At 47.1% G+C, this 69973-nt stretch overlaps 2 protein-coding genes and 1 pseudogene across 3 annotated transcripts; all 3 read left to right on the forward strand.

Moving 5' to 3' along the window:
• Positions 1-788: 788 nt before the first annotated feature.
• On the forward strand, positions 789-22916 carry LOC120678123 (annotated as a pseudogene).
• Positions 22917-33761: 10845 nt separating this feature from the next.
• On the forward strand, positions 33762-34910 carry LOC120678632 (probable mediator of RNA polymerase II transcription subunit 26c). Its single transcript, XM_039959882.1, has one exon. It carries the CDS (start codon positions 33901-33903, stop codon positions 34786-34788), a length of 888 nt encoding a protein of 295 aa, XP_039815816.1. The 5' UTR covers positions 33762-33900; the 3' UTR covers positions 34789-34910.
• A 7050-nt stretch (positions 34911-41960) lies between these two features.
• LOC120678633 lies at positions 41961-44374 on the forward strand. 2 transcript variants are annotated; one of them, XM_039959884.1, is made up of 4 exons: positions 41961-42357; positions 42394-42435; positions 42994-43270; positions 44237-44374. In XM_039959884.1, exons 1-3 carry the CDS (start codon positions 42088-42090, stop codon positions 43237-43239), a joined length of 558 nt encoding a protein of 185 aa, XP_039815818.1. In that variant the 5' UTR covers positions 41961-42087; the 3' UTR covers positions 43240-43270; positions 44237-44374. The 2 variants fall into 2 exon arrangements, with proteins under 2 accessions (XP_039815818.1, XP_039815817.1); XM_039959883.1 differs by having other exon boundaries at positions 41962-42435.
• Positions 44375-69973: the final 25599 nt, after the last annotated feature.

Raw genomic sequence — 69973 nt, forward strand, 5'->3', positions numbered from 1 at the left:
CTAACAGAATGGGGCTTCAACTGAAACCACCACTTCCCTAAACTTGCTAGAACTCCAAAGAACCAAACTCTGCCTCATCCACCTCTTATCGTCTCTAGCATGCAGCTCTTGTATTCTATCCACAGCTGCCCTCTTTTAGCCATCTATGATGGGATCGTCATCGTAATCATATGGCCTGCGGGAGGGCTTCTTCATCGACCATCCTCCGCCACCTCGATGATGGCATATATTGTCCAATCCAACGACCGTCTCTAACTTGTGAGGTTCCAACTAACCTTCCTCTCCTAGCCCTACCTCTAATAAATATCAACCTAAAAAACATGAGCACCAAACCTACCTCAAAACCCCAAAATCCATCCTAAAATACTCACAAAAAAAACTGATCTACTTGAATATATAGTACAGGGTGGTGAATCTTGTAAGAACATGAATGAAAGTAATAGCATATCTTGGAAGAAAATCCAGGTGTGACATTAATCATAAAGTTTGATCATATAAGTAGCTGTTATGGACTAATCCATTATTAATTAGCATATCTTCCACATAACTACTTTCCTTGTGTATAATGTCCATTTTCTGCTGAGTGTGCAGACCATTGGGTGGCTCTACCAGAGTTCCCCCGCAACAGAGCCGAGCACTTTCCCTTTTGCCCGTAATCCGCAACCCGGTAATCCCATTCCGTTCCCCACCTGCTCCGCCGGCGCCAAAGCCCCAGCCCCAGGCCCAAGCGCTTCGCCGACGCTACGAGACGACGCTTCTAGAAGCTTGGGCTCCGTCCCCCGCGCCCCATGGCGGCCGCCGCCACCGCCGCCGCAGCGACGGCCGTGCAGCCGGCGCCCTGGCGCCCCGACCTCGCCACGGCGAAGGCACTCGGGCTCCTGTGCCTGGCCAGCCTATCGGTCGGATTCGCTGCCGTGGGCGCGGCTACCGTGGCAATCGTGGCCTGCGACTACGACGAGGCCTGCGCGGTGCACCAGGTGCTGGCCGCGACCTCCGTCAGAGCCTTGGTCTTTGCAGTGCTACTGGCTCCCATCGCCCCGCTGCTGATCGTGCGCGCCGCCGTGTGCGACACGGGTTTCAGAGACGAGCTCATCATCAGATCATCAGGCACCTGCAGGTATGTCGCCCCGCTAGAGGAATTAAGCTTTGGTTTCCTTCGAGAATTCCGGGTTTCAGCGGATTATTGTGCTAGAACAGTGTTGTGTCCGTGTGCACACGTACACTTCCGTATCTTCCCAGTTCCATTTAAATTTGCGGCTGAACTGATGTTTAATTATGGAATTGTGGCCCTCAAAGAGTTGGCACATAACTACATTGAATTTTCATTGCAAGCATAGAACTCCGGATCTCTTTCATCTTTAGTATCATTGTGGAACTAAGTTACTAAGGTAGCAACCCCTATCATAGTATCATTCTGGAATTAGTTAATTGCAATAATCAAACACACACTTAACCCCCACCCCCGGGCGCCATTTGTTAGAGAGTATTCCATGCTTTCAGTTCTTGCTACCCCAAAAGGTGTTGTGTAAAACTAACATGAAGGGCACTTTGTAAGAAACATCCATCAACAGTGGCCTTAGGAACTGCAATTCTGCATTGATGGTAAACAGCAGGAGAATAATTGTCCTGAGTGTGTTGCCCAGCCATACATCACACTAAAACTATGTTCATTCTCCACAGTGGCGGGCCCAGGATCTCAGAGCTGGGTATTCAAAATTTCATATGGTGTAAAAAAATTTACGGCCTAAAGTACATATTTATTGCACATAAATATAATTGAGTACCAACAACATCAATTGTTCATTACTTGAAATCAAACAAGAATTCAAGTTTTAGAAAAAAAATTCCTCACTGCATTGCTGCTATTTTTCGCAAAGTAATCTTTAATCACAAATTGCAATGACATATTTTCACCTAAATCACCTAGGTTCACTTCTTAGGCTGGCTTCTTGCTCTGCCTTGTGTGCGAGTGCACGTGCGCGGCAGCACTTTGCAGCACGGCAACCCTGTCCCCTGCGGCCCTGCGCGGCTGTGCTTGCTCGGCGCGCGCGGCAGGCGGCCGAAGTCTGGCCCTTGCGCGTCTTGAGCCGCGAGCACGACGCAGCCTGCGCGCGGGGGCGCAGGCAACGAGCGCCGAGCGGCCGGGCGCTGGCCGCTGGCAGCTGGGTGCTCAAGGCGACGGCCGGCGGGGGGGGATGAGCCTGCCGCTCAGGAGCTGGGAGACCGCCGCTGCTAGGGTTGCCGCTAGGATTAGGATTTGGGACTTGGGAGACCGATGGAAGGGAGGCTCGGTGGCTGGGCAAGGAGACAAGAGAGCAGCCGAGCAGACTGGGCCTGTCGCACATGAGGTGAGCCGTGGGCCGGAGGGGTCGTGGGCTTCGGTGGGGCTTCGACGGTCGTGGTTGTTTGTATATTTGAGCCCATTTATGTTTATTACGCAGTTTTTTTGTTTTTCTATATATATTTAGGGAAATACATATATATACAATTTTTTTGCTAAAAATAATGGGTATTCAGCTAAATACCTTTGCTACATGCTGGGCCCGCCCCTGATTCTCCACTGATCACTTGTAGAATACTCCCCTTTTGATACCAATTCCAGTTTATTACTAACATTATTCCTCCGAAACTGAGAACCAGCACCATATTAGTTTTCACTCCTTTCTCCAGTCCCATGGATTTCATCCAAGGTGAATGGAGTAGTGAACCAACATTGTCTTCAGAACTAAATAATTTCTTATAGTTGTCAGTTTGTAACTTATATGTTGCTGGATCTCTTTCAGGTTAGTTAGAGTATGTGTTCGAGCTTCTCTTTCAATATGTATCTGTGTTTCCATTCATCTACAGGTAAACTTTTTCTTTTGTCTGAACAAGTTGTCCAGATTCTCAGTTTCATTGAAGAGAGATGCCCTTCACTTCACATCCGTCATGAAGTTTTTCCCCCAGCGAAGAGAGAAATGCCTGGCCTTCCTAATAATAGCTTGCCAATTGAAAATTCTCAGCTGCAGAAGTCCCTGGATTTCTGGTTTGGAGCCATCACTCTTTTAATCATCTTTTCAATGTTGGAATCAAATAACCTAGCTTGTTCAGAACAAAAGATTGAGGATCTAATTTGTTTATCTTGACTTGAGTCTAAAACTAAATAACTATGACGGATCAATAGGCTATTAGAATCTGCAATCTATGTGCTCGTATTCACTGAGACTTGTCCTCATCATCAGGCTCCCAGAGTGCCAGTTAGGAGTCTTCTGCGTGAAGATGTTGTGCGGGCGTTTCTTGCGGCTCTTGCTTTCACCCTGCCTAGCATCATTGGTTGTACGGTGCTGGTGGTGCTGTCACCTGCAAAAGGATCTCGAACAGGGAGGATTTGTGCAATGCTCGCTATTGTGGGAGAAGTGGGTTCCACGGCAATTTCTTGCTTTATCATCTTCCCCCCTTTTGGAGCTGAAGCTTTGGAGGATGAAATTGGGTGGTGCAGCATTAGCTGACAGCAATGTTTGAGGTTTCCATCTTTTACTTCGCCTGTACTTTTTTCTACTGTGACCTTGCTGTTTAACTTTGTGATCATTCATGTCCACTAGTAGATAAATTGACCATATAGCTTACAATGACTATGATCTTTGTAACTGAGCAGCTACTACAGCATAGCTATTTTCTGCAGTAGCTGAAAACTGAGCAAGTACCACTGTTTAAAAATTAGCTGTCACAGAGAATATTTCCATTGAACCTTAATGGGCAGGCGCCACAGGTTTTAAAAGGGCTGGGTGGCTGGCCATTGGGTGTTACTGCACAGCCACAAGTCCTTGTTGCCCCTTATCCCCTGTTTTTTATATATAGTATATAAACTGTTTTTTATATATAGTATATAAACTTAATTGATGCATTTTTATTTTGTTCATGAACAACATGGACGTAAACGGAAAAGGTGCATCTTACTCCCCTCAACAAGTCACTTTGTCCACTTAACCCCCTAAACAAAATTTAGGCTCAACTTACTTCTCCAAACTATTTTAATTAGTCCAATCTACCCCCTACTCAAATTTCTTTTTTTATTTCTTCACTTACAAGTGGAATTTTAGCTTCAAATTTTGCAATGTGACTTGTAATATAACGCCCTATGCTAGGAAATACATTATAATTTTTTCATGAATATTTTTTCATGCAGAATTGTATCTCTGTGATAAATTTCGTGTTAAATATTTCCAACTTATGAATGTAATCATGAAAAAAAATTAATGTATTTTTTAAATAGAGCATCATGTTCTCTATCCACTCACAAAATTTGAACTTAAAACTCAATTTGTATGCAAAAAAAAGAGAAACATTATTAGGGGGTAGATTGGACTAATTGGAATTGTTTGGGGAGTAAATTAAGCCTAAATTTTGTTTAGGGGGTTAAATGGACAAATTGAATTGTTGAGGGGAGTAAAATGGACTTTTTTTTCCAGTAAATCAGTCCTAACATTAGCCCATATCTACCTGCCTACTTGTCTGTGGTGGTGCTATGCCAGCATATCATTGCATTTTTGTAGAACTGGTTGTCAGAATATAATTGGTTAGCAGTAGGAGATTGTTTCATCTTTCATAGATTTTTACCTGTTTCTTTTATTTATCTCACGTCAACTTTCAAGTATAAAACAATATATATTGGTAGATGCACTTGAGAAATTAGTAGATAAACTTGTCGATAGTTTCATAACATTATTTGTTGTAAAAAGATACGGCATGTAGTTCATGGTTAACTCCGGCATTATATAGGTTCAGGTTCTTATCCCCAAGTTCCTGTAAATTATTTAGAAAAGCTATATATTTAATGTTAAGAAGTTGATTTGTGATATATATACTGTAAGGAACATGGTCCCATTAGGGCATTGTTTGTGATTTTGGTGATGGAGTGACAACATAATTAATGGGACCAACAAGTTTGTGAGATCATATTTGTAGATTTTTAGGTTCTATGGATGAAATCCAATGTGTCCAATTCACCGTCGAGATATGTCCAATTTGCCGTAGAGATGTGTTCAATTCACCATCAAGACGGATTGGACAAGCACAGCAAAATCAAATACCACCGATTTAACCGATGACCCTGCATGCACCGGCCTAACCGATAGTCATCGGATAAACCGATGCACAAGTATCGGTGCATTGGACAGAGCGCATGAAGACCAAATCAAGAAATCTCAGTTTGCACCGGTTGAACTGACGGTCAAGAAATGGGCATCGGTGCATTCGCCAGGGCATTGTCAAGAGATGGTGTTTTAGTGGAACCAAAACCCCTTTCAGCACCGATTGAACTGACGCACCATCGGAGTAAGGCATTGGTGCAATGACATAAGCGCTGCAGGAAAGTCAAGGTAGATCTCTTTAGCACCGGTTGAACCGATGGGTCATCGGTGCATTGCATAGGTTAAACTAATGGGTGTTGAGTTAGCAGCAGGCAACGCGTTGGAAGTGCAACGGCTAGTTTCAGGCTGGGCGAGAGACCGGTTAAATCGATGCCCCCTCATCAGTTGAACCGACGGTGTTCACGAAAATGCCACAACGGCTACAAACGGCTACTATGAGTTTGTGGGCTATATATATGGCTTCCCCCGGCCATTTTGGAGTTGCTAGAGTTGAGGAAGACCCCATACACATTGAAGAACACCTCCAAACCTACCAAAGTGCTTAGCGATCACATCCTTAGGTTTAGCACAAGCTTTATGAGTGAGAGTACTAGGCTAGCTCAAGTTTGAGTGTAAGAGCAAGGTGTTGTTGCCTTGTGCGCTGATTCTAGAGTGAACCACACTTGTATATTGGTGTGCCGGCCATCCTTGAAGTCTTGGTGACTCGCTAGCAAGTCCACGACCCTCCGACTTGTTGTGGAGCGGCGTGGACGGCATTATGCCAGGGACATGGAGACCCCCATTCTTTGTGAAGTATATCCTTAGTGGAACATGGGATCATGGTGACTGTGGTGACTTTGGTGTCTCCGGAAGAGACTTGATTGCCAGGAAGCGATACTCGTCGTGAGTGCTTCAACAACGTGGAGTAGGGATGCCTTTGTGGCTAACCGAACCACAGGATAAATCCTCGTGTCAAGAGTTTACTTCCTCTCCTCCTTCCTTTATGTTTCCGCATTTTATACTAGAAATCCTTGTGTGCCTTTACTTTCGTAGAGTAGTATCTTGATAGGATTGGCTATAGGTTGCTAACTCTTTTAGGATGGGAGTTTCACACTAGAAGAACCATAGTTGCACATCTAGATTGTATGATCTAGTTTATGTTTTGTGCAAAATAGTTGGAGCCTATAGGTTAAGGTTTTAAGTTGCCTAATTCAACCCCTCCCCCCTCTTAGGCTAGATCATCCAATCACTTTCACACTGTCACACTATTTTTTATCAGCAGTATATCAATTTTGATAACAAAACAAGTAATTCATGTCCATGAGCTGTTTTTTTTCTAGTGATGGAGAAATGCTAAATCAAATTTCTCTCTGGAGGGGTGAAATTTACAAATTTCTACACGATGCTTCAAAAGGATCACCATTAAATTTGAAGCAGCATTGTTCACCCCTTTGCAATGATTTATTTCAAACCAAAAGATAAAGCTAGATGATGCACGAAATGTTAAAGTGCATCTTCTATATGTATTTCAATTCAAACCAAAAGAAATATGGAATGATAAGTATTTGTAAACACATACAATGCTCACAGTCAACAAGTAGATGACTAGATGTAAACAAACAGATATTTTTGAAGAATCAATGCCCCCAAGCTCACAATTATATATACAAGGAAAACATAATTCCAAACAATATGTATAATACTCTCTTGCTGGTTTCTTGAAGATTTTACAATAAAAAAATTTGTACAATGAAGAAAGAAAAATTCACAATATAAACTGAAGAACGTGTTCATATTTTGACATAAAAAACCTGTTAATATGCAAATACTCACTACGGGACTCCAGTTGTTTGCCATGTGCCTGGCGCACACGACATACAAACACCGGCAAAGAGCACTTTTGCCGTGGGCTTTCTGTCGGGCACACAGCAAAGTGCTTTAGCCGACACTCAGCAAAGATTTTCCAAAGGATTAAAAAAAATCACACCGCCGTTGACCTGGTCGCCGCCGCCGCTGTCCTCGCCGTGCCGCCACCAACCCGCCGTCGCCCCGCCACGCCGCCGCCCCACCGCCCAGCCGCGCGCCACCTTGCCACCGCCCCGCCGCGCGCAGCCTTGCTTCCGCCCCGCCGTGCGCCGCCGCCGCGCCACGGGGCCGGATCCGCCGCGCGCCGCCGCCCGTGGGGCCGGATCCGGCCCGGCCACTGCCGCCGCCGCCTTGTCGTCGCCCGCCTTGCCGTCGCCGCCCTGCCGCGCGCCGCACCACGGGGCCGGATCCGCCTCGTGCTGCCGCCCGTGGGGCCGGATCCGGCCGGGCCACCGCCGCTACTGTCTTGCCGTAGACCCACTGCGCGCCTTGCCGCCGCACGCCACCACCGCGGGCCACCGACGCGGGCCGCCGCTGCGGGCCGGTCGCCGACATTTGGGGGAGAGGTGAGGTGAGGGAGGGGGAGAAATAAAGGAGAGAGAGAGCGCGGGAGGGAGTAAGGGAGAGAGAGAGTGCGGGGAAAAACCTGTTAATATGCAAATACTCACTACGGGACTCTAGTTGTTTGCCATGTGCCTGGCGCACACGACAAAAGGTGAAATGCACACGGTAAACTCTTTGCCGTGTGTAACACACGGCAAAGAGCTCACGGCATACAAACGCCGGCAAAGAGCACTTTTGACGTGGGCTTTCTGTCGGGCACACGGCAAAGTGCTTTAGCCGACACATGGCAAATATTTTCCAAAGGATTAAAAAAAATCACACCGCCGATGTCCTAGTCGCCGCCGCTGTCCTCGCCGCGCTGCTGCCGCCCCGCCGCCGCCGCACCGCCCAGCCGTGCGCCGCCGCGCGCAGCCTTGCCGCGGCCCCGCCGCGCGCCGCCGCCGCGCCAAGGGGCCGGATCCGCCGCGCGCTGCCGCCCGTGGGGCCGGATCCGGCCTGGCCACCGCCGGCGCCGCCTTGCCATCGCCTGCCTTGCCGCCGCCGCGCCATTGCCACCGCCCCTCCGCGCGCCACGCCATGGGGCCGGATCCGCCGCACGCCACCACCGCGGGCCGCCGACGTGGGCCACTGCTGCGGGGCGTTCGCCGACGGTTGTTGGAGAGGTGAGGTGAGGGAGAGAGGTGAGGGAGGGGGAGAAATAAAGGAGAGAGAGAGAGCGTGCGAGGGAGTAAGGGAGAGAGAGAGTGCGGGAAAGGGATCAGAGAATAGGAGAGGGAGCTGTGCGCGCAGATCCAATGGCCCACATGTTTGCCGAGTGTCCCCTAAAAACACTCGGCAAACAATTTTTATTTTTTTCTTTGCGTTTAAATAGTTTATTTCATGTCCAAATGAACTCAAATTAAAAAATTATCAACTATAAAGTTTCATAATTTTTCGAGATCTACAACTTTCGTTTTGATACTTTTTTCATCCGATATCATTTAAGAAATTTGAATTTCAAATTTCAGAAGTTCAAACGTACTTTTCATTGACAAAATTATTTCAAATTTAAAATTTTCAACTACAAAGTTGTTCAACTTCTGATGATCAACAACTTTTATTTTCGTTTTTTCTCATTTGACATAGTGGTAGTACTATTGTTCACAAATCTTATAGGTCTCATATATAGTTTTTGAAACTATATCAGAGAGCTATCGATTTTGTGAACAAATTTACTATCACTTTATGAAAAAATAAAAGATTTATATAAACATTGTTGATCTTGTGAAGTTACACAACATTGTAGGTGAAAACTTTTTCATTTAAATTTATTTAGTAGTTCAAAATTAGATTTGAAAATTATATTTGCCGTGTGTCGTTATTTGACACTCGGCAAAGAGCTTCTTTGCCGAGTGTCTTATATGTGGCACACGGCAAATAGTGTGTTTGCCGTGTGCCTATCAAAAAACACATGGCAAACAAACACATGGCAAACAATTTGGCACACGGCAAACAATTTGACGTGAGTCTGAAATTTTGCACACGGCAAACAAAAAGGCATGGCAAACACACGTTTTCCGGTAGTGACTTTACAAGATCAATATGCAGATCACTTCAAATAAAAATGGTAGGAATAATGGAAATAAAACTTTTGCCAGACAACCAATAGAATCATAAATTGGAATTAATGATACATGCAACCATGCCACCAAAGCAGTAGTAGTAGCATGAAGATATACATGGAATCTCAAACACGATGGGCCAAAAATGCAGTGATTTACGACATGTCACCAAATGCAAGCAGCCAAGGAGAGTAAATATGGGCTCGTTCTACTACAATGTCAATGTCTTGACTCTGAAACTGAGCTTCAATTTCAGGAGATGTAATGCCAATTATTAAAAAAAACAGAAACAAAAGGGCAATGTGACATGTTACTAAGTAGACCATGCACAATTGCAGATGAAACTTGGCTTTATAATAGGGTAATTGGAGATTTTGTCGGTACGACAGCAGATTTGCCAACAATGTTTTACTACCAAACAGTTTTCAGTCCAGCTGAAAACCTCTTGGGGATGTCTCCTAAGTGGTTGAACTAGATTTTTTAAACACATTTTTAACCATTTGATGATCTCTTAGCCTGTTATCCATTCGATTAAATTGAGCCACTTGGTCAATTGCAACTCAGAAAATAGATGTTAATGCCAACATATGAGAATTGAGAGCTAAAACATTTTAAAGTTCAGAATTGCTAAAACATTTTAGGAGGCTAAGAATGAGCACAAAGTAATTTTTCATAATACGAAAGACTACATGGCAGGATGGCACACAGGTAAGCCATAGCAAACAGGGGATACTTGATAGTTGATACAACACAGAAATTTATGTGGTAACATTAGGTTAAAGATAAAAGGGCCCCTATCGCGTTGAAACTAGAGGAAAATGTAATTGAACAATGGAGTTTATTACATATAAACATGTTTACAAAAAATTATCTATAAGCAGTTAAAAGTCCTGTTACAAGCTCACTACAGCCTCATAGTCCCATTCACAAAGATCAAGGAACTAATTGCCTAAATGTGGATTGTCTGTTTTGAATTACAGGTGTAGAATAATTATAGCCACTTGTCCACTTGGTACGATAAGCATCGGAGTTAATTGGTCATCTCCATATCAAAAAACCAATTCTGGTGGCATCTTATTGATTTGGTCTACTTAGAATAACTAAAAGTTCAACTTCAATATATACAATATTAATGCTGGGATCTAGGTTTTGTGACCCAAATATGAAACATACAACGCGAAGGCAACAGTGAGGAACAATAGAAACAGCTGGTCATTACGCTGTGTTCGCTTGGCTGTGGCTGGTGGCTGATGCTGATTTGTTATGAGAGAACAGTACTGATGACTGGCTGGTAGCTAGTGGCTGGTGCTGATTTAGTATGTGAGAACAATACAGCTGGCTGGTTGGCTAACAAACCAAACGAATTGGGGGTATTTATACCCTAGACCTCCATCAAGGTAAACAGGAGGGGGTATTTATACCCTAGACCTTCTCTACATTATTTCTGAAATACCCTTTTTCTGCCCATATGCAAGAGATTGGAGTGTACGAATTGGGTACTATTACATGTTCACGTTTCTCACGCACACCCGGAGGTCGTCAAGATCCTCGGAGCACCATCTTCACATGGGACGTCTTGTGTTCGGGAGGTGTTCTGATGCACCGAAGGTTGTTGTCCTGGCCATTGCATCCGCGAATGTCCTAGGCTGTCCTTCGACCATGGCTTTGATGAGCCAACTTCAAAGGTGAGAGATCTCGGACGCGCTTGTCTTCTCGATGCTTCAAACTTGCAATCAAGTGAGAAGGGGTTGTTTGTAAGGCTTGCGCTCCTGAAGTTTTCTCCCGTACCCGTGGCGGGCTAGCTGATACCCACGGGACCTTTGGGAATGCCACCTCCCCACCCCCACCTACCACCCACACCCAGGGGGCAATCCCCAACATACAATTTCGTATGTTTGTAATCCAATAGCAAGAACCGTGGTGAAACCTATGGAACAGTTTGTGTAACACATTTGGAGACACTTCACAAACACCAATGCTTATTTGAAACATAAACACAGGGCGGGTCAAAAGGAAATGATTGATTTGAACATAAACACACAGATATACCTCGATTAAGAGCATCTCCAGCCGAGCCTGGAAAATAAAGCCCCTACATTCGATTTTAAGAGCCGGCCTACAAGAATGAGGGCCCAAAATGAGCCTCAACTCTAGCCGTGCCTGCAAATGAGGCCCCTATTCTTGTGGGACCCGCCGGTCAGAACTGAGCCGCACGCCCAACCGCGCCACGGCTGGCCACCACCGCGCGCCCACCCGGCACCGTCGCCCTCCACTCCTGCTGAAAGTGATCAAATCGTGTGCTCTAGCCTAAGAGGGGGAGGGGTGAATTAGGCAACTTAAAACCTTAACCTATGGCTCCAACTAAATTGCACAATATTAAACTAAAACATGATATCTATATGTGCAACTATGGTTCTTCTAGTGTGAAACCCCTATCCCAAAAGAGTTTGGCAACCTATAGCCTTTCCTATCAAGATACTACTTTATGAAAGTAAAAGCACACAAGAAGCTAGTATGAAATGCAGAAATGTAAAGAGCGGGATAGGAGGAAGAAAACTCTCGATGCGGGTGTTTATCCCATAGTTCGGTTTGCCACAAAGGCACACCTACATCCACGTTGTCGAAGCACACACTAAGAGTATCGTTTCACGGTAATCAAGTCTCTCCTGTGAACACAATCACGGTCACCTTGATCCCATTTTCTACTAAGAAGCTTGTCCACGAAGGAAGGGGGTCTCCACGTCCCCTGTACAAGATTGTCGTCGCCGCTCCACACCAAGTCGGAGGGTCGATGACGTGCCGGCGAGCCACCAATGCTCCAAGGGGCCGGCGTACCGAGATCTTCTTGTTGGTTCACTCAAGAACCAGCCACAAGGCACAGCACCTTGCTTGCTCACTCACTCTAGAGCTAATCTAGCACTTACACTCTTAAAGCTAGTGCTAAACCTAAGGATTTGATCAATATGCACTTGTGTTGGCTTGTAGAGTATCCTGGGTGTGTTTGAGACTTGTAGCAACTCCGGGAACCTTGAAATGCCCGGGGGATGGCATATATGTAGCCCACCAAGTCCATAGAGCCGTTAGGAGCTGTTACCCAACTTTCTGCGCAGGCATCGGATAGACCGACGGTAGGGCACCGATTCATCCGGTCACACTGCACCCCGAGGTAGCCGTTGGGTCTTCTGACAAGTGTCGTAGGTCTCACCGGATAAACTGGTCAGAGGTCGTCGGTTCATCCGGTGTGCTTCCGTTCATCCGGTGCTGAAGGAATCTTCGGCTTACTGCTGACATCATTGATCGGACGTATTGCACCGGTGCCCGTTAGATCATCCGATGCAGAAGACTTTGTTTCAGCGCGCTTGACATCATCTCTGCACTATCCTCCGGTGCTTGCTCTGACGCTTCTTCTTGGCACCGTCAGTTCATCCGGTGCCACTTGGTCTTCTCCACGTGGCCTCCCACCAGTGCTGCTAAATGCACCGACGCCTATGCGTCGGTTTATCCGATGCTAACCAGATAGACCGGTGCCCCTGCATCCGTTCATCTAGTGCAGCTGTTCTGTGTAGAACTCGTCCATTTCATCGTTTCTTTGAGTTCTTTCTTCGTGTTTTGCTTTGCTTGGCCTTTTTGCTTCATCCCTGCGATCTATAAATGTTCACTTAACAAACTCATTAGTCCCATTGATTGCGGTGTCACTCAATCACCAAAATCACAAAACAATGGCCTAATGGGGCCATGTTCCTTACAATCTCCCCCTTTTTGGTAATTGATGACAACACAATCGAAGCAAGCATAAATTTTGCAAAAATTATCAATTTGAACCACTTACACTTGCTTGGATGCTTACCATCATCCAATGTTGACTTGGCCTCCCCTAAATCCATCATTTCCCCTTTGTTTCTCCCCATGTTTGCTACTTCCCCCATTGTCAAAACCGCTTGCAAACTTCGCCCCCTTTGATAACCTTGCTTTGATCCAAACTTCTCCCCCTTTGGAATCAAATTACCTAAAAAGGCCTTGCAAACACAATATAGCTCAAAGGGAAAGGTTAGTAGCCTAGGGAGTTAGTTCCATGAATCATGATCCAATTTTTATGATATCAATGAAGATACCAATTGAACAATTACTAAGGTGGATCACAAGACATGAAACTTTCATGATATGAGCTAATCTTTCTACAAGTATGTGCACGAAATGATAATGTAAAAATCAAGTGCACAACTAGACATTTGAATGAGAAATCTTAGATCATATCATGCACGGAGGCAGCCCTAAAAACAAAGAATTGACAAGAATACCAATTGAATGAGTTTTAGAACCTTGCATACGTCCGGGGAAATTTAGTTACCTTGCATATACCAATTTGAAAGTCTTGAAGTGAAGAACACTTGGCACACCAAGGTGAGCAAATGTATGAGCACATAGCCAATGAACTTAGATATGAGAATTTAAATTCAATAGAGCATGGCTCAATATGCATGAAAGCACACTACTTTATCTAATCACTCTTATAGAGTTGTCAATTCACATTGAGCGTGAAGAATATTCTCTTAGAGTGTTAACTCCGGAAAGAGACTACAAAAGATAGACTTATAAACATGTTAGTCTCAAAATCACAAACCATAGGATGAGCTCCCCCTAAATGTGTGCATTTAGTGTTTGAATCACTAATCAAAAGTATGCACATTGTTTTTGACAACAATGAGAAGTTTACCCTATAGCTTGTGCTCATGGTATGAAAATGAAATACATACCTTATGAAGTCCATGTACCATGAAGGGTAACCTTGTGTAGCCTTTCTACACACTTATCAAACCATGTAGGTTGCTCATGGGTTAGATCATGACACAAGCAACCCACCATATATAACACTAGGTGACGCAATGCAAACAACCTAGCAAGGTCAAAGGTGCTACATGATGCTTGAATTGAAATCTAGCTACCATTACCTTATGGGGGACTTGGGCAATAAATGTCCAAGATATGAGCTTGGCTTCTTTAACTTGAATTCTTCATCTTTTAGTTAGCCAAGCCTCCAAATCCCCTGAAGCCAATCTTGGACTTCAAGTCTCCTTTGGAACCCACACCATTTGAGGTCCCTTCATATTGGTGATGATTTCTTTGGGCACCCAAATGGAGTGATTCCAAATCCTTTCTTGCTTCCCAACCTTGTGAGCAACCACCTTGCCATTGGTCTTCTTCTTGATCACATAGGAGGTGCTATTACTTTTGTTCCTACGGTTGGGCTTGGTGTAGATGAGAGAACTCTTGATTGTAAGCTTCTTCTTGTTCTTCTCATCTGAAAGCTTCTTCTTTGGTAGAGGGCACTTGTTAGACTTGTGGCCTTTTTTATGGCACTTTAAGCAAGTCATGGTGGATCCCTTCTCAAGCTTCTTCACCATGTCTTCACGGTTATCTTGAGAAGGTTAGACATTGCTCTCCATGCTCTTGCCCTTCAATTTAGCCAAGTCCTTCATGAGCCTTTCTACTTCTTGCTTGAGCTCATCATTTTCCTTCGCAATGAGGTCATTACATGATTTTACAAAAATATCCTCATGGCATTTCTCATTGCAAGGGTTAGAAAAAGATTCATCAATTAAATCAATGCAAGAAGTTGAAGCATCTATCTTACAAATTGATTTTGTACTAGGGGTAGATTGCTTAGTTTCCAAAGAGTCATTAATTTTTGTAATTCTCTCAATTTTTAATTTGAGCTCTTCATGCGCCTTGCCAAGCAATTGAAATTTACACAATAAATCATCATAATTTGTGGCAAGAGTAGCATTAAGATCATTGAGTGCACTATATTTTTTAGATTTTTTTATTACTCTTTAGTGCTCATAAACTAGATCAAGAAACTCATCATATGAAGGAGAATCGGAGTCATCATCACTTACATCGCTTTCCATACCTTGGGCCACAAGGCAAGTATTTGATGATGATCCCATGTTGGTGTGGGCGGTAAATTTCTTGTTTGATTCATCACTTGAGTATGCGCTTGATTCTTCACCACCACTAACCCATTCACCAAAGATGGCAAATGATTCATGTTTGGGCTTCTTCTCCTTCTTTTGTCGCTTTTTCTTCAACCTCTTCTCAACCTTCATGAGTTGATGGTGATGCCCATCTTTGAGGAAGATCATATACCCCATTGAGTTGATTTCCTTCAAGCACTTGTTCATCTTTTTGACTTGCTTGTAGAGGTTGGGGTCCATTGGCTCTTTTTCATCATTTGAGGAGCTTTGGCATGCCTCCTCTTCTTCCTCTTCACTTGAGCTACATTTGACGGTCATCTTCTTCAACTTCTTGACTTGCTTGCATGCAAGTGCGCTATCTGTTGGTGAAGAAGGTGGCGCTCTTCGCTTGATGTCATGACGTAGCTCATGGGTGGTCACCTTATTGAGGACTTGATTTGGTGTCAATGTATCGAGCTCCTTCTGATAAAGCACCGTGATCACCAAATTATATTCTGGCCTCCATAGTGGGTGAAGGATCTTGCGAATGAGTTCCGCATCATCAATTTTCTTTACACATAAAGAATTGATCTCATTCACAAGAGTGTTTAATCGTGAGTACATAGATTCGGCATTTTCATCATCAAGTTGCTTAAAACTATTTAGCCTATCAATGAGAACATGATATCTTTCATTGGCAACATCCTCCGTACCTTCATGGTTCTCAATTATAGTCTTCCATATTTTTTTAGCATTTTCACAAGCACCATATTGTCTCTCTTGTTGACTATTGCTTTTAGTGCCTTCACTAACTACTCTCTGATGGCGGCAAGGGTCAAAGTCGCTCCTTCAGTTCACCTAGCATTTTGGCAGCGAACAGCTAAGGAGCTGGCGCTTTGCTATGATCCGGAAAAAGATCGTCTCAAGATGCAAATTGCGAGAGAGGAGATTGCGCTCCTATCTAGCGCCAATTTGAGCGCTGGATCAGGCATATTTTGGGCTTCTGACTCCGACTCGGAGTGTGAAGACCTTGGGGATTCAGAGCTTCTGGCCTCTTCTTCTCGAGCTTCGACTGCCACAGGTGCTTTGGTTAATCGTCCTCAGCAACCAGTTTTCTAACTGAAGCGCCGCTTGCTGATCGACAGAAGAAGACACGGCATCCCAAGTTGCGCTCATCCATTAGTCCCCAAGCATCGGTTCGGAGAACTACTCCTCCTTGGAAGAAGTTTTGGAAAGGGCTGCTACCTCCGAAGCGAGTCTTTCCGGCGAGGACCCTCAGAGACGTCCTTCTGCCGGCATTGGAGGTGGCCGGGGACGCGGCGGTGATCTCAGCCGCCGGCGATCCGATTCCTTCCGATCCGATTTCTATGGCATTCCGAAATTCAAATGGGTTGCCTGGACCCCAACTGGATCAGCGGACTGGTGGACCAAGGTCTGCGCTCAATCGGGGGACGGGCCCATTCGGTCCTGTACGCCTCCCAAGCGACGTAGGTACCATCGTGTGTCAGGCGAAACCTAATCGTGCTCTAGTTCGCCCGCTCGTCCCTGACTCGCTTCTTCGCCGGTCCTTCGCCGCCGTTGTGATGGCCGGTGGGCAGGGTGCTCGTCGTGGAGACCTGGCTCCTAGCCGGCGCGCAAGAGGGCGGGCTGCATTTGGGCGCCACCCCAGGGGGTGCTACTCCTGTCGCGGGGACTGTCGGCGGGGGTCCTGATCTGGGGACCGGAGCGGGAGGAGGAACCAGCGGGAAGGTCGCAACCAGCACGGCGCTCCTACGTCTGGTGGCGCTGGCAACCGAGGCAGCGCTTCTGGGCCTGGTGGTCACGGCTTTGGCGATAGAGGCCGAGGTCGTGGCACGACCGCAGACGCTTCTGCTGATGTTGTTGTGCAGGTTACCCCGGCTGGTGCAGCTACGACAGTGGAACCGGTCGAGCGTCCGCAACAAGGAAAGCAGAAGAGGAAGCACAAAGATATGGCACCTATCATGTTGGAATGTACAATCTGTTCGAAGGATGATTACACGAGCAAGTACCCTCAACTTCATGGCCCTAAACCATCAGTGTCCTACTGCGGGGCTGCAGCGGATGGACTTGGATTTTTCTGCATTCAAGCGGCCAGACCTTTCCACATTGTTCCTAGTGCACATACAAATGTCTCTTCTCTTATCACAATGGACAAGGGTGCGGTTCCGGCTGATTTGCTGAAGTCGGAGCTGGCCAGGATTATCCCAGTTCAGTGGGATTGGACTGTGCAGGAACATGGCGAGAAGGCTTTTGTTGTTCAGTTTCCTTCCAAGGCAGAGCTTGAGCGCATGGTGGCGATCCGCACCATCACTACCAAAAACAGGGAGGGAGTTCTGATCTTTGAGGAGTTCGATGCAGAGGTTAAGCCTATCAAGGTTCTGGACCAAGTGTGACTGTCTGTGACAAATGTTCCTACTTCGCTCCGTGCTTTTTTGCCCCTGTGGGCGGTAGGATCTGTGGTGGGTGCTACTCAGAAAGTGGATATGCATCACCTTCACCAAACCGGGGAGGTTCGTATTCTGGTGGCCGTTTTTGACATCAAGGACATTCCAAAACAGGCAGATATTTGTGCCAATAGGAGTATCTACAGGCTGTACTTCAAAGTTGATGAGGTGTTACAGGATGACTCCTTTAACCCAGAAAATGTTGATTTGTTGGGTGACGATGCCGACGATGGACACCTTGATGATACCCAACAGGATGATTCCCACCATGGTTTCGATGGTTCTGGGGATCATGTTATGGAGGATGCTACTGCAAATCCTGCTCATCAGAATAATGCTTCTAATGTCCAACTTTCTGGGAAGACTGCTCAAATTCCAAATGCTCAGCAACAAGGGGCCTAAATTGAGGAGGTTCTGGATATAGCCTGCGAACAGCTGTTGGAGGAAATTAGCCTCAAGGTCATGGTTGAGCCTGATGGAGCGGATATGCCTTATTCCCCACCTACTGAAGCCGATTATGCTAAGTATCGTGCTTTAGTCGATTCTTCTAAGCAACTGCCAACAAGGCCCATGGACTGTATCATCTCTGATGTTGTTGGTCCTTTTATGGATGGGCCGCATGCTGCTATTTCTCTTTTTGTGGTGCAGGAACCAGTTGTTGCTTCGGTAGTCTCAGGCGATGACCAGGTGTTGTCTATGGGGGGGACCACTGTCAGCGCGGGCTCTCCTATAGCGCCTGAGGTGCTTCCCTCAGCGGCGGGGTAGGAGTCGCCTGCTGGCCTTCAGGACTTGCTGGTCCCGCAGGCACCGGTGCCCGCTGGGGGTCTGCCCGCATTGGAGGGGCAGGAGTCGCCCGCTGACCCTCAGGCGGTCACGCAGGCACCGGCGCCCGCTGAGGGGAGGGCCACCCCCTGTGTTCAGCCGGCGCCCGTTGAGGGAACACCGGTATCGCTGTCCCCCGATGCTCCAGCTAGCGAGCTCACTCGGATGGCACCTTCCGAGCTACCACCGGCGCCAGGGGCGGACTCCACTCTAGACGTTGGTTCTCCATTTCAGCATGTCGCACCGGAACCCACACTGACTTCGGAGGTTGCGGGTGTTGGGGCTCTGACTTCAGTTGCTGCTGCTCTGGGAGATGCAGTTCCAGGTGCTGTGGTTAACATGAAGCTGCCCGCTTCTAGGCCTAAGGCCAAGGGCGGGATTGTGTTGGATGCTGCTGCTCTCAAGCCCACCATACTTCGTAGAAGTGCCATATCTAAGGCCAAAGCTGATGAACATACTCTTGAGAAAACTGCGCATATGGCTGCCAAGAAGAACCTTGAACCAGGTACATCTTTTACCAGTTTTTCAGATTCGCATGTTTTGTCAAACCTTGGTAGGGTAGGCTTCAAATTAGGCCAGACTGATGAAATTGTTAAAGCTTCTACTGTCACTATAAAAAATCTAGAAATAGATAGAATGGTGGTTCTTGCCAATAAGAAAAAAGGTAATCTAAAATCTAATATTTTACAAGTTGAGAGTGATGATGAACGGGATGCTAGACTGGATGTAGTTCTCAGCCACGCTTGTGGTAATCTAAATAAGAACTTGCAAGACCTGGAGTCTGATCACATTATCGATCTTTCTCCGGTCCAGCAGGAAAAAAATCTAGTACTGCCAAAAATCCTAAAAATGGCAGAGTTCCCAAAAAACCAAAAACCCCTTCTAAAATTGTTACCAAATGAAAGGGGTTTTCTGGAATAATAGAGGTCATGGGGACTTGGCTAAACACAGGTTTTTGTCTGATTTAGTTAAGGAAGAGCAAATTAATTTCATAGCTCTTTCCGAGACTGGTAGGGATGATTTTCCAGATCGCATTTTAAAGAACCTTTGTGCAGGCTGGGACTTCCTTTGGCATAGTAAGGCCCCACATGGTCGATCTGGAGGCATTCTACTAGGTGTGGACCATCAGGTTTTTGATATTGGAGCCATTACTGAGGGAGATTTCTATGTGAAATTTACCTTGAGATGCAAAAATGATGGCTTTAAATTTGTGCTATATACGGTTTATGGCCCAGCACAATATCAAAACAAGCTAGCATTTTTGGTCAAATTGGCAAACACTTGCTCAAAGTAGTCTCTTCCGTATTTAATTGGAGGGGATTTCAATATTATGAGAAGACCGGAAGATAAGAGCTCCGGGGTGTTTGACTTTAAATGACCAAACTTGTTCAATGCTGTTATCGAATCTCTTGATCTCAAAGAGATTGTTATGTCTGGCAACCAATTTACATGGGCGGGTCCTGGAGACAATCCGACTTTTGAGAAGCTTGATAGAGTTCTGGTTAGTACAGATTGCGAAGATAAGTTCCCTCTTTCGTCTGTAGAACCACGAGATCGAGATATTTCGGATCATACCCCTCTGATTCTTAATACCGGGGCATGCACTCACCACTCTGATCAACGTCCTTTCAAATTTGAGAGAGGATGGTTGATTAGGGATGGTTTCTACGATATGGTCGTAAGCATCTAGCAATCAGAGACGTCTGGATGTACTCCTTTGGAGCGGTGGCAGAATAGAATTCGCAGGCTCGGACAACATCTTAGAGGCTGGGCTAAGCATACAGCAGGAACATACAGAAAAAAAAGAAGAAACTTCTAGCTCTTTTAGAGAAGTTAGATAAGAAGGCTGAGATTACCTCTCTTTAAGATCAAGAGGTTAATTTCAAGCACTATCTAAAAGAGAGATTAGTGCTCCTTTTAAGGGAGGAAGAAATTAAATGGTAGGAGAGAGCAAAGGTGAAAACGCTTCTAGAGGGAGATGATAATACAAGACTCTTCCATCTAGTGGCTAATGGGAAACACCGAAAACAACATATTTATAAACTTGAAAATGATCAAGGAATTGTTATCGGTGATGACTAGCTTAAGAGTCATATCACTCAGTTTTATAAGAACCTTTTCGGGTCTCCGAATGCTTCGGAGTTTACACTCGAGGAAAATCTAATTCAGGATATTCCACAAGTGACCTAAGAGGATAATGAGGTGCTCACTAGTGAGTTCACTGAGTCTGAGGTGAAAAATATGTATTCCAGATGGAACACAACAAGGCTCCAGGTCCTGATGGCTTCCCGGCTGAATTCTATAGTTTTCTGGGAAGTAATTAAGGACAACCTTATGGCTATCTTCATGGACTTCCACAAAGAGGAATTGAACCTCTTTAATCTGAACTTTAGAATTATTACACTAATTCCAAAAGTTCAGGAGGCAACTAGAATTCAACAATATAGACCTATTTGCGTCCTCAACGGCAGCTTTAAATTTTTTTACTAAAGTTGCCACGAATAGGTTGAACAAAGTTGCCCAAACAGTTGTAAGTCCTATGCAGACCGCCTTTTTGCCAGACAGGAATATCATGGAAGGAGTAGTCGTCTTACATGAAACTATCCATGAACTGCATACTAAAAAACAGAATGGGGTCATTTTCAAAATTGACTTTGAAAAGGCCTATGACAAAGTAAAGTGGTCTTTCCATCAACAAACGCTACGCATGAAAGGGTTTTCTCCTAAGTGGTGTAGATGGACTGAAAGGATGGTCTCTGGTGGAAGTGTGGGGATCAAAGTCAATGACAAAATTGGTCCCTACTTCCAAACTAAGAGAGGGCTCTGTCAGGGAGATCATATGTCACCTATTTTATTTAACATCGTTGCTGATATGCTGGCTCTCATCATTAAGAGGCCAAAAGACGATGGTCAAATAAGAGGTGTCGTACCTCATCTTTTGGATGATGGTTTGTCTATCCTGCAGTATGCTGATGACACCATCATCTTTATTGATCATGATCTGGATCAAGCAAAGAATCTTAAAGTTTTGCTATGTGCTTTCGAGCAGTTATCTGGGTTAAAGATCAACTTCCACAAGAGTGAAATTTTTTGCTACGGAGAGACTAAAGAGATGCAGGATTTTTATACTAATCTCTTTGGTTGTAATGCTGGTGAATACCCTTTTAGATATTTGGGAATCCCAATGCACCATAGATAGCTCCTCAATTCTGAATGGGGGAAAGTTGAAGAACGCTTTGAGAGAAAACTCTCTTGTTGGAAAGCTAAGTACATGTCTTATGGGAGCCGTTTGGTCTTGTTAAATTCGGTACTTAGTAACCTACTAATGTTTATGATGTCCTTTTTTGAAATCCCAAAAGGGGTGCTCAAAAATTTTGATTATTTCAGATCGAGATTCTTTTGGCAAGGCTCTTCTGTTAAGCATAAGTATCGACTTGCCAAATGGGACATATTGTGTCATCCTAAGAATCAAGGAGGACTTGGTATCATAGATCTGCAATTGCAGAATAAATGCTTATTGGCAAAATGGTTAGTTAATCTGCTTAATACCAATGGTATGTGGCAAAGTCTACTAACAAACAAATATCTAGGATCCAAGTCTCTCACGCAGGTGAAGGCTAAACCTTATGACTCTCATTTCTGGAGAGGTCTTATGAAGATCAAAGATGATGGTTTTTCTAATGGCTCCTTCATTATTAAAGATGGGAGCAAGACTAGATTCTGGGACGATGTATGAGAAGGTCAAGTGCCATTCAAAGACAAATATCCATCACTTTATAAGGTTGTGCGTGATCCTCATGCGACTGTGGCCAAATTCATGGCCACAAGCCCCTCAATTTATATTTTAGGAGGGCTTTGGTGGATAACAAGATGGTTGAATGGCAAAACCTTGTAGCTCAGATCGCTAATGTTCAACTGGTGGATGGGTCGGATACGTTTAGATGGAATTTGACCAATTCTGGGTCCTCTACCGTTCAATCTCTGTATCTTCACTTATTAGATAGAAAACCGCCTTTCAGACATAAGATGATCTGGAAATTGAAGATTCCTCTAAAGATTAAGATTTTCCTCTGGTTTCTTCAAAGGGGGATACTTTTAACTAAAGATAATCTTGCTAAGAAGAACTGGACAGGAAACCAAAAATGTTGCGGATGTAATAGTAATGAGACTATAAAACATTTTTTCCTGGATTGTCCTTATGCGAGAATGGTTTGGAGGATTATCTTTTATGCAACAGGTTTAACGCCACCTAGATTAATTAGTCATATGTTTAATTCTTGGCTGTCTAATCAATCTAAAAAGATTAGGAATTTCATCTGGGTGGGGGTTGCTGCTGTATGTTGGGCGATTTGGAGATATCGCAATGATATTCTTTTGCAGGTCATCTTCAAGGGAACGTACTGGTTATGTTTCTAGGCGCAGTTGCAACGGGAGGAGCACACCAAGAACACACTCTCAAGCTTGAGCAGATTAATTGAGATAGTAGCTCTTGATTTAGTTAAAGAAGGATGGAAGCATGTCTATCGCTTGCAATAGTTCTTTGTCTTACTAGAGACTGGTGTGCCCTTTTCTATTTTTGCAAATGTTGTAATAATGGCTGTGTATGCCCCTTGTCATAGAGGCCGGATTTGGAATCCTTTTTCTAAAAAAAACTAACTACTCTCCAAACATTTAGGCCCGTTGCTTGGAGATGAGCTTGATGTAGACGCGGCCCGATCTTCCGAGAGGTAGGGGTAAATTCGAATGGTGGAGTACGTGACATTGGCGATCCGGCTTCTAATCAGACACGAATTCGAAGCCTGTAACCGTTACACCACCGCTCCGTTGGTTATCAACCAAGCACAACTTGATTGACCTCGCCAAGAAGGCTTTTCCTGCAAGCGAATCGAAGAACACAAGCAAGAAAGTATAAACGCACAATCTAAAATTGCAAATATGAATGAAGCGAAAGCAAAGTAGGGGTTCAAGAACTCAATTCCAAAGGACTAATCGACACAATGGAGGAGATCAAGAACGGGGTCCTTGATTCACAGCAAAAGGACTTGTCGTCACAGTTACAATGAAGAAAACAGTTTTGCGATGGAAAATCTGATCTAAACAAAACCCAAACCCTAATGTGGTGGTGGCTACTGATTATATGAGGGTTGGGGCATGCATAACCCGCTAGCCACGTCCATCATGGACCCTAACACGATACACGGGCCAACAGCCCATAAGATGGTGTCACAGCATCATGACAGATTCTGGAAGTTCACTTGTTTTGACGATTCCCGTAGACTCCGAACTAATTTGGGCCTCAAACCAGTGCCATTAGAAGCTCCTTGCAATTATCTTTCCATCCATATAAAGATCATCCAAAATGGACACTGTATGTGGCCTAGGTATTGATTTTGGTGCCGGCTGCTCCTGGACTCCGAAGCAGACTCGAACTCGACTTGGATTGGGCCTCCAACTCGTCTTGGCTGCCCTTGCTGGTCCACCACGCCTCCAAACTCCACCCCAACGTCCTCATCATCATCTCCATGGTTTCTAACAATAATTAAATCATTAGGTTATAATTTATTCTCAAATTCAGATGACAAATTTATTTGGAACGAGCTCACCTTATAATCAATGGTTGATTCCGAAGGTGTCGTGCCCTAATCATCCTCCCCTTCTTGAAAGAAAAGCCGTCCTCGGTGCCGATTGTACTCGAAACTAATCCTGTAGGCTCCTTTATCCGAATCCACATGAGCTTTGTCAATACTATCATGCAAAAGATTAGTACTAACAAAAGGTAGCATATGAATAGATGGCGTATGAATATCAATAGTATCGGATCCACTTCGTTGATTACAATCTTGAACAACAAAAGAAGAATTCAGATTTGCACAAATGTAAACCTGATGTATCAAATATTGTCCTTTATTGTTATATTTACTAATAACATGATATGTATGTCTAGACAACCATGGCAAATCAGCACACATAAAGAGTTTCTCCTTTATATTACTTAGATTACACAGAACATCAAATTCAATGAAACCCAAGATATGTAAAGAAGACAACAATTTCATCTCATCTGTATCACTAGCAACATGAATCACATTTGTAAACTCAGTAAAAGTGTGTGGTTCAATGCTCTCATGTTCATGATTAGGTAAGTCATCTTTATCACAGGGAATATGAAGCAAATCATCTTGTGAAAAAGGTAAATCAAGAGTTGGTCCCACTAATGGTTGCTATGTCATAGCATGATTGGTGGAAGAATTCAGCACATCAAAATAAGTCTCACCATCCATGAGTGCAGCACCATGAGCACTACCTTTGCTCTCAATTTCAGCGGGAGTAATAGGTGCATTGTGAAGTGATGGTTCTGAATTTTCACATGAGCATGTGAGCTCCTCATTTTTGTCCATGTCATCCTTGTCCTCTTGCTTTTGTTTAGAATCCTGCAAAAGGTTAGGTGGTGCAAGAGATACAACAATGGACTAATCCTCTAAGTTATGCACCTCGTCATATGAATTTAAAGCAGGAGGTGCATTAACAAAGGTTTCTCGCATAAGAAGTTTCATATCATTCCAACTTTGAGGTTTATCTGAAGAATCTAAAGAATCCCACCAAACTAAAGCTGAGTGTTGTAAAACACTGGATGTATTTTTTACCTTCCTCTTTGGACACATAAAACGAGTAGCAAATATGTTATCTATGGCAATTTCCCACTCCATGTACTCATCAGCACCAATGCCATCATAAATTGGTGGACATGAAGAAGCTGTCATTGTTAGAAGATAGCAAAAGACAACACAAAAGTATTATCCCTATCAACTAGCAACTACTAGATAGTGGTGAAAGTGAAAAGCAATATCTCAAGCGGCTTACCACCGTCTTGCAAGTGTTCTTATCAAAGCCAACAAGCAGCACAATCAGTTGTCAAGATTGGGTGTAACAGTTGCAAGGTGAACCTGTGCTGACAGAAGTATGTATGTGGAGTTTTGGGTAGGCACAATATAGTAGCAAGGAATATCAATAATTCAATTCAGAAATTGCAAGTCTGAAAAGTAGTCCCAAGGTAGTCTATGTCACCGGCCTAAACTTGTCGAGGACCTAGTCCAAGCAAGCAATGGATACAACTTTGCATGGGGCTCAAAAGGATGCAAGCACTTCTGATTTTTTTTCTTTTTTTTAGTGCGGCTCTTTTTTTTTATGCACCTTGCCTTTTACTTATTTTTTCTACTTAGAATGTGCCGCAATATATATGACAGCTCAAGGACTCGAGATGTACATGCACAGCTCAAAAGCATTGGCGACCAGGAAACATCTATGCACAAATAATTCCTTGTCTTAAACAATCTTGCTCAATTCCAAAATAAAATTCTCTGTCGCTTGCACACAGAGGCAAAAGATGGAAAAAAAATCCAAGACACCACGAAGAGATTAAAGGGAAAGCACAAATTATTCCCAAACTGCAATGATTACTTTTCCTTCTCACTTTGTTTATTACTTTTTTCCCCGGCTCTTTCAATCGTGCATGTAACAGATAGACCAGCTTGCAGCAACAAGGGAATGCAAACAAGGGAATGCGTGATCTGCACCAAGTAGGAAAAATAACGCTGGTAGCACACACAATCACCAGACCAACAAATTAGATCGCTACCTCGCAAAGATGTTGTGCACAACCTTGAAAACGTGTGCACAGAGAAAATCAATCTATGATGCACCAAGTCAACAAGGCCAGACTCGACACTAGAGATCCAGCACAAGACCTAGACACGGCAAACACAAAGACACACGCGAGGGACTAAAATTCAGAAAAGCAAACTGAATCGAAAAATTGTGGGGCACAAACGGGTTATAGGACAGCGGAAACAAATTTTTTAGGGCCTTTTGTGGACTATGGGTGATGAACAAAAACGAATCTAAAGGGAGAAAAAACAATAATACCTCACGGATAACCTGGAATCCTGATACCACTTGATGTAGACGCGGCCCTATCTTCCGAGAGGTAGGGGTAAATTCGATTGGTGGAGTACGTGACATTGGCGATCCGGCTTCTAATCAGACACAAATCCGAAGCATGCAACCGTTACACCACCGCTCCGTTGGTTATCAACCAAGCACAACTTGATTGACCTCGCCAAGAAGGCTTTTCCTGCAAGCGAATCGAAGAACACAAGCAAGAAGGTATAAACACGCAATCTAAAATTGCAAATATGAATGAAGCGAAGGCAAAGTAGGAGTTCAAGAACTCGATTCCAAAGGACTAATCGACACAGTGGAGGAGATCAAGAACGGGGTCCCTGATTCACAGCAAAAGGACTTGTCGTCACAGTTACAATGAAGAAGACAGTTTCGCGATGGAAAATCTGATCTAAACAAAACTCAAACCCTAATGTGGTGGCGGCTACTGATTATATGAGGATTGGCGCATGCATAACCCCCTATCCACGTCCATCATGGATCCTAACACGATACACGGGCAACAGCCCAAAAGATGATGTCACAGCATCGTGACAGATTCTGGATGTTCACTTGTTTTGACGATTCCCGTCGACTCCAGACGAATTTTGGCCTCAAACTAGTTCCATTGGAATCTCGTTGAAATTATCTTTCCATCCATATAAAGAGCATCCAAAACGGACTCTGTATGCGGCCTGGGCATTGATTTTGGTGCGTGCTGCTCCTGGACTCCGAAGCAGATTCGAACTCGACTTGGATTGGGCCTCCAACTCGGCTTGGCTGGCCTTGCTGGTCCACCACACCTCGAAACGCCTCCCCAGCATCCTCTCCATGGTTTTTAACAATAATTAAATCATTAGGTAGTAATTTATTCTCAAATTCAGATGATAAATTTATTTGGAACGAGCTCACCTTATAATCAATGGACGTATCGGAAGGTGTCGTGCCCTCATCAGAGCTTTCATTAAAATCTTCCAACATTGGAAGCCCGTGCCATCGAACCGTGTAGCAATTCTAAAAGGATCCATCCCTTCCCCAAAGAGCTAACTCACTAGGCTGTGAAGCCTAACCGATCAAGTGAGCCGGTAAACACAAATTGCCAATGGTTCTTCTCACTAGGGGGTGAATTAGGCAACTTAAAACCTTAACCTATGGCTCCAACTAAATTGCAGAATATTAAACTAAAACATGATATCTATATGTGCAACTATGGTTCTTCTAGTGTGAAACCCCTATCCCAAAAGAATTTAGCAACCTATAGCCTTTCCTATCAAAATACTACTCTATGAAAGTAAAAGTACACAAGGAGCTAGTATGAAATGAGGAAACGTAAAGAGCGGGATAGAAGGAAGCAAACTCTCGACGCGGGTGTTTATCCCGTGGTTCGGTTAGCCACAAAGGCACATCTACATTCACGTTATCGAAGCACTCACTAAGAGTATCGCTTCACGGTAATCAAGTCTCTCCCGTGAACACAATCACAGTTACATTGATCCTGTTTTCCACTAAGGAGCTTGTCCATGAAGGAAGGAGGTCTCCACGTCCCCCGTACAAGATTGTCGTCGCCGCTCCACACCAAGTCGGAGGGTCGATGACGTGCCGGCGAGCCAACAATGCTCCAAGGGGCCGGCGCATCGAGATCTTCTTGTTGGTTTGAGGAATGTGGAGTACTCTATCCTGCTTGTGATGAGTGAATTCTCAACCGTGTGGTGTGATCGTGCGCTTGGTCTTTCGTTGGAGGTACACGGGTGTCAAGTGTCGACGGAGAGCTGCCGTGGAGGTGCTGTGGCCGTTGGACTGTGCGGTGGACGGTGGTGAAGGGCAGTCGGGACCGGAGCTCGTGTCGGGCAGCAGCTGTGGCGTCCACTCCTGGATCAAGGGCGCAAGCGGCGACGGAAGGCGGGTTTCTTGGTTTGCGCCACAAAACCAAGGAGGCGGACGGCGGTTGAAGACGCCAAGTCGTGGAGGCACGGGGGTCGGTCTCGGGACTGACGGAGGTGACGGGCGTCGACGGCGTCTAGGGCCTCGCTGCGGGCGAGGAGGTGATGGGCGTCGGGCGGCGTCTAGGGCCGTCAGAAGGCTGAGGCAGGAACGGCGTCTAGGGCCACGGCATCGAGGCGGGAATCTTCCCGCGCATGGAGTTTTGGCGGTTTTCTCAAAACCGGCCACCTACCCGGGTTTCGCGGACCCCCCGAAACCGCGAACCGGATCTTCATCGACATGGCGGCATCGCGGAGAAGGCTTCGAGTCGAAGAAAGAAACTCTGCCGTCGGATGAGATCGTGTACATATTTCTGGTTTTGCCCCTACGGGCGTTTTAGTGTCTAGTTTGAGTCGAGGGTATTTTGGACCCCTGCGTGGGCACCTTAAATACCACTCTCCCTCTCCTCTCTCTCCATTGCGCCTGCCAAGACCAGCACGCCGCCCTCATCTCACCTCCCTGGCGCCTCCCTCTCTCTCGGTGTTCTCCCTCTCCTCTCCTCTCCTCTCCTCTCCTCTCTTTTTCTCTAGGATTAGATTTATGGATAGTTGAGATTTTTGTACTGAGATTGTGTGGGAAAGAAGGCCCAATCCTCCTTGTGCCCTCTGGGGTTTTGAATTCATTTCAATCTCGGACGATTTGTGCTTTGTTCTGGATGAATTCGATTTTCCTTCATCGACTCTTGAGCACGAGTTGATGGGCTGTTTCTTCATGACTTCGTGACTCTTTAAAGTGGCTCTAATCCATCTAGTTTAGTGCTAAACCCCCCGGAATCACGAGTCCCCTCGAATCGAAGTTTTTGCGTTCTTGAGAAAACCCCGCTCTTGCTCGGGAATTCCTCGATTCTTCCTAAACCATGGAGTGATTCGTCGATTCCTTCCATGGACATGTTCACAAGTCCTTTTGTGATCATGCCTGCAAAATTTGAGCTCCTTTGGACTTGACTTGATCCTCCAATCATAGAAGTTTCCAAAGGACGCGGGCTGAAAATCGTTTCTGGACTCTGTTTTTCATATCACCGGATGAACCGACGCTTTGAAGTTGTAAGCGTCGGATCAACCGGTGAGTAGGTTCTTCGCACGTTAGGGTTTTCTGCTCTTCGCTTGGTTGCACCGGTGCATTAGCTCCACGTGCATCGGATCAACTGGTGTTACTTATTTGCGGTGCTGCTTTGAGCGTTTAACCGGCGTATTGGAGTTTCTTAACATCGGTTCATCCGGTGCTCTGCTGGGTCCTTTTGTTGCCTCTCTGGACAACTGCATCGGCGTTTTAGATTTGCTTACGCCGGTTTAACTGGTGCGTGTGCAGTCCATTTTGGTGTTTCTCTAGACAACTGCACCGACGTTGAGCTCCGATTTTATCGGATCATCCGGTGTGTAACACCGGTTGAACCGACGCTGTTCAAACCCATCCGTCGGATCAACCGGTGCTCACTTCTCTCTGCTGCCGGCTCTGCTCATCGGTTGAGCCGATGCTGTTCAAATCTGTGCGTCAGATCAACCAGTGAGTTATATCGTGCTATTTCTAGCGCTGCTTTTCGGTGATTGTTTCCGCGTTGGATCTTGTTTGTTCCCAAGGCTTTTCTTGTGTTGGTGTAACTCCTCCATAGCTACTCCACACGTCATCTAGGACTCGAGGGTTTGGGAGTACACTTGGGACTTGACCAAATCGCTTCCGGCCGTGAATTTTTTGATTTGGCTCCCATTCACCCCCCCCTCTGGTCACCTTTTCGGTCCCTCATGGTTCACTCAAGAACCAGCCACAAGGCACAGCACCTTGCTTGCTCACTCACTCTAGAGCTAATCTAGCACTTACACTCTTAAAGCTAGTGCTAAATCTAAGGATTTGATCAATATGCATGCACTTGGGTTGGCTTGGAGAGTTTCCTAGGTGTGTTTGAGACTTGTAGCAACTCCAGCAACCTTGAAATGCCCGAGGGATGTCATATATATAGCTCACCAAGTCCATAGATCCGTTAGCAGCCGTTACCCAACTTTCTGCGCAGGCATCGGATAGACCGACGATAGGGCACCGGTTCATCCGGTCACACTGCGCCCCGAGGTAGCCATTGGGTCTTCTGACAAGTGACGTAGGTGTCACCGGATAAACTGGTCAGAGGTCGTCGGTCATCTGGTGTGCTTCCGTTCATCCGGTGCTGAAGGAATCTTCGGCTTGCTGCTGATGTCATTGATCCGACGTATTGCACTGGTGCCCGTCGGATCATCCGGTGTTGAAGACTTTGTTTCAGCACGCTTGACATCGTCTCTGCACGATCCTCCGGTGCTTGCTCCGACGCTTCTTCTTGGCATCGTCGGTTCATTCGGTGCCACTTGGTCTTGTCCACGTGGCCTCCCACTAGTGCTGCTAAATGCACCGACACCTATGCGTCGGTTTATCCGATGCTAACCGGATAGACCGGTGCCCCTGCATCCGTTCATCCCGTACAGCTGTTCTGTGGAGAACTCATCCATTTCATCGTTTCTTTGAGTTCTTTCTTCGTGTTTTGCTTTGCTTGGCCTTTTTGCTTCATCTCTGGATTTATAAATGTTCACTTGACAAACTCATTAGTCCCATTGATTGCGGTGTCACTCAATCACCAAAATCACAAAACAATAGCCTAATGGGGCCATGTTCCTTACACCCGCCCTCCGCCGTCCAGCGCTGCGGTCGCGCCTGGCCGGAGCCCGCCTGGCCAGAGCCCGCGCCTGGCCGGAGTCCGCTTGGCGCCGCACTGCCTCAGCCTCCTCCGCAATCTCAATCTTGCATTTAGTAGGTGCCAAAGTTCGAAAGATTTCTGTAGGTAGGTACCTCTGTAAAGCATCTATGGGCAAGATATAGTGCTAGGTAGATTCTATGGGCAAGAAATTCTTGGGGGTAGCTTCCCTACTGTAACTGCAGAGAAATTGTCAAAGCATTTATGTTCTACTTCTACATTTCTGATTTGAATAAATACTCTTGTAGCATTCACATTTCTGATTTGAATAAATACCTCATGGATACAGTGCCAGCAAATAAATACTCTTGTAGCACTCACATTTCTTTTGTACTACTATGTACTATTGCTATTACCTGTCAGCTGAAAATGTCAAAGCAAATATATATTGCTTTTGCTTCTGTGCACTGTCCAGTCAGACATCTGAATTCTTTTGTGCACTAACCTTCCAAGAGCCTGCTCAGTCAAAGTGTTCAGGACTTTTTGCTGAACTTTCATATGAGTGTTACAGTGAAACTTCCAGATCACTTTATGTAAGATAAGCAGTGTTACAGTGAATTATGTGCACCCATTTCTGGAAATTTCTCCTGAGGTCGATCCAGGTTCTGTTGAGTTTGTTACATATGCTGCTGAGCTGACAATAGTTCAGAGGAGTTTCGAAACTAACTCAAATTTCAGTTCAGTGAATGAAGGCTGAGTTCAGTTAATGATTGTCAATTTTCAGCTGACAATCAGCAGCAACACTGTCTGCTAGGATGCAAGTGGATAGGAAAAGTAGGAAAAGGACAGTAGGTAAGTCTTTAAGAACAGTAAGTGGACTAATGCAAAAAGGGGACTAATGCAAACTCACCTGGATGTGGGAGGCTATGTCAGCAATGTTCCTCCTTCCTGTTGTCTGCTGCCCCCGGTTGTCATCTGCAACCACCTTCAGGAGGAGCATTGCTTAGACAGATTGTATTCTTAAGCTCTTTTTTTTTCCCAAACAGAGCCAGATTGTGAGGCATTTCAGAGATGTCCAGGCATATGCACAGTAAATATTCAGCATATATCGAGGTTGAGGTGATGCAAGCAGAAAGCAGTACTACACTGATTATATGCAGGTTTCTGCCTTTCTTTCAGCAGCTAAGAGAATCATCCATCTGTATTAATGAGCACAAAGGCATTCTCCATAATTCTCCATCAAGCAGAATGTTTTGATGTATGCACTGAACACCACCACACCAATTATGATCACAGATGATCATCAGTGCCAAGCTATATATATTTTTCAGAAAGTGAGTACATAGGGAATAAAATTCCAGCAAAGATTTCAAATGCTAGGAGTAATGCACTACCCCTTTTAACACCTGCTGCACATTGCATTTCACAAATTCTTTATTTTCTGCAGGTACAAATCACTGACCATCAGGGAGTATAAATAGCCAGCCTACACTTGAGGCAAGCAAAGCCATTCAAGCAGTCCTTGTCAGACATAGCATTATTGAACCCATGCACTGGTGACTTTGGAACCCTTTTTCAGTGAAACAGAACACAGCAGCAGGGAGCTAATAACCATTTCAGACCTGCAGGATAAGGATCAAGAGGCATATGCACACACAAGTGTCATCTGAATGGCTTGACATCATGTTCATTACACACATGTGAAACTAAAACTGAAACTAAAACTCAATGACCATGCTGTTCAACTAATCCTAGCCATGCCTTTTATAGGCTACCAATGAACAGCATGGACCAGCCACATTTTCATGATGGCCCAAATAATTTCAGAATTCAGATTTCAGCCACATTTCAGAATTCAGAATTCAAACATGAATACAATAAAACATTTGTCCCTGATTCTGCTGTGAACAGGCATTCACAACTAAATGTCTGAACTGATCAAGTGAATGCTCTGTCAAAAATAGTGACTGAATCAATTTTCAGTAAAACTCAAACTGAGAGAAAAAAAAAAGTAGTTAGTATTCCAACAGAATCCTGTACTAGCTATCCTCCACCTCGAGCATTTAAGTTATTAAGTCAACGGCTGCTTCTTCCTCCACATCTGAGCAATATAGGGAGTGTCGACAACGCAATGAGCACCGGCATGTTCAATTGGTCAATTGCCAATGGCATGCTCATCACGAACTGGAATCAAGCAGAGCAGAGCAGTTGTACATACCAGTAGAAACTGAAAATAAGTAAATTGCAGCGCCGCACATTTAAAATTGGATCCATAAAACCCTGATTTTGGGCGTTACCTTCTTCAATCTCTGCCTTGTTGCAGGAGCCGCCCGTGCGAATCACGAGCAGCAGCGTGGCGACGGGGCTGACCGCCGACGAACACCAAGGCGAGGAAGGCGGCAGCGTTGTCCTTGGACGCCGCGGCGACCACGGGGCAGCAAGCGCCAGCGCCGCAGGCCAAGTGTCCAATTTCCGTGGCCGGCCATGACGGCGGCGCCGGCCATGGGATCGAGCAGGTAAACCCTAGGTTCTCGAAGCTTGTCTGCTTCAGTTCTCTCTGTGAAACAACAGGCGAGGCGGAAGTGCTTGAGCTGGGGGGAATGAGGATTGAGGAGTGGGTTGGATTGGCGACGAACACGGGATGGGCTTCTGCGGAAGCCAACTCGAATTTCCTCTAGTGCTTGCAGCCAATCCGAATTTCATCTACTCCAATCTGAAGAAAAATTCACATCACCGACACGAAATTTGCCGGGAGAAAAAGCTGGCGAGCGCGTCAAGCTTACGCGCCTCGACGGCGTGTCGGACTCGGGGCTCCGACAGCTCCCAGCGGCCATCATAAATCCAGCGCCCTGACACCTTCTCGCCATCTCGCCATCTCTCGCTCCCTTCTCGCCGTCTCTTGCATCAGATCCATCCAGACACCAACTCGATCTCGCGTTAGCCGGCGGCATGGCGCTCCGCCGCTCCAAGCCCTTCCTGGCGGCGTTCCCGCTCATCGACGCCGCCATCGAGGCCGCCGACGCTGGCGGCAGCCTCTGCCGCGACGAGTTCCGGAGCGCCAGGGCCCGGATCGTCGAGCTGCTCTGCGACGCCGCGAACGACGATGAAAAGGTGGAGGGCTTCTGCGAGATGCTGGACGAGGCCATGGCGGGGTCGCTTGCCACGCTCCGGGCCGTGCCCCCTGAGAAAATCGCGCTGGCGTCCGGCGATCTGGTCGGCGCTGTCGGCGCGCTGATGAAGGACCACCCGTCGGAGCGGGTCCGCGAGCTCGCGCGCGACGTCGTGCGCGGGTGGAGGGCGGGCGTCAAGGCCGAGCTCGCCAGGGCCAGGGCCGCCATGGACGTGCTGGACGCCCTCTCATCATCTACTCCGCCGCCGCCGCCGGTCAAGGACGACACCAAGACGACAAAGAAGGAAGGGAAGATACCGGAGGAGCAGCCTCGTCCAAGGAAGACACCCGCCGCCATCACCAGAAGCCATCCCAGCACGGCGGAGTCCAAGAAGGGGGCTCCGATCGCCAGCGCCAGCAAAGCCAGGCCGTCAGCGAACATCGGAGTTGCAGCCGTTATCCCTGCGCAGCCGAAGAAGACGCCGCGTGTCATCGTTAGCAGCAGCGCCACCGAGGAGGAGAAGAAGATGGAGGCCACGAAGCGCAAGCTCCACGAGCGGTACCAGGAGGCCGAGAACGCGAAGCGGCAGCGCAAGATACAGTGGATCGAGCCACGACCGCCGCCGCCGGGGATGAAGAAGGGCCTAATGCAGCGCAACGCGGACACGGCACGCTGCGCGGCTGCGAGGTGCTTGGTCAAGTCTAGGCGTCTAGCTCGCTTGGGATGAGGGTTTTGTCAGGGTTTTGTCAGTTGTGCAATATGCAACACATCTGCAGGAGCAGAGGCAGAGCACCGGCGTGGTGTTCTCCAACAATTATTGCTACAGATAGTCCAGCTCAATCTGTACATGTAAACTGAATTGATGCACCTGCGCTCTGCAGTAAATTTTGTTGATTTCGTAAAGCTGCATCCACATGAACTGCTGTTGTTAGTTTCGTTAAGTTCGTCAGCTGCACGAGCCGAGTCAGACGACTGGACAGTTACGGCTGTTTTTTTCCCTCTATTTTTTGTGAGCTTTAGACATTCCGAACGTTGATTAGCCATGCTAAAGAGCTGGACTTGCATGGCATTGAACTTTCTCCATACGTTAGACTATCAGCCAGTTCAACAAGCTCTCGCTTCAGGTTCAGGACCCAAAACAGCAGATACAGTCACAGTGTCACAAGTCTTTTGCAAGCACAATTTGACAGTGATCAGAAAATGCACTCATGATCTTGAACCAAACGTTTCTGGCTTTCTGCAGCAAACATGTCTTGCCACTCAGGATTAAGCCATTTAGGCAGGAAAGAATCTACCAAGCAAGTCTTTTGCTTAGGCTTGTCAAAAGGTATTATTTGTCACACAATGTTGCACCGTCAAAAGTTCAGAGTAAATGGCCGAAGGTGATGGCTATGCTACAACACCTTACTCGGAATACTTATCATTCGGTGCAAAAAGCCAAGTCATTCAACAGCATAGCTATTTTCTGCAGCAGCTGAAAACTGAGCAAGTGCCAGTGTTTAAAAATTAGCTGTCACAGAGAATATTTCCATTGAACCTTAATGGGCAGGCGCCACAGGTTTTAAAAGGGCTGGGTGGCTGGCCATTGGGTGTTACTGCACAGCCACAAGTCCTTGTTGCCCTGTATCCCCTGTTTTTTATATATAGTATATAAACTTAATTGATGCATTTTTATTTTGTTCATGAACAACATAGCAGTAAAACGAAAAAGGTGCATCTTACTCCTCTCAACAAGTCACTTTATCCACTTAACCCCCAAAAGAAAATTTAAGCTCAATTTACTTCCCCAAACTATTTTAATTGGTCCAATCTACCCCCTACTGAAATTTCTTTTTTTTTTATTTCTTCACTTACAAGTGGAATTTTAGCTTCAAATTTTGCAATGTGACTTGTAATATAATGCCCTATGCTAAGAGATACATTATAATTTTTTCATGCAGAATTGTATCTCTGTGATAAATTTCCTGTTAAATATTTCCAACTTATGAAAGTAATCATGAAAAAAACATGTATTTTTTTAAATAGAGCATCATGTTCTCTATCCACTCACAAAATTTGAAATTAAAACTCAATTTGTATGCAAAAAAAGAGAAATATTATTAGGGGGTAGATTGGACTAATTGGAATTGTTGGGGAAGTAAATTAAGCCTAAATTTTGTTTAGGGGGTAAATGGACAAATTGAATTGTTGAGGGGAATAAAATGGACTTTTTCCAGTAAAACAATCCCAATATTAGCCATATCTACCTGCCTACTTGTCTATGGTGGTGCTATGCCAGCATATCATTGCATTTTTGTAGAAGTGGTTGTCAAAACATAATTTTTTAGCAGTAGGAGATTGTTTCATCTTTCACAGATTTTTACCTGTTTCTTTTATTTCTCTCATGTCAACTTTCAAGTATTAAACAATATAAATTGGTAGATGAACTTGACAAATTAGTAGATAAACTTATCGATAGTTTCATAACATTATTTGTTGTAAAAAGATACGGCCATTATTTAGAAAAGCTATATATGGAATGTTAAGAAGTTGATTTGTGATATATATATTCTATAAGGAACATGGTCCCATTAGGCCATTGTTTGTGATTCTGGTGATGGAGTGACAACATAATTAATAGGACTAACAAGTTTGTGAGATCATATTTGTAGTTTTCTGGGTTCCATGAATGAAATCCAATGTGTCCAATTCTCTATAGAGATGTGTTCAATTCACCGTACAGACGGATTCGACAAGCACAGCAAACTCAAATAGCACCAGTTTAACCGATGACGCTGCACCGGCCTAATCAATAGTCATCGGATAAACCGACGCACAAGCATTGGTGCATTGGACAGAGCGCATGAATACCAAGTCAAGAAATCTCAGTGGCACTGGCTGAACCGACGGTCGAGAAATGGGCATCGGTGCATTCGTCGGGGCATTGTCCAAAGACGATGTTTAGGAGGAACCAAAACCCCTTTCAGCACCAGTTGAACCGACGCACCATCGGAATAAGGCATCGGTGCAATGATGTCAGCGCTGCAGGAAAGTCAACGTAGATCTCTTCAGCATCAGTTGAACCAACGGGTCATCGATGCATTGCATCGGTTAAACCGATGGGTGCTGAGTCAGCAGCAGGTAGCGTGTTAGAAGCGCAGTGGCTAGTTTCAGGCTAAGAGAGACTAGTTAAACCGACGCCCCCTCATCGGTTGAACTGACGGTGTTCGCAGAAATGCCCCTACGGCTACAAACAGCTACTTCTAGTTTGTGAGATATATATATGGCTTCCCCTGGCCATTTTGGAGTTGCTGGAGTTCCTAGAAGTCACACTCACACCCAAGAACCTCTCCAATCCATCCAAGTACTTAGTGACCAAATCTTTAGTCCTTAGCACACCTTCGAGAGTGTTAGTGCTAGGTTAGCTCTTGAGTGAGTGAGAGAGCAAGGTGTTGCTGCCTTGTGCGTGGTTCTAGAGTGAACCAACATTGTATCTTGATGTGTCGGCCATCCTTGGAGTCTTGGTGGCTCGCCAGCACGTCTTCGACCCTCCGGCTTGATGTGGAGCGGCGTCGACGACTTTGTGTGGGTGACGTGGAGACCTCCATCCTTTGTGGAGAAGCTCCTTAGTGGAAATCAGGATCAAGGTGACCGTGGTAACTCGGTGTCCCCGGAAGAGACTTGATTGCCTGGAAGAGATACTCTTCATGAGTGCTTCGACAACGTCGAATAAGGGTGCCTTTGTGGCTAACCAGACCATGGGATAAATCCTCGTGCCCAGAGTTTGCTTCCTCTCATCCCTCCTTTATGTTTCCGCATTTCATACTATCAATCTTTGTGTGCCTTTACTTTCATAGAGTAGTATCTTGATAGGATTAGCTATAGGTTGCTAAATTATTTTGGGATGGGAGTTTCACACTAGTTGAACCGTAGTTGCACATTTAGATAGCATGTTTCAGTTTATGTTCTGTGCAAACTAGTTGGAGCCTTAGGTTAAGGTTTTAAGTTGTCTAATTCACCCCCTCCCCCTCTTAGGCTACGAGCACCCGATCACTTTCATATACATTTTGTTAGTATATCTAAATATGGGTGGCACACAAGCACGGTCTGATTCAAATTTGCCAAAATTGTTTCATATTGCATGCTAAACGTTGATGCCAAATTAAAGCACTATTATCTGTTGCTGATCTAACCAAAGCTTAGTCTGTTTTATTATCAGATAATGACCAACAAGAAAGGGAATTGAATTTGAAGACCGCAAGCAGTTACACCACCCTATCCCTTAATACTGCTGAAGTTGGTGGCTAAACACAACTGATTAAAGTCAGTCTTACTGCTTTGTACAGCTTCTAGAGAATGATTCCTCAGCTATGAACCTCACTACATTGTTATGGATATAGAACTATACTCTATATATACTTCACTAGTTCCTTTCACAGTTTGATGGTATACTGTTTTTGTCTTTAGAAAAGGAGACGTAAAAGAATAGGTATCCTAGTACTGGAAGTGCTAGCTGCTTCACGGATATCCTGTATGTATGATGCTGGAATTCGTCTACTCGGAATGGTGTGATGTGATGAAGCCACCATGTTGATTTTGCCCAATCGAAACAAAGGCAATCCCCATATTATCTCATGAATGATGTAGATTCCTCCTGGCGCTACCCCATGCCTAACACACAACCCCACGCAAAACCAGGTGGTAGCCGAGGTGCATTACTGATCCCGAATTAGCTCCCTTTTTCCTGATTCGCGCATCACTGACCCTGAATTATTTCCCTCTTTCCTGATCTGTATTTGCTTGTACACTGCTGGTTGTGCTTCAGTCCTCATTCTTAGGTGCATTTTCTCATCTGTGGTTTATAAATCAGAATTCTGAATTTTGGACAGTTAGACATGTTTTATCTCGTCAATGCTTGTTACTAAGAATGGAAGTTTCAGAGTTGTCAGGAAGAAACTACTACCAGTGACATTTAGACCAACATGTTTCCCTTTCTCCCTCGGATCATGACAAAGTATCAGATCAGACGGATTCTAATGAACCATGTTGACCACCGAGCTCTTGTGTTGCCTAGCTTTTTGCTTGATCCTTTCTTCCTGTGCTATATGGAGATGAATGAAAACCTACAAGTTAATGATGCCCTTTCTGTTTGTTCTTCCCTTTTTTTAGTTTTTGCTCCTAGATTCAAAGAGTTATGCATAGGCACTTCACTCCTTGACAAATCACTGTTATCATGGGGATTGCTACAATTAATTTTGCAGCTTAGTAACTTAGATGTGCTTGAGGATTGCTGCAATCATGCATATTGCTACTGCTTCTAAAATTTATTACTTAACCATTCTTGTTTGCAGCATTACCTGATTAGGAATAATCATTTTTTTTTCTCAAACACGCAGGAGTGCTGCGCATTTTTGTATTAAGAGAGGGGGAAAAAAGTCTAAAAACATCCCCATCACCTTACCTTGGACTAGAGTAAGGGATGTAACTGAAACACGAACCAGACTATTACAAATAAATGAGAAAAAGGGACCTGACCAACACTAGACCTCTTCTAATTCGCAACTAAAGAACTCCCTTGGCTTAGGGCAGTAAGCCCTTTGGTGCCAGAGATTTGCCATAGGTGATATTCATCTTTAAAGGTTTGAAGAGCTCCCTGCAAGTTTGGTGTTGTTTCCATCGAAGACACGGGCATTTCTGTGTTTCCAAATAATCCAGGCACCTAGGATCATAAGTGAATTGAACTCCTTTTCGTAGATGTTTTTGTAGTTTCTTCCAAGACTTCCTCCACTAGTCTACAAACGAGTTAGCTGTGTGTCTAGGTGCTAAACGGGAAAGGTTCAGGGGCTGGAGAATGTTGAACCAAAACTGTCGGGCGAACACACACGTAGTGAGCAGGTGTTGGATTATCTCTTCTTCGTGATCGCACAGCGGGCAGCAATCAGGGTGAGGGAGCCCTCTTTTCTGCAGGCAATCAGACGTCCAACATCGGTTATGAATGGCCACCCAAATGAAGGTTTTACATTTACTAGGGGCCCAAGATTTCCAAAGCCGTTTCCATGGTTCAAAGCCCACAGATCCTGCAAAGAAAGCTCTGTATGCGAACCTAGAGGAAAAAAGTTTTGAGGCTCCAAACTTCCAGTGATGGATATCTTCAGTGTCGTGTACTACAACACGACCCTGCCAGCCGAGAGCTCCACGAATGTTTGACACCCAGGTTAGGTCATGCAAATCCTCCCTCATTGTCCTTGATTTTCTTAATCTTGTCAATATGCACTTGAAAGCATTAGGTGCTAAGTTTTCAATGTTGCAGCCATGTAACCAGCGATCTATCCAGAACAAAGTGTTCTGCCCATTACCAACTGTACTGACAACTGACACGGCGAACGAAGCAGCAGTGTTGGAGTGGACTGGGACCTCAAGGCCAGCCCAAGGACGATCCAGCTTCGTTTTCTCAAACCAAAGCCAATGCATTTGTAGCGCCCAACCCATTATTTCAAGATTATGAAACCCCCCCCCCCCCAATCTATAGGTCTCATAACTTTTTCCCAAGCCACCAAGCAGCTGCCACAATTGATTTCCTAATCATTATACGCCAATTAGGGGTTGATCAGTTTTCTTGTAGCAGTGCTCAGCACATAGGATTTTCAAAGAGACAGCTGTAACTGCTCACGTGCGCGCAAGGCTACTGCCGCAGCTTGCTAGCTAGCCTAGGATGTGGATCGATCCAATATTGGAACACGGTGTCAAGCAGGATATAACAAATGGATGGATCGGTGCTCCATAGTATGTATCTCGCGGGGGTCGATTGAGTGCGTCTGGTTCGCTCCATGGAGTAACCGTCTCCATCTTTATACCCAAGCTGTTGGGATTCATCGTTTGTATGATTTTGATCTCACAAATCTATGGTGAGCCTGGGTAGAAGTTTGCCCATCGCAGTCTGTTGCTGACTTCTCTTTTTGATGATTGTGGTCCATCTAGTGTTTCCTGGGGTTCTACTGTGTTGCCTTTTTTCCTACCACTTTTATATGTGTTGCTAATCACGAAACTCATTAACTAAATCTGCAGTTCTGAATGGTAATTCATTGCAAAGCGGGAAACAACAGTTTGAATGTTGGGCGTACGTGACCTCTATATGGGCCTGTGTCTGGCGTGCGGGCATTATTTTCGTGGGCTGAATTGGCATAGAATGTATAGCCCAGCCCAACAAAGACAGTCTTCCGTTGAAACTATTCAACTTGTTTGTCCGATAGTAATTCTGATTTTCCCTTCAACTCACCTCACTGATTTCATAGTGTAAAATAGTAATGGGTCATCTGCAAGCATGCAGGGTGTGATTTGGAAGAGAGTCTAATGTTTCTAAATTTGAGTAAGAACCGGTTGCCAAACAATTTGGAAAAAAAAAACTCATTTCCCAACCCTCAAATTTAGCCGAAGTTCGCTTGCGACCTCAACTTTTAAATCATTTAAGGACAGTAGTATACTACTACACATCAACGGTCTCGTAAATCATTTTTGTTGTTTCACGTTTAATTTTTTTATGGTGTGGGATGGTAATGGATCATGGCTCTAATGCTCTCTTCACAATCTTAGTTGGCTCTTAATTTTTCTTAGCTCAAAATTGAATAATCATTTTAAGATTATATATTAATAATTTACGAGATTGTCCATTAGACGCTATCAAGTTCGGTTATTTGTTTGGAATTGACCGTTAGATTTGCACGCTTTTTAACATTAACTGTATAACACAATTTGAAGTCGTTCGAAAAAACAATAACTGGAAGTAAAATCTATCGTTACATATCTGATATTCCTTCATTTTCATTCCCTTCATTAAGTGCTTGTGAAAACATTCATGAAATCATTGGAACGAACCCGAAAGCGACACGTGTTAAATCCCCTTCCGTGTTCGTCGGGTCATCGTCTTTCCAACCCACTTTCCCCTCGCCCCAGTTCCCCCCACTTCACAGCACAGCCGCTCCCTGCCTCCACTGCGAGCCTCGAGAGCCTAGGGTTCCCTCCCCTCCTCGGCTCCTCCCCGCGCGCTCCCATGGCTGCCTCTGAGGTGGTGCTCGAGGTTCTCCCCCAGGCGCCGCCGCGGGAGCCGGCGGCCGCGCTGCTCCCGCGCCTCGCCGTGCCCAAGGTTCTGCAGTACCTGTACCTCGCGAGCGTGTGGGTCGCCTCCGCGGGCGTGGCCGCCGGGACCGTCGCGCGCCGGGCCCTGGGCGACGAGTCCCCGGTGACCTACGCGTTCCTCAAGGTCTCGATCGGAGCCCTCGTCTTCCTCGTGCTGCTCGTCCTCGTCGTCACCCTGCGGCTCCTGCGCGCCATGTGCGCGGCGGGGTTTGGGCTGTCGCTCCGCACCGTCGCCAGGGAGGTTCAGATCCATTCCCGGAAGGTATTGTGAAAAAAGGCAACGCTGTTCCTTTCCGCAGTTGATTCGAGCAGGTTTTACCACTGTTAGTCAGTCAGTAAACTGTATGCTGAAATTGACTGCCCCCTTTAAGCTGAAATGGCTAACTAGGCTCTAATTCCCTCTATTTTGGAATCAATTGTGGTATGCACAAGCGCCTTTAAAGTTAACTTGTTTTGTTTCCCCAAATGAGAAAAAAATCAAGTTGTCTGAAAAATGTGTAGAGTCAATTTCCATCCATCCAATTTCAAATCGAATCATAGTATCAAGTATCATACAGATCCTCTCGATGTGCTCGTGTGAACAGTGATTGATCTTTGCACCTCGTTAGCTCTATGAGGTGTGGATGCAGGAGCTGCTTTAATTCCAGTTAAGCTGCATTAGTTTCTCTAAAGAAAATGCAATTCGCGCACTGTATATATGTGAGTGCATTTGCATCTTTCCAATTTCACATTGAAGCATACATATACTATCCTTATGATTGTGTTCACTGGAAGATACTGACCGGATTTGCTTGCTGATGCTGTTGAGCGTCCTTGTCAGATGTTTGGAGCATTAACTTGGAAGGTGCTGCTGGACCCTGCTGCAGTTGTGTTGCTCGTGTCTTTCCTTTTCTTCCTGCTGCTTGGAGTAGGCGTTCTGGTGCTTGGGGGGCTGTTACCTGTGCAGGAATCTCAAAGGGAAAGGATTGGTTTTGCACTCTTTGATACATGGGTATTGGGTGCCATGGGAATGTCTTGCTTTGTCATCATACCCAGTTTTGCACTAAAGATCTGGAGGAGCAAATAGGTGGCGATGCGGAAGCATTTCAATATCTGAGGTATCCCACAGTTGCCCTGGCTATCTTATGTTTATGTGTCATATAACATTATCTACAATGAGCATGTCTTTTTGTATGCATCTATGCCTTTTTCGCCTCTTTTTAGTATGTAAATAGCTCCTTTAGTGGCTTATTATCATTATCCAGAATTGTGAAGCTTGCTAGTAGGGTCGTTATTGAACGATAGATTTCATGTGAGCATTAGCACAAAACCTGCTACAGGAAAAAAATTGTTTGCAAGTACCTTTTCTGGAAAATATGTTATGCCATAGACAATTTCTCCATTGAACCTTGTGTGAGGCCCTGTTAATCTACTTATCTGCAATTCTGCATGCATGTTCACATTGCCTTTGTGTATCACGTTTTGTTTATTCTTATGAATGCTTCTATGTTTGGGTCAGTAAAAGGAATAAAACTTGGTTTCACTTTGTAAAGTACATTAATGGCCATAAATTCTCTTCTTATATCATACTGATGGATTTTGTGTTTCTGTAAAAAGAATTGAAAAACTCTGTTTGATTATGCCAGCACATAAAAATGGTAGTAAACTGTAAACCAGGACCATCTTTAGTCTTTAGCAAGTTTCCCCCTGCATTTTTGAAGTAGTTAGTTAGAAATTATATTTCTTTCTGGTGAAGGATCTCTTCATCATGCACACATTTTTTCCCCAGTCACTCTTATTTCTCCCCAGTCACTCTTATTTCTCCTAATGATAAGTTGATAACTTACTGCATCAGTAGCCCTTATGCATAAGTAAACATGTTGAGAGTTCGTTACATTGATTGTTGAGAAAGGGATAAATGATTGTGGTTCCTGGTAACCTGTTGCATTAGAGGTTCATGTCTTAATTGTAAGTGATACAGGCATTCAGCTAGAATGAAGGATAACAAGATAAATAGATTAAAAAACTCGGCCTCACTGGGAATGTTACAAATCTAACCACAGGTTGGCCTGTTTTATCCACAGGCAAGGACAATTAAAGAAGGCACTGAAGCTCGACAAGCAATTACAGCACAGACCCTGATGTATGCTGGCGTCTGCCGTCGAAGCTAGCTGACTTCTCTGCTTAGGTTCTAATTATCACCAGTAATATCTTTATTAAGTCTTTCTTGGTGCCTTGCTGTACATATTAATGTATGCTCACTACTACAAAATAGGCCTTTCTTCCAGGCCATTTGTCCCGGTTACCTTTGGACCCGGGACAAAAGGTGGCTTTTGTCCCGGGTCCAACGGCTAGCCGGGCCAACGTGGGGGACAGGGGCTTTTTGTCCCGGGTGGAGCCACCAACCGGGACAAAAGGCCCCCCTTTTGTCCCGGTTGGTGGCTCCACCCGGGACAAAAAGGTCCAACCCTTTTATCCCGGGTGGTAACACCAACCGGGACAAAATGGTCACCCTTTTGTCCCGGTTGGTGTTACCACCCGGGACAAAAGGCCCCTTTTATCCCGGTTGGTGTTACCAACCCGGACAAAAGGCCTCTCCACGTGATAGTTCAAAAGGAAGTTATTCTATACTGAGTCACGTGTACTACTTAGGTGAATTGGCAAGGAAACCATGCGTTGGGCAAGAGGTCTTGGGATCGAATCCCGTGGTGTGCAAAAAAATTTTTAACGTCAGGCACCTTTTGTCCCGGTTCTTCCACCCGGGACAAAAGCCTCGAGAGGCTTTTGTCCCGGAAGCCTTGTCCCGGTTCCAAAACCGGGACAAAAGCCAGTTTGGAACCGGGACAAAAGGCTAAATCTGTAGTAGTGGCTGGAACTCGTAACCTGACGCTGAAGCTGAAGCGTTTGCGATGGGGTGGGTCACTGGTTATCACCGCCCTGTCTGAACATAAGTACTCTTTAGACATTTTGTCCCGTGAAATGAATGTAACTGATTCGCCGTTGTGACGCGGCGATTGCTTCGTGGCAACTGGCTGGATCTGTGGCTGGTATTGCGAACACCTGTATCTTGTGGATATGCCATATGTGGGCGAGCCTTGGCTGAGTTTGATAGTTCGGAGACTTGTTGTTTTGCATTCCGTTTGGTGGTTATTGTCAATCAACTGCCCACCAGGGCTTTCAGTGTTGTACTACTGATCAAGATCTTCTAGTAACGTGCATGGCTTCTCTTGCCCTACCTCTATTTGATTTGCATTGTATGACGAGCGGCCTGGCCTCGGTTTGAATTTTGAGGGCAGTGCATTGGAATTTGGAGTTCTGTCAGCGACTGCGACTCGGGAGCTCCTATTTATCTTGTGGAAGGTAATAAGCCTGCAACAGCCCAACAAATACACATATAACGGTGCCCGAAAGACCAAAAAACAGCCCACAAAGCACACGCGACCTACTATGTTTGCATATCTGTTCACAGAGCGTGTTGTTTGCTTGAACAAAACAGAGTTACTGGCATTTCAAAAGAAAAACACAGAGTTACTGCCATATTGCTGGATAACAGCAGGAGCAGATGAATCCTATGCAGCCAGCCAGCCACTATTGTGGCTAATACAGATAGACTATGAGCCTATAATCACGTGCGTGTGGCATCATTTGTTTTCATTATCCTATCTTGCTCACTTTTCATGTTTATGGTGTTTGATATTCAACATTATTAGATAGTAGGTCAACATTTCTTGAAATCACATTCAACATGTTGAATAACTATTTCAACATTATAAATGGTAATTTTAAAATAATATTTCTAAAATGTTGGAGTAGTACATCTAATATGCTGAACCAGAATATTTGAAATGTCATATTCATTAGAAAAATAAAAACATAGACATATTACATCTTATTTTATTAAAATAATTCTAGGAAAAATGGTGGTTTAAACAGAGTTGAAATCGGATATGTCGTTAGAGAGAAAAACAAGTTTGAAATTTGAAAATCAATACCTTTCGTCGGCCAGCGAACATCCAGCGCTACCTATGATTCTGTAAAACTCGTCCATTGTTCCAACTCGCTCCATAGGCCCAGTATAGCGACATCCCTCCGAGCGGACGCGAGAGACAGAACAAAAAATCACGACCATTGATTTTATCAGTTTGCACTAATCTAAAGTGGAAGATAGATAAACTTCCCACCATCTGGAAGATACTCATAGGATTTCTTCTGCGACTCGATGTCTGGTTTAGAGTGGGCGCCCCGACCCTTGGCGAACCAAACGAGAGCGCAAATATTCCGAGTCACAGGCGGGTGGCCTGCTCATTTTCCCTTTATTGGGCCGGCCCACTTGTGGTTAAGGTCCAGCTTTGCTAGTTATTTTCTTCTTTCTTCTTTTTGCCCTAGAAGTTGCGACGGAACATCTTTTTTATTTGTTTCAATAAAATAATTTGTTCTGATGGAACATTTTTTCGTTCCTGTGGTAAGATTAGATCCAACTGAACAATTTTAATTTTTATTCCAATGGAACTTTTTTATTCCAAATAGAATAATACTGTTCTAGTGGAACAATTTGTTCCAATTGTGGATGGCTACGAACCAGCGGCCCAAAAAAAATTAGTGGCCCACCAGAATTTAATCTTCCTTCCGTGATGGGTCAATATGCAGTCACACGCGCTGCCCCTAGCAGCCCCAACGAGAGGACTAAAACTAGATGAGCTAAATGGAGCTACAAGTGCTCTGTATGATCAAAAGGCTCTGTCTACCCTCCAAATGGATTAATTAGGGTAAAAGAAGTCTTTTGTATATCTTTAGACTAAACTTTAACTCTTAGACCAGTTTCAGTGGGAGTTTTATGGGCATAGTTACCAAGACTGAAAACTAGTTAACTGTGCCAGATAGTTTTTATGGTGATGAAACTCTCCTCACATTTCATGAAACTCCAGCCTTCTCTCTTTGCCATGTCAACAAAATTTATGATATTTAATACTATAAAATTTTTCATGAAACTTTCATTGAGACTGGCCTTATATATTCAAACAACAAAAAGAGCTAGCTCTCCTTTGAGGAGCTAATCTGTATCAAACAGACCGTAAGATAGAAAAGTTGCTCTCACGTCGCTGAAATTGTCAACCTTGTCTTTTTTTTTCGCAGCCGCATTGTATGATGAGCATGGTGGTGGGCTGGGAGCCGCAGGAGGCCCAATAGCCGAGAAGGACCCCAGTCTCTTTTTTCTCATCGTTTCCCTCCTTTTTTTTGTCCGGCCTCAAAAGCTGTGCTCCTCGCCCTGCCATAAATTACGTGGCGTGTAGTATTTCGATAGAAAAGGGATTCCAAAGTATTGTCCGTTGCCAGAAAATTAGCATAATTTCAAAGTATACTTCCTCCATACCTGTAAGGCCACTCCCTGTGGAGTTTTACGAAAGTTTCATGCACATTAAATAAGATGTCATGTCACCATTTTAGATGATGTGACACTAGTTTAATAAAAAGAGATGAAATGAGTTTCATCTAGATGAAATTATGTATATATGTACGGTTACCAAGTCTCGATGAGTCTTAGAATTAAATGGGATGCAGCCTATGAAGTAGTAAATATGAAACAATGTATTATGGAGTGAGTGTCATCCAAGTTTTATTTGTATTTTAGTGATGTGGCACTTTTAGAAACAATAAAGTGAAATCTTCCATTGAGATTAGTAGGATTTGATTCTTCGCGGGTGAAGAGTTTTAACCAAGGACGCCGTTCTAGGATCGCCAGGGAGTATTTGGACCGCTTTGCCCCTGCATGCACGGCTGCCGTTCCGCTCGTCAAAGCATTAATCGCGGTGCTTTGTTTCACTCGCCACTCATTAGGCGCTCCCCCATTAATGGATGCTAAAATGAATGACCTCTTGTTTAGTTTCCTTCAAAATTTCAAAACTTTATAAGATTCTATATCACATTGAATTTTTGAACACATACATGAAGTATTAAATGTAGCTAAACAACATAACTAATTACACAGTTTGTCTATAATTTGCGAGACAAATCTTTTGAGCCTAGTTAACCTATGACTGGACAATAATTACCTAATACTAACGAAAGTGCCACAGTACTTTACAGCTTCCCTTTTACACATCTAAATTAGGGGTGAGTATTCATACTCATGCACACATGCGTCAAGAATCGCCCGCTTCATTTGATGTTGCACGCTCGCCTTCCTCGCCGACTCGCCCCTTCCTCTCCCTTCCTCGCCACACTGCAAGAGTCACCCACTCACCTCCCTTCCTTGCCGCATTGTAGCATCGCTGGCTCGCCTCCCTTTCGCTCGCGCCATGGACTCGCGATGGAGGTGGCGTCACTCTCGTCGGCGAAGGTGGCGCTGCCGAACTTGGAGATGGCCTTGTTGCTTCCATACTCGGTAGTCGCGCCGAACAAATGGCGGATCTAGAACAAGCGCCGAACATATTAGGAGGGATTTTTTTCACTCCATCTTCTATCTATAGCTACTCCTTTTAAGAGTCTGTTTGGCAGGGCTCCAAAACCGGCTCCAGCTGGAGCCCTGCCAAACAGTTCATTTTGGAGCAGCTCCAGGCAAGGAGCCGGACATGGAGCCTTTTCCGGCTTCCACTGGAGAGGTGGAACCATGAAACATGGCTACAAGCAGCTCCGTGAGTAGACACCAATACTAGAAGCAGTTTTGCCAAATATTTTTCAAAATGGCTCCAGCTCCACCAGAGAAGCGGCTCCACTAGAGGAGCCAGAGAATGAGTTATTTTTTGAGGAGCCGAAGCCCTGCCAAATAGGCCCTAAGTTACAATATGGACAAATTTATAGGAGGAGCTTAGAAGACTCTCCATGCTTCTAGCTCGGGTAGGAGGGGCTCTAGCCCCGACTGACCCCCGTGCTAGATCCGTCCCTATGCCGAACTCCGTCGCGCCAGACTTGGTCATGGCGTCGGACTACATCACGTCGGGCTTGATCGTGGCGCCAGAGTCCATGGAGGTGCTGGACTTGGAGATAGCGCTGGACTACGTCCATGCGCCGCACTCCGTCGACATGGTGCCAAACTCTGTCGACACACCATTACTACAAAAAATGATTTACCGTGACTTTTTAAAATACCTCCGAGGCGAGTAGGAGCTTCAACCACCTCAGTTAATGGTATCAATTAACCAAGATGGTTATTTTTTTTAACTGAGACGGTTAAAAAAACCGCCTCCCAAAATGGATTAACCGATGCGGGCACTTTATAGAGTACGCCTCGGAAAATATCGAGGCCCAAAGAAGCCCAGACAACCCATTGCTAAGGTTCCATATATAAACCCTAGTTACGGTTTGGAACTCATCTTCTCTCCCTCCCTCACTCTACCAGCTGCCGCCGCATGGGACTCCTCGCTCCCGATGAGCCCTTCTCAAACCTCCCTCCCGGCACCCCCCTCCCGCACGAGACTCCCCATATGCTGCCTCTCTCCCTAGATCTGCTGCTCCCCACATGGCGCGAGCGGGAAGGGGAGGGCGGCTGGCAGCAGCAGCGGCGGACGGCCGGCGCAGGAGCTCCATCCATCGATGGGCTTGGCGGACCTATGGATCGGCTCACCGGGCTCGTCGACGGTTTTTCTTTCTTTTGTTTATTTGATTAACCGAGGTGGTTTGTTGGGGAAGCCACCTTCGCCCATCGCCGAAGACAGCCAACTGCCAACAAGACTAAGGTTAGTGTCGGAGTCGAAGGGAGTCGATGGGGGACTCGTCCGAAGACACCGGAGCGAAGGCGGCCAAAGGACGTCGAAGGGACAGAGTTCTCGACGAAGACGGAAAGCAAAGCGAAGCGATTTTTCCGGAGCTCCCTTTGGTGGAGTTGGATAAAGCTGTCGAAGGCTCCAGCGATGAAGGAGCGTGAGGCTAAGTGGGCGGCAGCAGGCGGCGGCGGCCATGGTGGCCTTGCGGTGGAGCTTGCCGGTGAACCAAGGTGAGGAGGGAGAGTGAGAGGGAGGCGAGGAGGTCCTAATGCACCTCTTACCCTGGGCAGAGGCAGCGCGAGGGGGCGGCTCCGCGGTGGCCGGTGTGCTCGGCGGCTATGGCGGTGGTGACGACACTGAGAGCTCGGGGAGGAGGCTAGGGATGGCGGTGGAGGTTGCGGTGATAGCGGAACCCAACGTGGGGGGTCTATTTAAGGGTGAGGTAAGGCGGTGGGTGGTGGCCACGTTGGTGGCGGCTCGGTGAGCCTCGCGGCCGGCCTTAATGGCGCTTGGCTGCTACCGCGGTGTCATGGAGCGGCGGCGCGGATGGAGAGACGGCCACAGGATGACGCAACCGCTCAGGCAGGCGGCAAGTGGTGCCGGTGGCGCTGTGCGGCTTGACGGCGAAGGGCGCGGCGAGCGGTGCCGCTCTGGTCGCTCGTGGGCGTGCACAGGGGCAGTCGGCTGCGAGGGCGGGGCGTGCACGTGGGCTCTGCACGCGGGGCTGGGTGAGAGGGACCGGTGCGGCCGGCGAGCGTCGCGCGTGCGCGTGCGCACCCGCGCGGCGAGCGGCACGACGGCTCAGTGAGGCGGGGTGTGCGGCGTGTCGCGGCGCGCGGCGGGTGGCCCGTGCGCGTGGAGCACGCGCGTGCGCGCGCAGTAGCACTCGCGCAGCGTGGGCAGGCCCGGGGCGCGCGCACGGGGGCGGGGAGCGGTGCGTGGGCGCGGCAGGGTGCACGGCCGAGGGAGGAGGCGCGCGCGCGAGGGCCGGGCCGAGAGCGGCCGGCGCGAGCGCGGCGTGAGTGGCTGCTCTGCAGCGCGCGGGAGGGAAGGGGAGAGAGAGGAAAGAGAGAGAGGGAGAGGAGAGAAAAAGAAAAGAGATTAAAAGAAAAGAGAAAAAGGAGGAAGGGAAAAGGAGAAAAAGAAAAGGAAAAAGGAAAGAGAAAATGGAGAAAAGAAAAGAAAAATGGGAAAGAAGAAAAAGTAAAGAAGGAGAGGGAGAGCGAGCGAGCGCCGGCGGCGATTGCGGCCCCGGTCGGCCACGCGCAGAACGAGGGCCATAGAGAAATGGTTCGGGGATGGGACATCGGTGTTTGGAACAGAGAAAAGGTTCCGGAAATTAGGGTTTAGGGTTTTAGGAGGATTTTGAGCTCAACGATGAAAAGAATTTTGAATTTTTCACGCGTGATTTTTTTGGAAGATTTTCGGGATGTCACAAACCTACCCCACTTAAAATGAATCTCGTCCTCGAGATTCCGCTGGCTCCTAAACGGGTGGGGAAATTCTTTCTTCAGAGCGTCTTCACGTTCCCACGTCGCTTCTTCTACTCCATGTCTGCTCCACTGGACTCTGCAAATCCGTACTTCGGAGTTTCTTGTCCTCCTGGTGACAGTGTCCAGAATCTTGACCGGTATCTCCTGATATCGCAGGTCTGGCTACAGATCTATCGCTTCTATTGGCACGTGTTCTGCCTCGGGTACCCTCAAACATCTTCTTAATTGCGAGACATGAAACACTGGGTGTATATCCGACATTTCTTCCGGTAGCTCCAGACGGTACGCTACGGCTCCGACTTTCTTCAGTACTCGGTACGGTCCAATGTACCGAGGGGCCAACTTTCCTTGTATCTGAAATCTTCGAGTTCCTCGGATGGGTGAAACCTTGAGATACACGAAATCTCCTGGGTTGAAACTTATTTCCCGTATTTTCTTGTCCGCGTAGCTCTTCTGTCGAGACTGGGCTGCTTTCAGCTTTTCTCTAATCTCGGCAACTCTTTCTTCTGCTTCCTTTATGAGTGCGGGTCCGACTAGGGCATGTTCTCCAACCTCTGACCACATCAGGGGAGTCCTGCATTTTCTCCCGTAGAGAGCATCGAACAGTGACATGCCCAAGCTTGCTTGGTAACCGTTGTTGTATGAAAATTCCGCATAGGGTCAACTCTGCTCCCAATCCTTGCCATAGGTAAGGACACATGCTCTCAGCATATCCTCCATGATCTGATTCACCCTTTCTGTCTGGCCATCTGTTTGCGGGTGATAAGCGGAGCTGAAATCCAACTTGGTGCCCATGGCTTTATGCAAACTCTTCCAAAACCTAGAGGTGAATTGGGTCCCTCTATCTGAGACAATTCGGCTGGGCACACCATACAGCTTTACTATGTTTTCCACATAAAGCTTTGCTAGTTTTTCTCTGCCGTAATTTGTCCGTACTGGTATGAAATGTGCTGATTTAGTAAGTCGGTCCACTATTACCCATATGGAGTCGTGTCCTTTCTGTGTTTTGGGCAAACCCACCACGAAGTCCATTCCTATCTCATCCCATTTCCAAACCGGGATGGGTAGGGGTTGCAACAGCCCTGCTGGCTTCTGGTGTTCGGCCTTGATCCTTTGACAAGTGTCACAATGGGCGACAAACCATGCGATATCCGCCTTCATTCCATTCCACCAATATTTTTGTCTTAAGTCCATATACATCTTGGTGGATCCTGGGTGAATGGAATATGCCGAGTTATGAGCCTCGTCCATAATTATTTGTCGGAAGTCTCCTTTCCGGGGCACACAAATTCAATCTTTATACCATAAGGTTCCCTTATTATCCACTCTAAAGTCCGGTGCCTTGTTTTCTCCGGTATGTTTGCGGATCCCCATTAAATCCTTATCCGAACCTTGGGCCTTCCTGATCATGTCCTCTAGTGTGGATTGGACGTTCAGCACGTGGCTGGAGCTTCGAGGGACAATGTGCACATTCAATCGTGCCATTTCCTCTCGTAGATGCTCATCCTTGGGTCCATAGGATTTCTGGCTTAAGGCATCGGCCACTACGTTTGCTTTGCCGGGGCGGTAATGGATTTTCAAATTATAATCCTTAACCAATTCCAACCATCTTCTTTGCCTTAAGTTCAAATCCGGCTGAGTGAAGATATACTTCAAACTCTTATGGTCGGTGTAAATCTCACACTTATTTCCAATCAAATAGTGTCTCCAAATCTTAAGGGCATGCACTACAGCTGCCAATTCCAAATCATGGGTTGGGTAGTTTTGCTCATGAGGCCTGAGTTGGCGGGAAGCGTATGCAACAACTTTCCCATCTTGCATCAGTACACAACCCAATCCTTGTCGGGATGCATCACAATAAATGACAAAATCACGATGAATGTCTGGTAGGGTCAGCACTGGGGCGGTCGTCAACCTATTGTTCAATTCTTGAAAACTCCTCTCACATGACTCTGTCCAGGTGAATTTCTTCTCCTTCTTGAGCAGCTCTGTCATGGGCCGGGCTATTTTGGAAAATCCTTCAATGAATCTCCGATAGTACCCAGCTAATCCAAGAAAACTTCTGATTTTACTAACATTGGTCGGTTGCTGCCAGTTGGAAACTGCTTCGACCTTCTCGGGGTCCACTACTACTCCTTCTGCAGTCAGAATATGACCAAGGAAAGCTACTTTCTCCAGCCAGAATTCACATTTGCTGAATTTGGCATATAGCCTATGTACTCTCAATTTTTCCAAAACTACTCTCAGATGTTGCTCATGCTCCTGAACACTCTTCGAGTAAATAAGTATGTCGTCGATGAAGACTACGACAAACTTATCTAACTCATCCATAAACACCTTGTTCATGAGGTTCATGAAATATGCTGGTGCATTAGTGAGTCCAAAGGGCATCACAGTGAACTCAAACTGTCTGTAGAGGGTGACAAAAGCTGTCTTCGGGATGTCGCTTTCTCTAATCTTGAGCTGAAAATATCCTGACCTCAGATCAATTTTGGAGAAATATTTGGCTCCTTTCAATTGGTCGAAGAGGTCATCAATCCTGGGGAGAGGGTACTTGTTCTTGATGGTAACTTCGTTCAGTGCTCGGTAATCCACGCACAACCTCATACTCCCATCCTTCTTCTTGACAAATAGAACTGGGGCTCCCCAAGGCGACGAGCTTGGTCTGATAAAGCCAATTCGTTATAATTCTTGCAGTTGCTTCTTTAATTCTGCCAACTCGGAGGCTGCCATCATATAGAGTCTCTTGGCTATAGGGGCGGTTCCAGGGACAAGGTCGTTGACAAACTCTATATCCCTATCTGGTGGCATTCCAGGAAGTTCTTCCGGGAAAACATCTGGGTACTCATTTACTACTGGAACTCCTTCCAAGGACTTGGCTTCCATGCTAAAAACCATCGGGTCTGATCCACTTTCCCGGGTATGGCAGGTCACTCGTACTCCTTCCGGGTTCGTTAGGTGTACCACTTTGTCAGTACAACCTATGAGGCCATTGTGTCGGCTTAACCAATCCATTCCAAGAATCACATCTATTCCCTTAGACTTAAGTACTACTAAGTCTGCTAAAAATTCTACCCCACTTAAATTTATCCTTACCCGTAGACAACCTAGTTGACACTTGATGTCACCTCCAGGCGTCCGGGTTAATAGGGGTGTTTTTAGTAGTACTATAGGTATATTGTGCTTTTCCACAAAACTCGAGGATATGAATGAGTGTGATGCTCCAGAATCAAATAATACCGTTGCAAGAGCTGAGCTGACTAGGTACTCACCGAGCACTACGCCCTGAGCTCCTTGAGCCTCCTGTGCGTTGATGTGGTTGACGCGGGCTCGTCCAAATGACTGCTGGGGCTGCCTCATCTGCTGACTGTTGTTATTGGTGTTGTTGTTGTTGCGGATGGGCACTCGGTTGGCACCTGACAGAACTGGCCTTGGTCCATTTACTGTATTGGAGAAGGCTAATGTAGCCGGCTTGTTCTTGGCATATGGGCAGTTAGCAATGAAATGCCCTGTCTCTCGGCAGTTGAAACAGACCCTAGCATTGCTGTTGTTGGTTGTGACTTGGCTTGCATTGTTCTGCGGGGCCCTCATGGTGTTCTGGCTCCTGAGCTGTGCATTAGGGGCCTGTGGGCCTGTCACCTGAGATTGAATCCTATACTGCATTGGAGCCTGGGATCTTGGTGCAGTATAGCTGAAGCTTCTGGGTTTCTGGAAGCGATCCTGCTGGCGGGACTTGCTTTCCAAAAACTTGCGCTTGTTATCCTTCCTCTCTTCGATTTTGGCCCTTTCCGTAAGTATCGCCTTGTTCATCAGGGTGTTGAAGTCCGGGTAGATTTGTGGGGTAACCAAGGTCTGGAGTTCTGGGTTCAATCCTTTCTTGAACATGTCCTGTTTCTTCTCATCATCATTCACTTCTTCTGGGGCATATCGGGCCAACTCCATGAACTGATGGGTGTACTCTTCTACTGACATACTCCTTTACTGTAGAGCGCGGAACTCATCCGCCTTGTGCATCATTGTGGCCGAGGGAATATGATATCGATGGAACTCCATCACAAACTCTTTCCATGTGATGGTGGAGGCATCTTCGGCGGTGGCACAGTAATTCTCCCACCAGGCTAAGGCAGTCCCGGTGAGTTGGTGGGCTGCCAAAAGGACTTTGTCTCGGTCCTGGCATTCGAATGGCTTGAGCATCCTCTGGATCACACGAAGCCAGTCGTCTGCATCCAAGGGGTTGCTGGATCCAGCAAAGGTGGGCGGCTTGGTCCTCAGAAAAGCCGTCAGCTTGTCGTTCATGGTTTGCTCTCGTGGCCGCTTGTTGACAAGGGCATTGGTCAGTGTTTCTAGTATGAGGGTTTGGTTGTGGATTATCTGTGCCAGATCTCCGAGGGGTGGTGGTGGTGGCAGTGGCCCTTCTACTTGGTTTTCTTCTCTGTCCTGGCTTACTTCTTGTTCTTCCTGAGGAGGGTTCTGCCCATTAGGCGGCACTCCCATACCAACGACTGCAGGGTTCCGAATGCGGGAGGCCCTCGTAACGCTTCGGGAAGCCATCTGAAAATTGGTAGAGTTTTTGTGAGATTAGGATTACGTGATGTTTAAGTTGTTTAATTCAGATTTTTGAAAAGGCAGAATCTACCTTCTGCCAATAAGCATACAACTAACAAGCACACAAACATAGCAAACAATAAGCACAAACAACTTCATTACTGCAAGAGAGGGTACAACACGAGGACAAGACTAAATCACGTGCTACACATTCGGATACAGGTTCACATTTAAGGGTACAACTTAAGCCAGTGGGGCTGGGAGGTACAACACTAGGGTGGCGTCGGGCATTCTACTCGCGGGGCGAGCCTTCTTCTGGGGCGGAACGTGCTTCCAGGGGAACAGACAACTCGCCGTCCTCTAGGTTCCCGTTCTCCATGGGTTGCGTAGCAGCTTCTCTTTCACCGGCGGCAGTAGGCCCTTCGGGGTTCTCGGGTGGGGCTTGTGGGGTTATCACGAGTGGTCCCCATCCTATGATGGGTGTCCCGAGTAGAACATGGTCCTCCCCAATTGCCGGGACTGGGGTTCCACTTCTGGTCTATTCTTGCATACGCTGGTCTCGTGCTTGCATGAGGCTCTCCTGAGCAACTGCTTCGCTGCTGACCACGGCTGCGGCTCTTGCCTCGGCTTGGGCTGCTCGTATTTGTTGCAGTCTCACCGCGAGCTCTGCTTGCTCGGCACGATGGGTCTGCTCCCTCAGAATGTTGGCTTGCTCGTCAAAGAGCTGATCCAAGGAGGCTAGGTAAGTAGCCACTTGGTATAGGGGGTCCTCTTCATGGCGGCGCCGTTCCAGACTTCTCATGCGTGCTTCCCAAACTAGGGTTCTGATGGCCGGCGGAAAGAACCTCATTGGTGTGGAGGCAAGGTGTCTTTCAAAAATCCGGCACAGGTAATGGAGTGCCTTTCTGATGGCCAAGGGGTAGGTGTCTTGGTGCCTAAATCCTGTAGCGGTCACTCGCCATGGCTGGATGTCGGGGTAGCGATCACTTCTGGCGAAGACTAGGATCACCCTGCAGCGGAGAGTGCCATGATGCTCGTACTCTCTGTTGTAGTACCTTGGGCATTCCGTGACGCCAAGGCTTTCCAGGGCGTTGATCAAGAGGCTGGGGAAGCCAGGTGCAGCTTGGCAATTGCCCTGGGTCCATCCTTCCTCAACCATCTGAAAACAAAGATAGGGTGAATAAACTTGCACAATTATTTGGGGTACACAAAGGGAGTAGATGATATTTATTATTGCAACATGGTGGGATACAGACTTCATGTATACACGATTATTAGGGCAAAGGTTCTAGCTTGGGGTGCTACTCCTATCATGGGGACTCTCCCTCGATCCGGATAGGGCGCTTCTTCAGTGGAAGACACTGATCCATCACGTCATCTTCGGTCTGAGTACCTCTATCCCAATGGGTTTCTTCGGGTTCTTCTTCTTCGGTCTGAGTGCCTATATCCCAATGGGTTTCTTCGGGTTCTTCTTCTTCGGTCTGAGTGCCTATATCCCAATGGGTTTCTTCGGGTTCTTCTTCTTCCTCCTCTATCCACCCACCTATTCCTCTGCGAGCCTCGTATTCTTGTATTCAGGCTTGGAGAGCGGCTAGGGAATTCTCGGCGCGTGCGGCTCTTGTCCATTGTTCTTCCAGTTCTGCCTCACATTCTTGCATTTGGGCTTGGAGAGCGGCTAGGGAATACTCGGCGCGTGCGGCTCTTGTCCGTTGTTCGTCCAGCTCTTGGGTTGCCTTTTCTGCTCTGTGGACTTGTTGCTTCAGTTGTGCCGCTTGTTCGCGGTAGAGCTCATCCAGGCCGGTGAGATAGATGGATAGGTGGGAGACCGTATCTTCTAGGTCTTCTTCTTCTCTTCCAAGTCCTCTCAAGGATAAGGCTAGGGTTTAATTTGCGGGAAAACGATAGTTTATGCAGGGGTTCATTTGAAAGAAAGTATTTTCAAAACAAGTTTTCTTTGTACCAAATAACACATAGTGTTGGCCCACACAGGACCCAAATTTTAAGCTGGTACCGGACTCCTCATCCGCCGTAGCACACGGCACAACTGCCGGACACATTTCCAAAACAACACACGCCAACCCATCCCAAAGTAAACACTAGTTATGTGACCACACCGTAACTCGCCCAGTACCGTGGGCACGGCTATTCGAATAGGTTTTAACTCTGCAGAGGTGTGCAACTTTACCCACAAGCGGGGTACCGCAACTCGATCACCTTAGTGTCGGTGCAGATCCCAACAAAGCCATTACCCACCTTAGCTAGACCTGACTAGCCATCACGGGTTGCACCAAGGTGTCATTGACCTATCACAGAGGTTGTAACCGGGGCATAAGTCACACAGAGCTAATCCCTTCTCCTTGATCACCCATTGCTCTCAGCTCTCTTGATGACTATCAGACTAACTAGTGAGGTTTATGCTAAGCCGTTGCCCATTCAATGGTCGAGTGGTTTGCACGATAGTGGAGTTAGGTGAGATGACACATCAACTCGGTCCTTAATTGTGACAAGATGGATATCTCCCTTCCTTGCCCTGCCACACAGGCACGAGCACACCAATCGGCAAATCACACAGAAATGCCATCCATCCCATCTAAACTTATCTTTCGAAAATTCCACTTGTATCCCTTCCCACACACACACCCCTTTTCTTTATAAAACAAGTTGTATTGTGTATAAGATCCTAAGCGTTCTAGCAGTGATTAACGTCCAAACAAAGCACATTCAGACATTAATCTAGGTGGTCAAGGAATGGTTATAACAAATCAAGGGGTGGCTATTCAGCCGTGTTTTCAGCAGGCAAAACATATGCAATTTTATAAAACAGGCCAATAGGTTGTGTTTATAAAATCTAGGACAAAATATGCACCAAAGGGCGGGATTGAACTTGCCGTCTTCAAAGCCTTCGGGGAGGTCCTGATCGAAGCAATGCGGTGGGGCTTTTCGGCGACCAAGGTGAGGAGGGAGAGTGAGAGGGAGGCGAGGAGGTCCTAATGCACCTCTTACCCTGGGCAGAGGCAACGCGAGGGGGCGGCTCCGCGGTGGCCGGTGTGCTCGGCGGCTATGGCAGTGGTGACGGCACTGAGAGCTCGGGGAGGAGGCTAGGGATGGCGGTGGAGGTCGCGTGATGGCGGAACGCAACGTGGGGGAGTCTATTTAAGGGTGAGGTAATGCGGTGGGCGGTGGCCGCGTTGGTGGCTGCTCGGCGAGCCTCGCGGCCGGCCTTAATGGTGCTTGGCCGCTACCGTGGTGTCGTGGAGCAGCGGCGCGGGTGGCGAGACGGCCACAGGATGATGCGACTGCTCAGGCAGGCGGCGAGCGGGACTGGTGGCGCTGTGCGGCTTGACGGCGGAGGGCGCGGTGAGCAGTGCCGCTAGCGTCGCGCGTGGGCGTGCACAGGGGCACAGGAGAAGGGGAGAGAGAGGAAGGAGAGAGAGGGAGAGGAGAGAAAAAGAAAAGAGAGAAAAAGAAAAGAGAAAAAGGAGGAAGGGAAAAAGGAGAAAAAGAAAAGGAAAAAGGAAAGAGAAAATGGAGAAAAGAAAAGAAAAATGGGAAAGAAGAAAAAGTGAAGAAGGAGAGGGAGAGCGAGCGTGCGCCGGCGGCGATTGCGGCCCCGGTCAGCCACGCACAGAGTTCGCGTGCGCGCGCAGAACGAGGGCCATAGAGAAATGATTCGGGGATGGGACATCGGTGTTTGGAACAGAGAAAAGGTTCCGGAAATTAGAGTTTAGGGTTTTAAGAGGATTTTGAGCTCAACGATGAAAATAATTTTGAATTTTTCACGCGTGATTTATTTGGTAGATTTTTGGGATGTCACACAAAGCCCATGCCGCAGGCACCTCAGCACCAAAGGCTTCGCCAACAACCCATTCTCATCGAGGAAGAGCTGTACTCAGACGAAGAGGAAGGCGAATATGTAATTCCACATCAGCATCGGCAGCAACAAGGCCTCGGCACACCTCTTTCGGCAGAATTAGAAGAGCTCCAGTGGCCTCCATGCTTCAACCCAGCTATCCTCCCGCAGTTTGACGGGGACTCCGACCCAAAAGAATTTCTCCTCAAGTATGAAGCAGCAATCGAAGCAACCGGAGGCGGTCCAGCTTGCAAGGTCAAAGCGTTCGTTCTTTCGCTGAAGGGCCTCGCTCAACACTAGTACTCTAATCTCCCAAGTGGCCACATCCACACCTAGGACCAGCTGCGAGCGGAGCTAACTGCTGCGTTCCGGGCGCCGAAGCCCAACGAAGTCAACTCATGTGACTTCCACAACTTGAAGCAAGAAGGGTTCACCCTGCAAGAGTAGCTACATCACTTCGTTAGGCTTTGTGCAAGGGCCCCAGACGTAGCGGAGAAGACCGTCATCGAAGCCGCCATCATAGGCTTAAGCCTTGGCCTGTGCGGGGAATACCTCGAGCACCGCAAGCCGAAGACCCTGAACAGGCTCTTTGAGATAATGCAAGAATATTGCATTTCAGACAAGGGTAGGCGCCGAAGAATCGAAGAGATGAACGAGAAGAGGTCATGCAATCACGACCGAGCGAAGCCGCATCAGCCTGAACAAACGAAGAACCCGAAGGCCGTGAATGCGGTCTCCGGTGACAAAGCCTGCGACTCCCGGACTCATTCCAATAGAGAAGGGAGAAGCGATCGAAGCAACTCCAACCGAGGCCACGGAGATAACCCCAGCCGAAGGTAAAAAGTCTCATACTGCTGCATTCATGGCAAAGATAAAGGCTATTGGACGAGTGATTGCCCCCCCCCCCCCCGTCAAGGAGAAGAAAGAAGAGTTTGATTGATGCACAAGTACCCAACCACCAAAGCCTGTCAACTGCAATCACATCAACCAGCCGCGAGGACCGCCACCACAGATCCAGTGGCAACCTTCGCAACAATCCCATTGGACTTCAGCATACCCCACATTATCCTCATCTTTCCCAACCTTCCACTACAATCCCACATATATCCCCCCCCCAGCTCTTCCGGCCCCTTCGGCACCCCAACTCCCACAAATCCCAACCCCTTCGGTGCCACAGCAAGCGTGGCATCCACCACCCACACCATAAGCTCCAATCTATCTTCCCCCACCACCAAAACTAGAACCTGGCACAGTCCCAGAAAGAGCCAATGATCCCATCGGAGGCACGGTAAATGTCATCAATGCCATTTCCGGTGGGTCAAACGAGCCTGTGCACGAGACAAAGCGGCAGAGGAAAGAATACCTCCGCATAATCTCACATGTGTGCGAAGGCAAACACTTCCGCACCCCTTGGTCCCATGTCCCAATTACATTTTCCAAAGCCGACCTCAGGCTTCAGCACTAACCACACAACGACCCCCTCGTCATTTGCGCAAATATTGGCAGAAATTCTGTTCACTTCACGGGAAACGACATGGGTCGAATCCTTGTCGATAACGGCAGCTCCGCAGACGTTCTCACTTGGCAATGCTTCGTCAAGATGGGGCTCACAGAGAAGAACCTGCACAAATCTCAGTACCCGCTCATCGGATTCTGAGGGAAAAGGATCGAGGCCCTTGGCAAAATAGAGTTGAATGTGACCTTCGGAGAGGGCAACACCCAGAGAATAGAACTCATTACCTTCGATGTGGTGGATATAGCTTACCCGTACAATGCTATTTTCGGCCGCAACAGCATCATCAAGTTCGCGGCAGTTATAAATTAGGCTTACCTCTACATGAAAATGCCAACAGCTGAAGGAGTCATCACGATTCTTGGCAACCAAGAAGAAGCAAGAAGGTGCGAAGACAATGCGGCATGTGCCATGAAAAACGTACACGCAATCGAAGCTGCCAACATCGAAGAAGAAGAAGAGGAACTGAAGCCTCCCAAGTTCGAGCAATCCCACAAAGAGGGAGTCATGCCAGGCGAACACATAAAGAAAGTTCCGCTCTGCGAAGATGTCCCCGATAGCACAGTAACGATCGGTAAGGGGCTTGAAGAAGCCGAAGAAGCCAGGTTAATCCAGCTTTTAAGGAACAACCAGAACGTCTTCGCATGGTCATCATGGAACACTCTCTAAGGGTGGACCCGAAGGTCAAGTCGTGAAAGCAACGCCTTTGCACAATGTCTGAAGACCACAAGAAAGCAACACAAAGCGAAGTTCAGAAATTGCTCGATGCAGTCATCATACGTGAAGTGCAATACCCAGAATCGCTGGCAAATGTAGTCATGGTCCCGAAGAAGAATGACAGTTGGAGGATGTGCATTGACTTCACCACCCTCAACAAGTTCTGCCAGAAGGATGGATTTGCCTTGCCTCGCATCGATACCCTGGTAGATGCGGCAGCAGGGTCGGAGATGTTAAGCATGCTAGATTGCTTCACCGGCTACCACCAGATTTTCATGAAAAAATCCAACGAAGAGAAGACCAGCTTCACAACTCCCTTCGGCACGCACTGTTATGTAAGAATGTTTGAGGGGCTTCGCAATGCATGATGCACATTCAACAGAACCATTGCAGCGGTACTTGACACCCAGCTAGATAGAAATATTTCTGCGTACGTCGATGATGTCGTCGTGCGAAGCAAAAAACGCGAAGATCACATCTCGGATCTTCGAGAGACCTTCGCCAACCTCCGCAAACACGGGCTCAAATTGAACCCCGAGAAGTGTGTCTTTGGCATGAGAAGAGGAAAGCTTCTGGGATGCTTGATCACAGAGAGAGGTATCGAGGCAAATCCAGTAAAGATCGAAGCCATCAGAAGAATGCAGCCACCCACAACAAAGAGGGGGTATAGAAGTTGACAGGCCATCTGGCTTCACCGAACAAGTTTATTTCGCGCTCAGCAGAGAGATCGCTACCTTTCTTCAAGGCGCTGAAGGGCTCTGAAAATTTCCATTAGTGGCCTGAGCAAGACAAAGCCTTCGAAGACCTCAAACAATACTTGGAGAACCTCACAGTGATGACAAGCCCTTCGCCTCGAGCTGAATTGCTGCTCTACATTACGACTTCAAGCTCTGCAGTGAGTGCAGCATTAGTAGAAGAAAGGATGGTCGAAGAGACGCTGAAGCAGTACCCAATTTACTTCGTATCTGAAGCCCTTAGCAGATCGAAGTTGCTATATTCAGAAATGGAGAAGATGGCATATGCAGTGGTGATGGCAGCTCGGAAGCTCCGGTACTACTTTCAGAGCTTCAAAATCAAGATCCCAACATCTTTCCCCCTTCGGGACATGTTTGAGAATAGGGAGGCCTCCGGAAGAATCGGGAAATGGGCAACACAGTTAGTGGCACACACCATTGATTTCGTCCCGCGAAGCACAATCAAGTCCCAGGTCTTGGCAGACTTCGTAGCTGACTGGACACCAGCAGCACCTTCATAGAACCCACCAGTCATCGAAGCGATATGCCAGCTGGAATGTGATGGAGCTTACTGCAAAAACGGCTCAGGGGCTTCGGCAGTCCTCACAGCACCTTCGGGGACACAGCTCAAGTATGCGGCAAGGCTAGAATTCCCTGGATGCACAAACAACGTGGCTGAATACGAAGGCTTGCTTCTAGGCCTGCACAAGGCACGGGCACTCAGAGCAAGTAGGCTGTCCATCTAATCCGTCTCAGAGCTCATTACCAACCACATCGGCAAAACTTACAGAGCACTCAATCCTGAGCTAGCGAAGTATCTAGCAGCAGTCTGAAGCATGGAAAAATATTTTTTGGGCTTCAGCGTGAGAAGTTTTCCCAGATTTCAAAACAAACAGGCGGATGTCTTAGCCAAGGCTGCAACGGAAAACAACCCATTGCCTCTGGACGTGTTCTTCGAAACACTCAAGAGCGGCTCAGTAACTTGCGCTGAAGAGCCAGCAAAATTTATCAATGCCATTTCCAGCGAAGACTGGAGATCCACTATAATGGCTTACCTTCGGGGACACTTCGTCCTGGAGGATGAAAAAGAGGAAAAACGAATGTCCCTTCGGGCACGAAGCTACTCAATCATCAACGACACATTATATAGATGGGGTGTCTGCGCACCTTTGTTGAAATGCATCTCACAAGTCGAAGGCAGACATCTGTTGCAAGAAATACATGCAGGCATGTGCTCTTCGCACATTGGCACGAGGGCTCTAGTGGGGATGGCTTGTCGCGAAGGGTTTTATTGTCCTTTGGCTGTAGCAAATGCTCATGAAATTGTACGCACATGCGCCAATTGTCAAAAGCATGCTCACTACAGCAAGTTCCCACCAAAAGAAGTCCACCCGATACCTCCGGTCTGGCCCCTCATGCGGTGGGGCATCGACATCATGGGCCCTCTGCCAACTGCTCCAGGCAACTTCAAATATGCAGCAGTCGCAGTGGAGTACCTCTCAAAGTGGATCGAAGCCAAAGCGCTTCGAGACATCATAGCTGCAACCTTGCAGAATTTTTTCTGGCAAAACATCATATGACGCTTCGGCGTGCCTAGAGAAGTTACCGTGGATAATGGCAAGTAGTTTGATTGTACCACTTTCAGAGAGTTCTGCCGTCAATTGGGCACCAAGTTATGTTTCGCATCGGTATACCACCCGCAGTCAAATGGAGCCGTTGAAACAGCAAATGGTATCATTGTCTCCGGATACAAAAGAAAAACATCACCGAGCAGCCGAAGGGCAAATGGGTTGACGAGCTACTGAAGGTAATCTGGTCACATAACACAACAGAATCAAGGGCAACTAAGTTCCCACCCTTCAAGCTCCTCTATAGCGAGGAGGCAATGACACCAGAAGAACTTCGGCACGGGTCTTATAGAACAGAAGCTCCTGATGAAGACATCAAGCCAACAATCGACACAATCGAAACCATCAAAACACAAGCAGCCATCAACCTTGGCAAGTACCAGGAGGAGACCCAAAGGTGGCGAAACAAAAAGGTGAGACCTCAGGAGAACAAAGAGGGCAACCTTGTTCTTCACCGCATCCCAAAGAGCAAGCTACAGGGCAAAATGTACAGCAAATGGGAAGGACCATTCCTGGTCACTTTGATGACAAGACCCGAGGCGTGCAGGCTTCGCACACTTGAAGGAGTCGAAGACCCATACTCCTAGAACAAGGACATGCTTCAGCGCTACTATGTTTAGATTCTGTCAAATTTTTGTAATAAGTTGTAATCTCTCCCTTCGCAACTAGTTTCAACAATGTATTCAAGGGCCCGTACTCTTTTCCTCATAGGGAAAGCCTTCGCGCAATCGCTGTGGTTGCCGAAGGCGTGAGGTTTTTAATGAGGTGGCAACTTTGTGTAACCTCTTATGAAATATAAACAAGGTCCCCAGAAAAGAACATCATGTATCTGAGGACGCACCGAAGCATTTATCCCCCTTCATCACAGCGAAGGGGGGAGTCATCAGTGCATTATAAGTGAAAGTCACTTGGAGAAATGAGCCCAGGGTTTGCGAAGCTAAATGGTCGGCATCACCCTTAGGTCTCGGTTCTTAATTTTTCCCAGTTGAAAAGATCTTCCGCGCAGAGCGCCGAAGGCAAGAAAAGTCCTATCGTGCGAAAGCCGAAGGCTAGGGCCCGCCTAAGCGTGCTAAAGAGCCGAAGGTCCCCCTACAGGAAAGACCTTCCACGCAGAGCGCCGAAGGCATGGAAAGTCCTATCGTGCAAAAGCCGAAGGCTAGGGCCCACCTAAGCGAGCCAAAGAGCCGAAAGTCCCCCTATCAAAAGTCCTTCAGTGCAAATCACCGAAGGCACGACGTAGTCTCTAACCATAATCCAAAGGTAACCAAAGGCGATGCTTGGCGTGCCTCGCTCCTTCAAGCACGCAGAAGGGGGGGTGGCGCTTTGTGAATAAATATGTTGCGTACTTGCAGCTTTAGGTCACCCCAGAAGACGAAGGGGGTGGCGCTTCGAAATTAATCAATCATACAAGGCTCAAGTAATAATGAAAAGGGGGCTTCGCCCAGTTTGTTACATACAAATCTTTAATACACTAACATAACAATTACAAAGAGGGCTTCGCATAGTCGAAGACCCATACTCCAAGAACAAAAGTGTCGCCCTCCAAGTACGCAAGAGGGGGGGTGGCGCTTCGCGAACAAAATCCATTGCGTCCTCGAAGGAACTAACTTTTCGTTAACAAGGGTGGCGCTTTGCAATTACAATCATCACATTACAATTACAACACTCCGGGGCTTCGCCCAAAATTTCACATCAGTTTTTACACAATTGCGAAGCCATCTTCGCCCAACGAAGAAAAACATTAAAATTACACAGGGCCTTCGCCCATTCATTCCGTCATTACACTAGATTCTTCTTCTTCGAATACAACGCGGTCCACCTCGTCAATGACCTCGCGGACCGCAATATCTAAGATGCCTTCGGCCAGTCTTCGGAGATAGGCTTCGAATCTTGGCCCTGCAACGAACGATGGCTTCGATCAGTCGTCTTGCATGAAGTCATCTTCTTCTCTATACATGAAGTAATAGTCGCCATGGAGTTCCTCCACGGGCTCTGGTTTCGGCTCAAGGAGCCCAGCGGGTGGCAAATACGGTACATCCATGTTTAACATGCGTTTTATTTCGCGACGAATGGTGCGGTCATGAAGAACCTCATGGTGCTTGTCTGCGTCGCGCGTGAACCTATCAAAAAAACATTTCGACTGCGCGTTGCGGAGATTATAAGCACGCTCTTTAAACATCCAAAATTCCGCGAAGGTCATCCAAGGCCGATTCACACTAAACTTGCACCACCTAGCGCCAGAGATAACAAAGTTCCCGCGTTTCATCCGCAAAGGCAAAATACCTTCGGTGATCCGTGCAGGTTCCGACGCAGGGTCCTACGCAGACACCGAAGGGGTTAATTAAAAGTTATGTTTACACTTATCAAAATCACATTACAATTCCCAAAACGAGGCTCACACCTCTCCAACATCTTCATCAGCAACGGCGTTAGAGCCACCATCCGCGCCATTCCCGGCATCTTCGACATCATCATTTGGAGGGCTTCGCCTGAGGTTCAGGGCTTCGGCAGCCCAAGCTTCAGCTTTCTCTTGTAGCTAAACATACTGGATGTCAGTACTAATTGGGAAGAGCCAAAGGCAGCAACTAACAAACAACAGACTTACCTGTCTCTTCATGCACTCGCCTTCGTGCGCGACTAGCTCTCGCCCCTTCTCCTAGTAAAATGTTGCCATAAAGTTCTTGGCAATGTTGCAGGGCAGAGCGGCCAAGGTATCAGGCTTCACTTCATCCGAAGATGGCCACTGCATGGAAGGGTTGCGAAGGGTGCGAAGCTTCGTCTTCGAGATAACGGCTTCGCCACCAGCCGAGGCTTCAAGCAAAGAGCACACCGCGGCCATCAGCGAGCGCGCCGTGATGCCGACATTCAGTTCACCGAAGAACTGGCTGCCGCAGTCGATCATGGCCATGCAGCACCGAAGCCATCGGAAGAACTCGATGAGCTCCCCAGCGTTCACGTCCTCACCTGCCAGCGGCGGAGCATCAAGGCCGAAGCTTGTGAATTTCAACCTGAAGTGGGAAGGCCCCATCAGCAACAGCTTGCCGGAAGATCCCGACAAGCTCTTCGGCACTCTGTCGGCGGTCTTCGGAAGCCTTGGCAGCCTCTTCTGCAGCCTGGGCCCGACCACGAGCCTCCTCCAGCTGCTTTATAGAAGTCTCCGTGCTTATTCGAACTGAAGCCAGTGACGCTTCAAGCTCTGTTTTCTCTCTTTGCAAGGCGGAGACCTTCTCTTCCAGCTCAGCCACGCGTGAGGAGGTCCCGGCCTCCACCTCCATCTACCTTCAGGCGCAGTGAGCAGCCACGAAGGACTTCAAAGCGAGGTCCTCCGTGCACTGCAAGGCGTTCGCTGCCCTGGTGTTCATCAGCCTCTTCTCCATCAGGGGGAAGCAGAAGGATGCCCCGGCTTCGGCCAATAACTCACATTCCCTGTCACGGCTATCGAAGCGGAGGCTGCCGACGACTTGACCCCCGATGATCTTAGCTCCGGAGGTGCCCAGGGCTTCGGCCACTGCAGCGGGATTAGACCTACCGACAAGGTAGCCACTGCTCTCGCTCGAAGAGCCAGAGCTTGTGCTAGATGCTGCAGCGGCTGCGTTCGCCGACTTGGCGCCTTTTGGCCTGTCTTTGTCATCGTCATCGCTGCCTCCGCCGGACGTCGAGGACGATTGGGTTTCCTCCTGGACGTTGGTGCAGGGGTTGCATTCACCGGGGCAGGCGCCAGAGCCGGCTCGGGGGTCGCGACTCGACCTGGTCGGGAGAGGCATTATGCCCCTCGTCCTCGTCGCTCTCCGCTACCATCACGCTGTACTCCAAAGTAGGAGCGCGCCTCGAGGCGAGCAGAGTCACGGTAACCGGAGGCGGACGAGAGGGGAACACTTCGTGATGCTCCTCCTCCTCCTCATCATCATCCTCGGAGTTGCCCTTGGACTTGAGTGGAGCCGCGCCCAGCAGGGACTCCAGATTCCTCGGGTGCTTTGACGTCCCCGCGCCCGATGTGCCACCTCACCATTTCTACTTTTCAAGCACGACGGTGGCGCCAGCGCCACCGGCAGCCTTCTGCTGTTTCTTCTCTTCGGCCTCCACCAGCAGCGCTTCAGCTTCGCGGCAAGGCGGAACAATTTCAAGAAAACTGAACACTCGATTCTTCTGAGTGCCCCCAAGCTTCTCCACCAGTTGCTTGTACTCCACGTTGGCCACGGGGCCAATGGCTTCGTCAGCAACAGTCTCAACGTCTGCAAACAAAGGCGAAGACAACCATGTAAAAAAATGCACCATTAGGGCCGATGTTGAAGGATGCTGTAAAATCAGGCATCGGGATGCCTTCGATCCACTTCTCTTCGGGTGCCCAGGAGGTCACGGCCCGCCCCTCCTGAATAGGGAAGCACTGACACGCCGAGAACTCTTTGACGAGGTCTTGGGTGCTAAAACTCTTCACGACCTCCCGAAGCAGAGCCACAAAGGCATTAGCCTCCACGGTTTCCGGCGCCGCAACCACTGGTGTCTTCTCGAGCATAGGGATCCTCTCGACCCACAAGGGGCTGGTGTTTGTTTCAGGGTCCAGGCGAATCTTGTGACAGAACCAGTAATTAGCCCAATCCACTGGCCACTTATTCCGGTATGCTTGAATGGGGCTCGGAGCCGTCTGCCGGAAAGCGAAGGTATAGCAGCCATACTGAGGCTCTCCTTCGCCACTACTACCGTCTTTCTTGTGCACGGTAATGCTCTTCGGCTAGTACTGGACGTGGAAGACACGCGCGAAGGCTTCAGCAGTGGGCGTGACCCGGCCGGTCTTCACAAGCCACATGAACAAGTTTAGTCGGACGAAGGAGGTGGGTGTCATCTGATGGATGTAAACCTTGAATAGACGGAAGGTGTCCACGACCGCAGGATCCAACGGGAAACGAAGACCCGCGGTGAAGAAGTCGCGGAACACCACCACTTCATCGGCTTCGGGTCGCGCCGAGCCCTGGCCAGGAGGCAGAGGACGCACCTGGTCGCAAGCAACCACCCCCCAGAGGATCATTCCCTCAAGGACTTCGGGGATCATGCTGCTCGGACCCAGGCCATGTCATTGAGCGAAGCCGTCGCGACGGATGATCGAAGACTGGAAATGCGAAGCAAGCAACAACTAGGTTTGCGGGAACAAGAAGCGAAGGGCAAGCGCAAGGACAGAAGAGCTCGCGCAAAGCAAAGGAAAGCGACAATGCCCGCTCGGCCCCCCACCAACCCCTTTTATAGCCGGGGCCGTGAGCCGGGGAACGCGTGCAGTCGTGCGAAAACACGGCGCTGCCCTCACCTCCAACGGTCACAAAGAAACAGAGCACGCGCCTCCAACTGTCACACGCAGGGGCATCGGCATCTTTACACTTACAAGTGACTCCTCGATCAAAACAAAAATTAAAAATAAAAATTATAAACAGTTTCACACAATGCCCCTCAGAGTTGTTTTGGAATTGCAGGTACTCCGAACGATCGCAGGCGAGCGTCCGAAGTGTGGCGCTTCGAGCGCGTCGCTTCGCGTGCGCGTGAGTCGAGGCCGCGTCCGCTCAGAGGAGCAGTCGCGGCCCCGAGGGGCTACTGTTGGGGAAGCCACCTTCGCTCATCGCCGAAGACAGCCGACTGCCGGCAAGACTAAGGTATC

Source organism: Panicum virgatum, chromosome 6N (assembly GCF_016808335.1).
Source record: "Panicum virgatum strain AP13 chromosome 6N, P.virgatum_v5, whole genome shotgun sequence".
NCBI classification, from domain to species: domain Eukaryota; kingdom Viridiplantae; phylum Streptophyta; class Magnoliopsida; order Poales; family Poaceae; genus Panicum; species Panicum virgatum.

What these genes read in the sequence shown, in the direction of transcription:
- LOC120678632 (XM_039959882.1), top strand. Translation starts at nt 33,901, where the DNA reads ATGGCGCTCCGCCGCTCCAAGCCCTTCCTGGCGGCGTTCCCGCTCATC.
- LOC120678633 (XM_039959883.1), top strand. Translation starts at nt 42,088, where the DNA reads ATGGCTGCCTCTGAGGTGGTGCTCGAGGTTCTCCCCCAGGCGCCGCCG. An exon ending in TTCAGATCCATTCCCGGAAG is followed by an intron (nt 42,436 to 42,993) that starts GTATTGTGAAAA and finishes CGTCCTTGTCAG; the next exon opens with ATGTTTGGAGCATTAACTTG.